At 36.4% G+C, this 72089-nt stretch overlaps 1 protein-coding gene, 2 long non-coding RNA genes and 1 pseudogene across 4 annotated transcripts; 2 read left to right on the plus strand and 2 right to left on the minus strand.

Moving 5' to 3' along the window:
* Positions 1-1433: 1433 nt before the first annotated feature.
* On the plus strand, positions 1434-2581 carry LOC126728995 (transcription factor MYB114-like). Its single transcript, XM_050434766.1, has 3 exons — positions 1434-1674; positions 1793-1922; positions 2051-2581. The coding sequence occupies exons 1-3, from the start codon at positions 1494-1496 to the stop codon at positions 2376-2378; spliced, it is 639 nt and encodes a 212-aa protein (XP_050290723.1). The 5' UTR covers positions 1434-1493; the 3' UTR covers positions 2379-2581.
* Positions 2582-40406: 37825 nt separating this feature from the next.
* Positions 40407-55239, minus strand: LOC126727721 (AP2-like ethylene-responsive transcription factor AIL1; annotated as a pseudogene).
* Positions 40829-43278, plus strand: LOC126724929 (uncharacterized). The gene is made up of 2 exons (XR_007655196.1): positions 40829-40950; positions 42623-43278. It is a non-coding gene; the product is annotated as an uncharacterized LOC126724929 (long non-coding RNA).
* LOC126724928 (uncharacterized) lies at positions 48475-52042 on the minus strand. 2 transcript variants are annotated; one of them, XR_007655194.1, is made up of 3 exons: positions 51831-52042; positions 49898-49960; positions 48475-48707 (listed from the first exon to the last, which is right to left on the minus strand). It is a non-coding gene; the product is annotated as an uncharacterized LOC126724928 (long non-coding RNA). The 2 variants fall into 2 exon arrangements; XR_007655195.1 differs by having other exon boundaries at positions 48475-48685; positions 51831-52039.
* Positions 55240-72089: the final 16850 nt, after the last annotated feature.

Consider the following 72089-nt stretch of genomic DNA (forward strand, 5'->3'; position numbering starts at 1 on the left):
CAATCAACAAAGTAGATTCTTTCTGTGCTACACAAGGATCATTCTGAACAGAATGTCTTTTGGCTTGCCAGCTCTGTACGTAACTTGTTCACATGCCCTTGGAAATACAAGAGTTCTTTTTTTTTTTGTTACTGTTACTCCATGAATTGCTCTCGAATACAAAAGTTAATAACCAAACATAAGTCTCATTTAAGATGTTAGTGTTATATTAATGTTTCATTTAACCATGTTGGAGCAATAAATTTAGGATTTTTTGTTAAGGGATTCCCTGTTCATTTAAGGAAATACTTGTAATGTATGTTTGTGATTATATCTCAATATTAATTCCTCACATATTGAGTTTGAGTTCTCAACAAACATAATTGAATTCAAACTCTTTTTTTACTTTTTATAATTTAATAAACGGTAGTCGAAGGATTTGAACGCTAAATATTTTCATTAAAACACCAAAATATACCAATTAGTTGAACTTTAAGGTTCTTTACAAGTCTAGGCCCTTTTAATTGAGATAAAATAATGAGTGACTCAGTAACGTTAGTTAGTACTCTTAAAATTAAAATTATAAAAGAAGTAAAATAACTTATATTTTCGTATATAACTAAGCTTTTAGCTAAAGAACAAATATAAAGAAAGTTAGTAAGGATATAAATTGTTAGGTCCAAACTCCAAACCCATTAGATTCCTTAAACATCTCTCATCCTCAACATAAAAAGTTATCTTATCTTATTGCTAAAATCATATTATTCCTTAAACATCTTATATAATTCCTTAAACATGTGCTTAATATTTGGATAAACTAGTACTTAAATTAAAATATTTAATAAGCCTTAGCCTCTAAAACAATATTCAATCATAATGTTATAACAGATAAAATTGACTGTAAGACTTACTTGAAAAAGATTTATTCAAAGTTATATTATCTACAATATATGAGTTAAGACGAAGAATAAACCAAAGTTTCATTGCTGCATACTGTTCTTGAGCTCTCTACAATATTATCTACAATATATGAGTTGAACTTTCATTGCTGCATACTACTTTAGCAGCTGTTTCAATATTACAAAAAGAAAGTGAAGCGTTTTGGGGTGAAATATTGGTCATAATCTCGAAAGAATCCTTGTCTGATTCTGTTTGTGTAAAGAAAAATATTGAACATCTGAATGGGTCCCTTCTTTGTAAACCGTGCATCATATATATTTATTTATTTTATACTATGGTTTTGCTGTTTGACATTATTCAGACTAATCTGTCAAAAATTTTGGCCTCTAACAATGTTGGTTTTGTTAATTAATTAATACACATTAATTTTGATTATTTTCTGTTTCCCTGTACACTGCATGTGATTTTCTCTCATTCAGTATCACTGAATTCAGTAACCAAACCCATTAAATAAAAACTCTAGGGCACGTTGAATGACACCTCATTATGGTCAATGATTGACTCAATAAAAACTCTAGGGCACGTTGAATTTAGACAAACATAAACAAAAGCTAATGGCTTCCATGGCAGATAGGTCTATTAAAAGAGAAGTGAAGGCAATGGAAGCCATTAATAATGTTTCAACTAAGAAGGAAGTCAACAAGGGAGCATGGACAGCTGAGGAAGATAGAAAACTGGCTGAGGTTATTGCAATCCATGGTGCTAAAAGGTGGAAGACAATTGCAACTAAAGCAGGTCATTTTCAATTTCACCAAGTTGAATTCTAAACTTGCTAACTTCAATACTATATTTGTTATGAAAATGATGTTCCTAAATTTTGATCAAAGGCTGAATAAGTCTTTGCTTATTGTAGGTCTTAACCGATGTGGCAAGAGTTGCAGGCTAAGATGGTTGAATTACTTGAGGCCTGACATCAAGAGAGGAAACATATCAGACCAAGAAGAGGATTTGATACTTAGGCTCCACAAACTACTTGGAAACAGGTTAATTAATTCACATGTCAAACATAGACCAATATATATTAACATGGTTGTTCTAACTTCTATGTTCATATAGTTGAACATGGTCAAGGATGGATTTTCCTATAATTGTTTGTTTTTAATTATCTTAGGTGGTCTTTGATAGCCGGAAGATTACCGGGGCGAACAGATAATGAGATAAAGAACTACTGGAATTCTCATTTGAGCAAGAAGTTAAGGCAGAAGGAGAAGCAAAGTGGAGCTGCAACAAGAGATGGCTATAATGTTCAGGAAAATAGGGAGGAAGAGAAAGTCAATGAAGAAATGAGTGGAGAGGAGAATACATCTAAAGGAGTTGATGACTCAAAAAGTGACTTTGATGTAGATGAGTTCTTTGATTTCTCTAATGAGACTACTTTCAATTTAGAGTGGGTTAGCCAATTCCTTGAACTTGATCAGGGCTTCAGTGATGTTTCATAAACTGCCTGACCTTTTTTTTCTCTCCATAAATTTGGTGCAGTTCATGCTAATCAGTAGGGTGTATGTGATAATTCATTTAATAACTCTATTTTTTTTTCTTCTAAGTTCTTCATGAATTTGGTGGAGGTATCAGCTCTTAGATGTGCTGAACTGTAAATTACTTCCATGAATTAGTCCTTATCATTTTATGAAGTTAAATTTCCCTTTCATTTTCTTCTACATCAATCATTGCATACCAACCTGGCCATGGAAAAAGAAAAAAAGAAAAAAAAAATCATGGCTAGCAACCTAAGGCAATAGAAATATGAAAAGCACTATGGTAATGAAAATTTTGGCATTTAGTTCTTAATCGATGACAGTACAGCTTTGGTGATGGAAACAATGGTGTAAAGATATATAGTAAACAGCTATGATAAAAGTGAGAAAGGAAATGTCCACATTATTGTGGACAAGGGTTAAAGCATATAAGCATGATGAGACAATTAATATTTGTGCTAAGATAATTTGTAACCTTTTAAAGGCCGACAAAGAACACAAAGCATTCTCATGTCCAGATGATTACTGCATAACACCTTGTGAAAGCCTGAAAGGCATGTAGGTTACTGTATTAGGAAAAGCTTTCGAATCTATAATCGGATTATTTTTTTCTTTCTTCTTTCTTCTTTTCATCACAAAAGAGTTGGGACTTTTCATTCTGAAACTTTTCCCGGCCTTATTATGGCTATAATAAGTCTTTATATTTAGAATTATTTTCACAAACTGTTGAGGTAGCAAGTTCTTAATGCTAATCAATAGTCCCATGTGAAAACTAACAACAGCTTGCCGCCTCAGTTGGTATGAAAATCCTTGACTTTTAATGGGACAACTTTTGCAAGGCACTACCATATATGTTTAGCAGAATCAATTAGCCTAACTTCAGTGACATTTAGTGGCTATATATCTAAGAGAGACTAATGGTAGACAATGCAGATGCAAATCGATATATCACCCTGCTTGACTTTTGTGATGCCCTAATTTGTTTGATTGTGTGATGTGTGTGGGTGTGTGATGAGTCCCACATCGGGTATTTACTGAGTTGAGCTGGGTTTTATTAACAATTACAAGGAGTTTCAATTGTGACTAGTCCTTTTGAGGTATAGCGCAGATGTGGCTAGCGCAGATATGGCTAGCGCTTTTCCTTGGATCGTTATATATGGTATCAGAGCCGGCCCGGTAATCCCGTGTGGGGTCAGAGACACTACCCCACAAAGTGGGCCCTAACGAGGACGTTAGGGATTTAAGTGGGGGAGATTGTGATGCCCCAATTTGTTTGATTATGTGATGTGTGTAGGTGTGTGATGAGTCCCACATCGGGTATTTACTGAGTTGAACTGGGTTTTATTAACAATTACAAGGAGCTTCAATTGTGACTAGTCATTTTGAGATATAGCGCAGATGTGGCTAGCGCTTTTCCTTGGGTCGTTATATATAAACACGCTTAACTGCGGAGTTCTGAATTGAGGCTCCTTGTAATTGTTAATAAAGCTCAGTTCAACCCAGTAAAAACCCGATGTGGGACTCATCACACACCCACACACATCATACAATCAATCAAATTGGGGCATTACAACCTTATTAGCGTATGCTAGTAGTGCTGTATCTGTATGGATTGAACTTGTTTTTTCATTTGTTGATCAATTGGTTGATTAGCCCTTGTTGTTTTCTTTCTCTTTCTTTTTTTTTTTTGGTTAAATTGCAGTAATGTACATATTTGGAAAGCAAGGAAAGAGATACATCATTCCTCTCATCTTTCAATCCAATTCTCCTACCACACACGTTATATTCAGAAATTACATCTCTATAAAAATCTGTTACCAAATGGTTAATTTTACTCGCAAAATAAGTTTGATGTTTGAACTCATTAGCTCAACCTACCAACCTTTGTCCTTGGTAGCGTACTTAAAGATGGGTGGTCATATTTGCTAAAAGTACTCCTGCTATCCACACTAGGTGTGGTTTTGTTGCCTTTCTCCCTTCAATTATTAGTACATCTGCAAATGCCTTTGTCCTTAAATGCAAGCTGGGTTCTGTTAAAGACTTTGACAGTTCTTAGTTTGAATTTACATGCTCAATCTAAAGCATCTTCTTCATCTCTGAAATAACTTGATGATGAAACACCATGCAAGGTTTGTAATTTTGTTCTAGAATCCCTTTCATTCTGTAACCTATTGTACAATTCCATGTAGAACAATGAAGTCCATGCTATGGATTGTAACTTGTTAGGTGACCCTTATTAAATCAGAGTCAACTTGATGAAGTAGATGATGGGGTCCTTCCTGACAGAGATTCTTATAAAGATTAATTGTCAAGCTTACATGAAATCAGGTCCAACTATCAGAAAGCCAGAGAAATAGAACGACCTTGCATTCTATTATAATCTATTCAGAATTGGAATTTACATTCCATAGAATACCATTCTGTCTGTTATGTCACATTCTTTCTGATAATGAAGGTACATATTGTGAAACCACATGCAAAATAAAATTGCAAGTCATTTTCAGTTGCACAACAAAGAAGCTGCCTTATCTACGATGTACAACTGGGTACACACATTGATTAGAGTTCAGAGTCACTTATTATTTTCCACCTACTGAAACTGAAAGAATTAAGTAGATACTTAGATAATGTAACATACCTAACAAATCAACTCGTTATTTATAAAAAAACAAAGGCCAAATGATTTTGCAGATCTTATTCAAGTTTTTGAATGTAATTTCATTTTATTGAATTTCATATTTAATGTAATTGGATGTGTCTTTTGATTTATTATTTACTTACTTGGTTAGTGAAGAGGATAAAATTGAGGAAGACGGACTCATTCAATAAAACCTACCATAAGCAACGGTACTGGGATAATGGATGATCCAAATATTAGGAGCAGGCGACAGGTTAATACGGAGGATATATGGGACGGATTGATTTTCCATAGTGGACGGATTCTAGCTAGACGAACACAAAGGGGATGAATATCAAAGCCACGTGGCATCTACGTAGCTTAAATGGTCTCCAAGGAACCCTAAATGGAAATATCTTGCACCCTACACAATGGTGACCCGATATGGGAAGAATCCTGCAAAATACGTACATTTATAATGATCTTCCCCACAAGGAAACATCTTAGGAGCCAAGAAATGAAGGTCGGTTCTGCGCTACTATAAAAACCCAAAACTCTCAGAAAATGAGGTGCACATAATTTACCCCATCTCTTGGAGGGTATTCGGCCGGTACTACACCGGTACTCTCTTTAAGGTTTTCTTTCTTCTTTATTGCGCAAGTTTTATCTGGAGCACGTGAGAATTGTGCAACTTACTTGTTTGTTTTTAGACCCCTATAAAACTAGATTGTTTAACCTAATTAATTAACCAAGTAATTACTTAGTTCAAATTTCAGATTTAGGTTAACACAATCATATAATCATATCAATGTAAAGTGCGGAATATAAAGAGCACAAAGAGATGATGACCCAGGAAACCAAACCGGTAAAAACCTAGGGAAGATTTAACTTAACTATCCTCAAGGTAAACTTGAATCCACAATGAAAGAATCAAAGTTTTACAATAGCGACTTAGACCACTAACATCCTATTGCTACCCACCAATAGAAAACTTACTGACACGACCACGTGACAGCTCCGAGACCACGAACTCCTTCTTTCTTGAATTCTCCAGCAAGTATAAGCACTCCTACTTGTGTATCTTTAAGCTTTTATTGCAACAACTGAATGATCATCAAGCTCTCAATGAAATCTCCATCTTGATAATCCTAAGCATGTGTGAAGGCAACCACCTCTCAGATCTCACAAGAGATTCACACACATAGCAAATAGAGTAACCTTAAAAACGTGGCTAAGGTTTCCCTTTTATACTTAGGGCAAAACATAAAACCCTACATGTCATATGGGCTTAGGGCTAAGTTGGAAATTCTGCAGAAAAAACATTATGCCCGACTTTCGATCGGTCGAGCCTAATTCTCTATCGATCGAGCCAGACCGAATTGCACAATGAATTCTGCAGTAGCTCAATTCCAACTTTACATAAAACACATACTTTGAGCAAGTCTAAAATAAGAATATAAACCTGTTTTGATCATGGTTTGCCAACAATACAAATTAGAGTTCTAATACATTAGTTCCTAAGTACTTAGAACCTAACAAACTCCCCATTTGGCAATCCGTGACAAAACACAAACACTATGCTCAAAGTTACAGGTAAAAGCCCTTTACAAAAATATGGCCATTACAAAATAATCCAACCTAACTACTATCTATCAGTTGCAAGTGTAGACAGCAGCACGACTGAATCAACTTGTATATTTCCTGAAATACTCAACAAATGCATAAACGCATGTGTGGAAAATACAAGTAAAACAAAATAAAAAAACTAAAGCAAATAACTAACTCTCCCCCTAAGTTAGATACATAAAAAATGTTAGGACATATGTGTTTCACATGTTAAGAATATATGTCTTGATTTTATGTAATTGGCTAATCCTTTGACAAAACGCACTTTACTTGTATTTGGGTAGATTTAGGATGTGTTTAAATACTTCAAGAAACCATGTTTCAAGATCAAGTGTTGAAGCTCTCAAGTTTGTCCAAGAAAACAAGCTGAAAGTGCAGAGTTACTAAAACTCGACAACTAGCATGTGTCGAGGTTTAGGAAGCTGTTTCAGCCTCGTGGCTCGACAGCTAGCTCAACAGATGCTCGACAGCTTCGATTTGTCGAGGTTTACAAAAACAGAATTTCTGATCTATTTTTCTTGGGATCCGTGGATGTGTCTTTGGGCCTTCTATTCTCCTAACCCTAGATATATAAAAGGATTGTTTTAAGGGTCGTCAAATGGTTCACAAGTTGCATAAGCATTGAGCAAACTCTGTTCAAGCAAATTGTGACCGGAAACGAAGTTCTGACCCTAGTTCATCTTTTTCTCTTGAAGAAGTTGCTGTGTATGTGCACCGTAAGATTTTGTGATCAAGCATCTTCTTGAACTTCATCGTGTGGATGAACTGAAGAAATTTGTAGCCAACAACCTTTTTAGTTGGTGATTGAAGTCGCGTACTGGGATCCGCGCAATTTGTTAGTCACATACTTGGGAGCCGTGTATCGAAAGAAGGGACTGTCACTATAGAACAAGTCCAATTGGGTATTGGGGTAAGAGTTCAACTATAGGTTGGTAAGGTACTTGGCATTTCTTTACTTGTAACCGCTTGTTGTGATAATAGTGGAGTTTCAGGAGTGGTGACCTGAAAATCACCCAGTGGGGTTTTTGTCGTGTTGGTTTCCCCATTTGTAAACAAATCACCATGTCAATTTATTTTTCGCTGCATATTTAGTTTATGGTGATTAGTTTGTGTTACCATGTGTTTTGCATGATAAATTGATTAACTAATAACTTGGCTAATTAATTAATTAATTTCAATCACAAGGGGTCAATTCGTTTGTGGCCTATCAAGTGATATCAGAGTGGGCACACTCTGATTAGGTTTTAATCTTTACCATGTGATCCATTGACCCCTGTTGTCATGGAAACTCTTGATTGTTTTGATTTGCATGATCTTATGTTGAATGATGATGATGATATTCAAGATGCCTATTGCAAGCTTTATAATTTTTGTATTAAATCTCTTGAACGTTCTACAAAATTAAAAGCTAAATATAAGAAGGTCAAGCTTGAAAAAGATGATTTGATTGCAAAATTGGATGAAGCCAATAATTTGAATGAGAATTTTAAAAATCAAATTTCATCTTAGGTGGACAAAATTAAAAGTTTGGAAGAGCAACTTGTTGAATCTAAAATTGAAGTTGAAAAATTAACTAGTGTCAAACTTCTTGTTGAGCCTAACTCAAAAGAAAAAGATTTGTATATTCCTCCATTTAAAAGGAATAATGAAGAGTTGAAGGCTAATATTGCTAGGATAGACAAAGGTAAAAATTCTGATGTTAACGCTGAAGTTTCTAAATTTGTGTCTAAAACTCCTCCTAGGATGAATAAAAATTCTGAATTTGTCCCCACTTGTCATTATTGTCATATTGTTGGTTATATTAGGCCACATTGTCCAAAGTTAAGGTCTCTGTCAACCTCTAAGGTTAGACCTCCTTCTAGGAAGCCAAGTAGCTTTAAAACTGCTCGTGTTTGTCACCATTGTGGTGCTTCAGGTCACACTCGTCCTAATTGTTTCAAGTTGTTTCCTCATAAGCTAGTGTCAAATAGGTCTCATCTTTTGTCTAAAGGTTCTGTACCTATTCTTGGTGAGTTATTAAAAGTTTTGAGCTTTTTGACTCAATTTCAGAGGAATTCTAATTCCTCTATGTCCTTTAGTAGTCATACTAAGACACGTGCCTTTTCATCTTCACGGCCAAAGACTCGTGCTATGTGGGTGATGAAGGATCCTAAGACTTAATTGTCTTTCTGTTTGTCATTTGCTTTAATTCTTTCTATCTAAAGTAGGACTCTTTTTGCTTGATTTCTTATCTGCTTGTAGAATTATGCTTTCATGCATCTGCATCTTTCTTTCATGCCTTCATGTTGTTTGTCTGTTTTTGTTTGGTTGTTTAGTTTTTTTGTTTGTTTTTCAAAATAAAAATAAAAATTAGAAAAATACAAAAACACTGTGTGTTTTGTGTACATTGGTACTTGTGTACCTTGGATGGCCATTGAAACAAAGTTTTCTAAACTTTGTATCTCTTGTAACTTAGATGAGCATCTCTATACACAACTAAGCAAGTGAGCTTTGTGGCTCGTGTTTGTGATGAGTAAGATTAAGTAATCTCTTGTACTTAACACTCGTATTACTTTTTTTGATGGGAAGGATTAGAAAATCCTAAGAGAAAGGCATAAATAACCATCTCACCACTATTACCTGCCAATCATAATATAACACTTGTATGCTTCGGCATAGCAAAAGTGCAGTGTCAATGACATTTGTGTGTTTCGGCATAGCAAAATTGGAATGTCAATAGCTTAACATAATTAGGTATTTCTTTTCTATCTTTTATATGCTCATGTATGATATGCTTAAAAAGAAAAATATGCGAAGAAAATTAAAAACCAAAAAAATCAAAATGCTTTTATATATGATTGCAAGCGTGTATTCTAGGAGATGTGGGAGTTATAGGATGTATCTCGAAGATGATAGTCCCCATCAAACAGTTATGATTGTGTGTGAGTTAAAGTGATTTTCTCATATCTCAAATTGTCATAACATGTTGACACATTTGCATTCTTGCGATGTTTTTCACACACGACATGCAATATTCTTTGCTACTCTTGATACATGTGCAGGTACAATGTGATTTGACCATCACAGGGTTTTACATGTGTTAATGTATGCTCACTAAATTGTCTTGACTTGTTTTTGAAAAATAAAATTGGTTAGACTTGTTTAGTGTGTGTGTGTGTGTGTGTATTGGGATCCATGTGCTTAAAATCTTTGTTGAGAGATGATTTTGAGAGTTTAATATGTTGATTGGATCATTGGTTGAGTTGCATGCTTGATTGCATTCATGTCTGTGTTTTTCTCTTCTCGAAAAACTGTTTTGAAAAGCTTGCTCGACACCTCCTCGACACCTGACTATCTGTCGAGCTTCTTGAGCTTTTTCTTATTGCAATCTCGATAGCTCCTCGACACCTGGTGGATCAATCGACAAACTTTCTGACCCCTCGATAGCACCTCGACAGCTAGTTCGATCAATCGAGATTCTGTTCTTGCTTTTGGTGTTTCATCCTTGACACCTGCTCGACACCTGTAGTTGTCGACGGCCTTTTACTCGACACCTACCTCGACAGATATCTCGACACCTCTCGACACCTTCATCTGTCGAGATTTACTGAGGCTCTATTTAACACCTCGTGCGATCTGCCTCTCATTTCTGTCGATCTCCCTCTTGATTGCTCTGACTCTTCCTCTCCCAAACTCTTTCATCTCACTCCAAAACCTCTTCCTCAAGGTTTCTTCAAGCTTTCTCAAGATTTTCCTCACTTGGTAAGCTTCTAATCTCTTCTATTTCATGCATTTCATGTTTTGAAACCTAGGTTTTGGGGTTTTTGAAAAATTTTGGGATTTTTTAAAGTTAATGAGTTTTTGTTGAATTTTAGGGTTGGGTTTTGAAGATTTGATCTCAAAAACTTCATGCATTGCATCACATTTGCATTATAATAGTATTATTATGCATAGATGTGTACAATTTGTTTGTGTGCTGGTAGGTTTGGATTGGGCTAAGCCCATGATGTCTTTACTTTGCATGTCACATGTTCATGCATTTCCCATGCATACATACTCCAATTTCATTATATTTATATATTGTGAAACTGTTTGGAGCTTTTTTTATTGTCTCTCTCTATCTCTCCCTTTACTTCTAGTTACGTTAGTAGTGTCTATGGCACCTAAGCGTAAATCCACTCTGGGCCAGAATCCTTTTCATTCCGAGGCCTCTTCGTCTTCTGATCCTACTCCTATCTCTGTTCGGTTCCGTGATGATAATGCCCACATGGCATTCTTAGAGAACTTTTCCTGACGAGGCATTCATTCGGAACGCCAAGTCATCCTGGCAGATTTTGCCGACATCGACCTTCCCGATGTCATTCACTCTTAGGAATGGGAGTCACTATATGTCGTCCTGGTCACCTGTCCACTCGTGCTTATTTAGGAGTTCTACTCCAACATGCATGGTTTTGATTGCTCCGTACCTCAATTTTTCACTTGAGTTTAAGGTCGGAGTATTCCTGTCACACCGCAGCTTATTGCGAATGTGCTTAGGGTTCCTAGGGTAGAGTATCCCGACTATCCTTCCTATGAGCGTCTGAGGACTGTGTCCAAGGATGAGCTCAAATCCACTTTCTGTGAGCGCCCTTCCGAGTGGGGTGAGCGTCAGTTCACTTACTGTTCGACCTTTGCCAAAGGTCCACGGTTTTTGAACATGGTTATGACTTTTTTTCTTTTTCCTCTCTCTCACTACAACTCTATTACTAAGCCTCGTGCTCGTTTCTTGTTATCCCTTTTGGAGCATCTCACCATAGACTTCCCTTCTCATTTCATTTTGTCTATCGTGGATGTCCACCAGGATTCGGCGTCCCGTGATAAGCTCATATTTCCTTCCACTATCACGAGGATCTTACGCCATTCCTCCATCCCCTTTCCTTCATCTGACCATTTTTCCTATATGTGTGTCATAGACTCTACTACCGTAAAAAGTAGTGAGGCGCAGTTTAGGTCGCAACAGGATTCAACAGCTCTTCCCTCTCGTTCGACTCCATCACAATCGGCCCCTTCACGATCTGCTCCATCCACATCTGCTCCCTCCTCTTCTATGGGCGATATGTCACTTGAAGACATCATAGCGCAGCTACAGCGCATGGATGCTTGCCTTGATACACTTTCCACTGTGTTGTATCAGGTGAATGTTCATGTAGGCCATATTGCTCGGCGGTAGGTGATCATGGGTGGTTTTACTCCAGAGGCTTCTCCTCCACCACCTCCAGTGGATTCTGATCCTGAGGATGATGATGATGATGATGATGATGATGATGGTGATGACAATGATACTTCTGATGATGATGATGGAGATGCTAGCTCTACCGATGAGATGTCTACTTGACACTCTTACCCTTTGTCACTCATGACAAAAAGGGGGAGTACTTTTGGTATTAGAATAGTCATACTTAGGGGGAGAGTTAGTATAGGACATTTTTGTTAGGGGGAGTGTTGTTGAGTGCTGAGGGATGTAGTAAGGATTTTATGTATCTTTTCTTTTCTTTTCTCTTCAGATACATTATTCTTATACATTAGGTCTTGTGACCATATTTATGTCATACATTGTACTTATTTCTCTCTATATGTTGATGTATGTTGTTTCTTTCACCTACCTCTTACATGTGTTGTTTCTTTTCTCTCTTTATACACATGCTTCTTATATCTTATATGCAATCTATTATTTCTGTTTCACATTAAGATGCCTTGATGAATTTTGTTTAAAGTGTTTTAGAAATACAGGTTGTCAAAGTCTACTTGCCATAAACTCTCTTCTTGCAAAATTTTTCAAAAGTTTGTGTTAGGATAGATTTTATTGTATTCAACAAGTGAATATGAGTTAAGTGATTTATGACTTCTCTCATATGTTCATTTGTTTGTTGTGGTTTTGTCACGGATTGCCAAAGGGGGAGATTGTTAGGACATATGTGTTTCACATGTTAAGAACATAAGTCATGATTTTATGTAATTGGCTAATCCATTGACAAAACACACTTTACTTGTATTTGGGTAGATTTAGGATGTGTTTAAATATTTCAAGAAATTATGTTTCAAGATCAAGTGTTGAAGCCCTCAAGTCTGTCCAAGAAAACAAGCTGAAAGTACAGAGTTACTAAAGCTCGATAGCTAGCATGTGTCGAGGTTTAAGAAGCTGTTTCAGCCCCGTGGCTCGACAGCTAACTCGACAGATGTTCGACAACTTCGATCTGTTGAGCTATACAAAAACAGAATTTCTGATATGTTTTTCTTGGGATCCTTGAATGTGTCTTTGGACCTTCTTTCCTCCTAACCCTAGACATATAAAAGGATTGTTTTAAGGGCCGTCAAACAGTTCACAAGTTGCACAAGTATTGAGCAAACTCTATTCAAGCAAATTGTGACCGGAGACGAAGTTCTTGCCCTAGATCATCTCTTTCTCTTGAAGAAGTTGTTGTGTATGTGCACCGTAGGGTTTTATGACCAAGCATCTTCTTGATCTTCATCGTGTGGATGAACTGAAGAACTTTGCAACCAACAACCTTCTTAGTTGGTGATTGAAGTCGTGTACTGGGATCCGCGCAATTGGTTAGTCACTTTCTTAGGAGGAACTGTTACTACAGAACAAGTCTAATTGGGTATTGGGGTAAGGGTTCAACTGTAGGTTGGTAAGGTACTTGGGATTCCTTTATTTGTAACCGCTTGTTGTGATAATAGTGGAGTTTCGAGAGTGGTAACTTGAAAATCACCCGGTGGGGTTTTTGCCGTGTTGGTTTTCCCCATTCGTAAACAAATCACTGTGTCAATTTATTTTCCGTTGCATATTTAGTTTATGGTGATTTGTTTGTACTACCACGTGTTTTGCATGATAAATTGATTAATTAATAACTTGGCTAATTAATTAATTAATTTCATTTACAAGGGGTCAATCCGTTTGTGGCCTATCAAAAAATTTGTTTTCTCCCCCTTTCAAAAACAATTTCAACTCCTCCTAAACAAAACAAACAAGATTTCCACATGTCATCTAAGTCTCCCCCTTTTTGTCACATATTGACAAAGACAACTCATTGTTGCCTACATTAAAAAACATATGCAACAAAAGTCAAGGGAAAGGAGAGAATTAAGGGAACACAAAACAATTCAACTCTATAGAAAATAGAGACAACTCCCCCTATGAACAACAAAGGTTAAAAACAAGCTTCTCCCCCTAAAAAATAAAAAAACAAACAAGTTTTGGGAAAAACAGTTTTGGGGAACATTTAGGAGGAGGGGATAAATAAAAAGACACAAACCAAACTCAAAAAAAATGAGGATTCACTTGAAGAAAAAAATTATGACCAAAAACAAAAAGCACACATTATGCTAAATGAACAATGCAAATGCAATGCATGATTAACTAAGCTATAGAGGGTACACAAATAAGAAATATCAATTTCTTAATTAACCCTTTGAGTACATGTACAAATTAGTACATACTCATACAAAATCAGAAATAACTTAGCACTTATATAACACAAACTATTCAAGTTTCTCCACAAAGTCAAGCATGTTCTAAATCAAGAGAGAGATATCATAATTCATGTAATCCTCAAAAACAAATAAAACAAAACACAAAATAAAACATTTTTGTCTTTTTTAAAATTTTCAATGTTTTTGGATTTTTTTTTAATCAAAAAACAACCTAAAAAACAAAACAACCAAAAACAAAAATAAAACATGTCCACAAACAATTGAAAAAATTAAATCAAGGAGAAGTAAAACAACACTCACCTTAGAGAATCTTTTCTCACCCATATAGCACAAGTCTTTGGCTTTGTAGGTGAAAATCCATGAGAAGCAAAGTGTATTTGAGGAATTACACTAATCTTCTGAGAGAGACTAAAATCCTGCAAATTCTTTTCACAAGCCAACAAGCTCAAATTTTTCAAAAGAATATGAAACAATTTATATGGACTTATGGTAGGAGAAATATCATCACAAATCCTAGACTGAAACACAGAATGCTTAAATTTCAATTTATGACAATTAGGACGAATGTGACCGGAGACACCACAAAAATGACAAACAAGAACAAATTTAGGAACATCAGTATTCCTAACAACAAATTTAGTCTCAGATTTTGGTTTTTGCCTTAACAAAGAACAATTTGGTCTAATATGACCAACAACACCACAAAGGTGATAGGTAGGCACAAAAACAGATTTATTATGCTTTCTAACAGTAGGTTTAGACTTAGGTTTAGAAATTTCAGCGTCTACATCAGAACTTTTACCTTTGTCTAACCTAGCAAAATAAGTCTTTTCTTTATTATTCTTCTTAAAAGGAGGGATATAAACTTTCTCAGTTTTAGGTTTAAGAGAAACAGAAACACTTCTGTTATCAACAGTAAGCTTGGTACTAGTCAAATTTTCAATTTTAGCTTTAGATTCAACTAACTCTTGTTCCAAGCTTTTCATCTTCTCATCTTGAGAGGAAATTTGAGTTTTCAAAAATTAATTCTTTTTATTAGATTCATCTAATTTAACAACCAATTCCTCTTTTTCAAGATTAGCCAATTAAAACTCTTCCTTCAATTTCTTAGCAATTTTCATAGATTTCAATAATTCCTTACAAAGAGTTTCACAGGCATCAATAAAATCAACAGAAGCATGAGCAGAAACATGATAAAAAAGACACTTCAAATTATCCATGACAACAGGGGTCAAGGATCAGCTCTTAGATCAAAAGATCTAAAACAAAAGAGATACTCGCTCTGATACCAATTTTTTTGTTTTTAGACCCTTGTAAAACTAGATTGTTTAACCTAATTAATTAACCAAGTGATTACTTAGTCCAAATTTCAGATCTAGATTAACATAATCATATAATCATACATATGTAAAGTGCGAAATATAAAGAATACAAACATATGATGACCCAGGAAATCAAACCAGTAAAAACCTGGGGAGAATTTAACCTAACTATCCTCAAGGTAAACTTGAATCCACTATGAAAGAATCGAAGTTTTACAATAGCGACTTAGACCACTAACATCCTATTGCTACCACCAGTAGAAAACTTACTGACATGACCATGTGACAGCTCCAAGACCACAGACTCCTTCTTTCTTGAATTCTCCAGCAAGTACAAGCACTCCTGCTTGTGTATCTTTAAGCTTTTATTGCAACAACTGAATGATCATCAAGCTCTCAATGAAATCTCCTTCTTGATAATCCTAAGCATGTGTGAAGGCAATCACCTCTCAGATCTCACAAGAGATTCACACACACAGCAAATAGAGCAACCTCAAAAATGTGGCTAGGGTTTCCCTTTTATACCTAGGGCAAAACATAAAACCCTACACGTCATATGGGCTTAGGGCTGAGTTGGAAATTCTATAGAAAAAACATTATGCCCGACTTTCGATCGGTCGAGCCTAATTCTCGATCGATCGAGCCAAACCGAATCGCACAATGAATTCTGCAGCAACTCGATTCCAACTTTACATAAAACACATACTTTGAGCAAGTCTAAAATAAGACTAAAATCCTATTTTGATCATGATTTGCCAACAATACAAATTAGAGTTCTAATACATTAGTTCCTAAGTACTTAGAACCTAACATTACTGACAATTTTTGGCATCATCAGTTGGCGTCGTCTGTGGGGAAGAGATCTTGTAAGCCATACTTCTGCTTCCCAAACAAAGAGTTGCATGGTACTTACTTGCTCGATGGCAACCACCAACAACAACAACAGAGATGAATCACGCACTACTGCCCTTGAAAGACAGGTGCAGACCTTAGCCCCTGCTGTGGAGCGCCTTACTAGGCAAAATCACAACTTGGAAGAACAGTTGTGCCAAAGGGATGCAGGGCCCAACAGTCACAGAGAGAAGCAAGAGGGCATCAGAATTGAAAGAAGGGACCGAGAAGGACTGGAAGGCAGCAATGCACCTAACAGACAAGAGTGACAAGATACTAGTTGTCCATCAGTCGCAGAAACAGCACCACCGCACATGGTCATAGAGATGCAGATGATGAAGAAGAGTATGGACTTTACGATGAACACCCTCCGAGGACGGGTGTTAAGCAACCTTGACGAGTTAGTCCACCAGAGGGATTCTCCTTTTACCGCACTCGTCACTTCATTCCCGCTTCCACCGAAGTTCCGCATGCCACAGGTAGAAGCCTACGATGGGTCAAAGGATCCCTTAGATCACTTGGAGTCATTCAAGACTCTCATGCACTTGCAAGGTGTGGCGAACGAAATCATGTGCTAAGCCTTTCCAACTACGCTGAAAGGTCCCGTAAAGGTATGGTTCAGTAGGCTGGTGCCAAACTTCATCAGCACCTTCAAAGAGTTGAGTGCATAATTCGCTTCACACTTTATCAGGGGGGCATAGGTATAAGAAGTCCACTGCATACCTGATGAGCATCAAACAAAGGGAGGATGAAATGCTGAGGTTTTACATAACTCATTTCAGTAAGGAGGCCCTCTCGATTGATGAAGTTGACGACAAGATTCTGGTGGCTGCATTCACCAATGGGTTATGAAAGGGTAAGAACCATGTTGAATGTACTTTACAGGGCTACCAAGTACATGAATGCGGAAGATGGACTGCTGGCCCGAGAAGAGAAGCCCAAGAAGAGAGAAAGGCAAGAAGATGCATGGCAAGATAGGGGACGAAAGATGGCTAGGACAGGGGACCAACGTGAAGATAGGCACTCCAAACTCCCCACTGGGAGGTTCACAAGCTTAACCTCACTAACTGCCCCAATCGACCAAGTCCTGATGCAAATCAAGGACGAAAGAACTTTGACATTTCCTGGCAAGCTAAAAGAGGATCCCAGTAAGAAGTCCAAGGACGAGTATTGCCATTTTCACCGTGATCACGATCATGATACGTTTGACTGCTACAACTTAAAGCAGCAAATAGAAGCTCTTATCAGACAAGGAAAGCTGTAAACGTTCGTCAGCAAGGAGAGAACGGATCCACCACAAGAATAGGCCGCCCGGAGAGAAAACAAGCGTCAGCAAGCCGTTCTCTCTCAATCCTCATTTGGGGACTACAACACTCACCGGGTCCTTGTAGACAATGGGAGCTCTACTAATATCCTCTACTACTCGGCGTTCTAGCAAATGAGGATTGAGAGAGAACAGTTGGTTCCAACTAACACACCACTCATTGGATTCAGAGGAACAAGAGTATATCCCCTCGGTGCGGTCACTTTGCCTGTAACGGTTGATGACTACCCCTCGCAGATTACCAAGGATGTCACCTTCCCGGTTGTTGACTGTTTGTCCGCTTACAATGCCATCATGGGCCATCCTACCCTTAACTCATGGAAGGTCGTAACTTCAACTTACCACCTGATGATTAAGTTCCCAACCGAGTACAGAGTGGGAGAGGTACGGGGGGATCAAGTGGTAGCGCACGAATGCTATAACAGCGGATGATGGCAGAACCCATTGAGGGATTGGAAGAGGTACTCCTTGACGATTCTAGACCTGAACAAACAACTAGGATTGGCACTTTGGCTAGCCCACCAGTCCGTTAGGCGCTCACAACGTTTCTAAGAGAGAACCATGATGTGTTTGCCTAAAGCCATGTGGACATGCCTAGAATTGATCCTTCGGTCATAGTCCACAAGAATGTATCGCCCTCCTTCTCTCCTATTTGTCAGAAAAAACAGATGTTCCCGCAAGAGCAAAACAAAGCCATAGCAGATGAAGTTCATAAATTACTGGAAGAAGAGTTCATACGAGAAGTATACTACCCCGACTAGCTTACCAACGCAGTAATGGTCAAGAAAGTAAACGGAAATTGGAGGATGTGCGTGGACTTCATGGACCTAAACAAGGCCTGCCCCAAGGACAACTATCCTCTCCCGCGAATCGATATCTTGGTGGACTCAACAGCAAGACACCAATTGCTAAGTTTCATGGACGCGTTCTCTGGTTACAACCAGATCAAGTTGGACAAGGCCGATTAAGAGAAGACTTCATTTGTCACCAGCCAAGGTCTCTTCTGCTACAAAGTGATGCCGTTCGGACTCAAGAACACAAGTGTCACGTACCAAAGGCTGATGAACAAAATGTTTATACATCAGATTGGGAGGAATGTACAAGTCTACGTGGACGACATGCTGGCGAAAAGCATACGGGAGGACGACCACTTGGGCGACCTCAAAGAGACCTTCGACACCCTTCGGTCTTATAACATGAAGCTAAATCCAAACAAGTGTGCGTTTGGGGTGACAGCAGGAAAATTCTTGGGGTTCATGGTGTCCCAAAGAAGCATTGAGATCAACCCAAATAAGATACATGCCATAATGAAGTTAACTTCGCCAAAAACCGTTAGGGAGGTACAGAGCCTGAACGATAAGGTAGCTGCACTGAACAGGTTTGTCTCAAGAACAACAGATGAGTGCCTACCTTTCTTCTGCACATTGAAAAAGTCCTTTGAATGGACAACCGTGTGTCAGCAAGCATTTGAAGACCTGAAGGCATATCTTTCTTCCCTGCCATTGTTGAGCCCATCCAAACTAGGAGAAGAATTGTTTCTATACCTAGCCGTCTCCCTAGCCACTGTCAGCACAGCTTTAATCAAAGAAGAGAACAGGGTACAAAAACCCATATAATTCATGAGCCGAGCACTCTGAGGTGCGGAAGAGAGATACCCCTCGATGAAGAAGCTCTCCTTTGCATTGGTAATTGCGGCGCGCAAGCTCAAGCCATACTTCTAGGCCCACACTGTGACCATCCTAACAGACAAGCCTCTACAGAGAGCAATGAGCAGCCCTGAAGTTGCTGGACGGATGGCGCTATAGGCAATTGAGTTGAGTGAATTCGACATATAGTATCGCCCACGTATGGCCACAAAGGGACAAGTTATTGCTGACTTCATTGCAGAATTCACTAACATGGAAGGCCAAGGGGCAGTAGAGTGTCCAAAATGGAGTATTCACACAGACGAATCGTCTAACAGACAGGCAGTATCAGTAGAACATATGCTAGTTAATAATCAGGTACTGTCCTTTGTTCAAATCTCACCATTGATAGACAGCATCAGTGTGTAGGAGATAAGTTTCGTGAACAATTGGATAACACCAATAACCTCCTACCTGAAGGACGACATACTACCTGACAGCAAGGAGGCTGCCAGGAAGTTGAAGGTTCAAGTAGCACAGTTCGTGCTTGTAAGCGACTAAATTTCTCGTTTCGAAATGAGTCAAACAAGTGAAAATAGTTTCACAAATGCGAATTTGTATTGATGATTGTGTGGTACAATTCTCTGAATTACAAAAGAGTTATCCTCTGATTCGATCTCCTTAAAAGATTTGTTGATTGGATTTGTGATGATGTGATTTTGTTTTGAACACAAGATATCCTTCAATTTGGTTGAGGAATGGATCGAAGATCTTTGGAACAGAATTACAATGAATCTCTGGCTATGAGCTTGGTAGAAATTCTTTGTTCTTCGTGTTCTTTGTGTTCTTCGTGTTCTTCCTGTGTTCTTCAGGCGTTCGTCGTCTTCGAAGGTTTGTTGTGGAAGTTCTCCGGGGCTTTAGAGGCTTGAATCCGTGGAACTTCACTGATTTGTGGTTGTTTGAGGTTTCTGGAGGCTTTTGAGCTTGATTCCAGTGAACTTTGAGATCTAGGCAGATAGTTTGGATGATTCTGCTTCGAATGTTCTTTGTATTTGAAGATTTGTGGTGGAAGTTCTTCGGGGCTTTAGAGGCTTGAATCCGTAGAGCTTCACTGATTTATGGTTTGTTGATGTTTTCGGACCTTTGAGCTTGATTCCCGCAAACTTTAGGATCTAGGCAGATTATCTGAATGATTCTGCTTCGAATGTTCTTCGATTTTGGGGCTGAAGTTCTTGAAGTTCTTGAAGGCTTTGAGGCTTGATCTTCGCAGAGCTTCTTCACTTCTGAATTCTGGTCCTCCTAAATGTCTCAGGAAGGCTTCTATTTATAGGAGTTTTGGGGTGGGTGAGCGACATGTGGCGGAGCTTGATTGGTGACACATGTCACAGCTTGATTGGTCTGCTTGAGTCATCGCTTACACGTGCGAGGTTGCTTGAGTCATCGCTTACACGTGCGAGGTCGCTTGAGTCATTGCTTACACGTGCGAGGCTGCTTGAGTCATCGCTTACACGTGCGCTGATGCGTGATTGGCTCTTGCATGACACTTGGCAAATTTCTGTTGGCTTCTGAATAGTGATAGCAAAACCTAGCAGCAATACATGGTATTCTGTAATTGACTATATTTTGTGGACTTGGTAATGTGATGTGTCAGCTTGTGATAGGTCGGGAATTTTCCCTCTCTACAAATGCCCCCTCGAGACTCGTTCACGCACACAGTCTCGGAGTGTGGTGTGGGAATGAGTTTCGAAAAAAAATGGATCTTTGGTACTTGACTCTTTTAGTGAAGTAGTTGAAGGTGGTGGAGCTGTTGAAGGCGGTTGAGCTTTCAGAAGGATGAGATAATTTCCGAAGAGTAGACCCACCCATATGAAAGGCTTTAATGAGACTGAAAAAGGGTCTGCAAGTATTTGAACGTACTTACGTGATGGAGCCTTCTTAGCAGAGATTAAGTTAAAGTACTTTCAGGAGAGTATTTTGGATCGTTGACGGCGATCACAAGATGTTGAAGATGGGGAAGATGAGAGAATGGTGGCTGGGTACAGCATGCAGGGTCATGGTGCTAGCCTCGTGTTCTTAAGAACTTCTGGTGAAGTTATTTCAGAAGATCAAGAAGAAGACGGAGATGAAGCAAAGCAAATGGGCAAAGCATACACCACCATGGTGCTGGCCCTGTATGCTGGGACCCTTCTGGTGTAGATGTTTATGGGAAGTACAACTTTGAATATGGGACTGACTGTGTGTTGCATGGGGTCCGGCAGCAAGTAATTGAATGCGCCTGTGTAATGGGACCATGCCGACGGATGTTATGTTGAAGTAATTTCAAAAGAGTACCTTCTGAAATTCTTCAAGCTGATTTTAAGTTGGAGTAATTTCAGAAAATGAATTTTGAGGTACCAGCAACGATGACCTTTAGGTCCCATAGTAGTGGGGACATGGAATAAAGCTTTGATGACCATTTACCGGCACCAAAGGCTGAATTCTGATGAGCTGGCACCTTGGAGGTTGTTTTAAGTGTTGGATGGAAAACAATTTGTAGGATACCCCAACACTTTTTACCATCCTCATCTACTGCCACTTGTTGGAAAAGCACAGAAAAAATGAAAGATGGAGCTAACTTGTGAACCTGGTTTGGAAACCAGACAAGTTGCTGTTTGTTCCGAACCACTGCTTCTGCTGGAAGACTAAGCAATTGGAAAGAGACTATAGGAGCCCTGAGGTTAGGAACAGGTGTATCTGCCGGACTTGGATTTCCTGGTCAACCAAGTCCAAGGAAACATGGAACCGCAATGCAGACCTTGTTACGAGTAATTTCATGGACAAAGGTGGTTGTTAAGTGGAGAAACAAAATTTGTTTGGATCTCAAAACTGCAATGATGTTGTAAATAGGGTTTCGACCGAACCATGGGAGGGTTGATCTCAAACCGATTATGAAGCAAGATCGGTTGCTAGGTGTTGAGAATGATGAGGTCATAGTGAGAAATGGTTGTGAAAATGAGGATTTGAAAATCTGAAAGAGGCAAATCTTCATTTCATGATTCAGTGTTTTTTTTTTTTTTTTTTTTTTTTTTTTCTTTTTTCTTTTTTTTTTTTGATGATTTTTTGATGAACCCGGCCCTCCTATTTATAGTAGAGAGATGAAGAATGGTAGGTAGGTAGTTAAGAATGGTAGTTGAGAATTTTTGGTGAGAATGGTAGTTGAGAATTTTTGGTGAGAATGGTAGGTGGGAACGGTAGGTGGGAATGGTAGGCACCGAACGGGAATGGTAAGTTGAATTAATGACCCAGTGTAACCTCAAGTTCCGACACACTTGTGAGAGTTCATTTATACTTGGAGAGAGAAGTCTTGATGAAGTCTGGAGAATAACCCTGAGGAGATCCCAATTAAATGGATGAATCTCAAATTTTGATCTCAGGAGTTTAAGTTTTGGACATCGTCAATACTTCAAAGATGTGGGTTTGATTGGTGATCACCAAATCCAAAATAAGTGGATTTCAAAATCAGAATCTTTGAGAAAGTTCGAACAGGACAAGTTTTGCTTGAATGTCTTGATTCTTGGCCAAAGTTCACTTCAAAGCCAATAGTTGTAGAATCACACTATTTGAGAAATTTTGGATTCTCAAATGAAGAAATAGACCCCAAATTTGGAATGTACACGAAAAATTGAGAAATGCAAGTGTGACTTGAAAATTTTGACTTTAGGTTGATTTCAACATCAAAGTCAACTGTCTTGGAATTTGAGCCATTTGTGCAATTTTTGAGTCTCAAATGATGAAACAGACTCCAAAATCGAAATGTACACGAAAAATTGCGCAAGACAGGTCCATCTTAAAAAATTTGACGTTTGGTCAATATTTGCACAAAAGTCAACTTTTTGGAAATTGGACGTTTGCACAATTTTCGAGCCTCGAATGAAGGAATGGGTCCCGAATTCGGAATGTACTCGAAAAATTGAGTGGGACAGGTCCGTTTTGAAATTTTTGATTTTTTGGTCATGGTCAAAGGTCTACTTGGTCAAGGTATTTTCTCTCACTTTTTTTTTTTTTTTTTTTTTTTTTTTTTTCAGGCGTGTAAGCGCGTGAGAGAGCTGGAGGCGCGTGTTTGTTGAGGCATCGTTTGCCGGACCTTCTGGAGGCGAGTGGCGGCGCGTGGAGGCTGATCTGGACCTGAAATTTTCAGGTTTTGTAGATCTTGGGCCGTAAAAGACTTCTGTGGGTTGAGTTTTGTGAAATCCTGTACTGATTTGCACAGATTTAGCAGAGAAGGCCGCGGGTCATTGAGAGATTGTGGCGGCGCGTGGTGGCGCGTGCGGCCGTTTTTGGGCTTGAAATTTCTGGGCTTTGTAAATCGTGGGCCGATGGATCTAGTGGTGGCACCAGTTTTGTGAAAATTTTCTCAGATTTGTGCAGATTTGGCAGAGAAGGCCGCGGGTCATTGTTGGACTTGTTGCCATTTGGTCTGCTTTGGCGGTGGCCGTTCTGACAGGGCAGCAGCTGAGCTTGGACTTACAGGTCATGAGGTGGGTGATGAGCCATCAGCTTCTATCTTCATGGATGAATATCCTCGTTCATTTCAAAATTAGGTGCAGCCTTCTTTGATTTTGAGTGAATTAGAGCTGCAATGTCTGACTTTGAACATTTTGGGGGCAACATTTTTCCACTGGCCGGTTGGTGGAACCATTTTGCTGACTTTCTTCATTTTTCTTGTCTGCTAGTTTAGCAGAAGCTCTCTATATAAGACGTGAGATTGGCTTTGTTTTCTTAGCCTTCAGTCTTCTTCTCCAGCTTTCAAGATTTTTCTTTTCTTTGTACTTGTTAGCTAGAGTTAAAAATTGAAGCTCTCCCTCCTCCATTTTTTTTTTTTTTTTAGCCGTTCAATGAGATTTTCTTCTTGACAAATTTTTTTGTTGCTTATTTTTGTTTTGCAGCACAGTTTCTTTGATCTTTGGATTTTAACATCAAACTTTACACTGGTGTTCATGACGCATTGATGCTATCCCTGACACCTGTCTTTGAAGCTATTCTGGCTTTTGTCTTGGCAATTAAGCTGCATCAACACTTGCCTTTGCAACATTGTCACATCAACAGTCTTTACCATGAAGTCGTGTTAGCTCTTGTGTTGGCAATGAAGCAATACTAGCACCGGTCCTTGCAATGAAACTATACTAGCACTAATTTTTGCATGAAGGTGTTCCATACTTGTCTTTTCAACGCAGCCATCTCAAGAGTCTTTGCAACGTAGCCACATCAAGAGTCTTTACCATGAAGCCGTGTCAACATTTGTCTTTGCCATGAAGCAATGTCAACACTTCATTTACACCGAAGCCGTGTCATCATTCATCTTTGCCATGAAGCCACGTCAATACTTCATCTTTGCCATGAAGCCATGTCAACACTTCATTTGCACCGAAGTCATGCCAACATCCATCTTTGCCATGAAGCAATATTTGCACTTACATTGACTATGAAGTCGCACCATTATTTGCACTGAAGCCGTGCTAACATTCATCTTTGCTATGAAGTCATGACCACACTCTACATTAGCACTAAAGTCATGCCAATACTCTTATTTGCCATGAAACCACGTCAACACTTCATTTGCGCTGAAGCCGTACCAATATTCGTCTTTGCCATGACATCGCGTCAACACTTCATCTGTACTGAAGTCGCACCAACATTGGCCTTTGAAGTTGCATTAGCGCCAATTTTTAGAGGCGAAAAAGTTCAAACATCGAGGGTACATAGTACTATCACCAGACATCAAGATTTTAGAGATGCCAACAAGACTTTGAAGATGCAAGGAACTCTCATAAAGACTTTGAAGATGCAAGAAGATGCCAACAAAACCTTGAAGTTTCAAGAAGCTCCTATTAAGACTTTGAGGATGCAAAGAGATGTCATCAAAACCTTGAAAATGCAAGGAGCCTGTATCAAGACTTTGAACATGCCACCAAGAATTTGACATTGCACGAATATGCTCTTAGAGGCGAGATGACACAACACCAACTTCAGATGCTGGAGGAAGGTGACGTTGTCCAGATTTCAGAGACATGATGTGAAACGGCATCACTCAGAAGGGAGATGATGTGGTTCAAATTTCGGAGTTGTGAAGTGGCACAACTTCAAAGATGTGGGAGGATGTCCACAGAAGATGAGCAATGCCATGCAGTCTTCATTCCTTGCAAAAGAGGTTGAAGAGTTTATTTTGCTCCACAACCAAGAACCAACTTATGTTTATCATTAGTTCAAGAAAAGCTGAGTAACACCAATTCTTTGCAACTGTCATTTTCTACCACAATGATCTCTGAGCATCATGTAGTGAGCAATTGACTGATCTTAAGCGATGCCTTGCCAATCAAAGGGTTCTTGAAAGCACGTTGATGGCCTATGGAGAAACTCTTCAAGCTAGACAAGCAATCCTTCTTCTTTTCATGTGACTGAACTTAGTGAAAAGTACTAAGCTGCCTACGTACCCCAGAAAGGGATCAAGTCATCACGTAGTTCAACAGGTTTTTTTTTTTTTTTGGGTTTTTTTTGTTTAATAATTTTTTTTAGTGCGTGACTGAACTCAGCAAAAGATACTAAGTTGCCTACGTACCCTTGAGAGGGATCAAGTCATCACGTAGTTCAAAAGATTTTTTTTTTTTTTATGATTTTTTTGTTGTTGTTGTTGTTGTGTTGTGTTTTTTTTTTTTTTTTTTTTTTTTTTTTTTTTTTTTTTTTTTTTTTGCAAAAAGGGGCGCAGTGTGTAATAGTGGGTATCACCACTGATCGAACCCGAGATGGCCTCAAGGGTGACACGGGCGTCCAACCGCTACGCCACACTCGCAATTGTTGACATGGAGTGAGATTAATCTCTCCTTATTGTTACGCTTTGAAGGGTAATGGGAAGACATCATGTACTCTTGCAGCGCTACAGTGGGTAGTTTAAGCTCTTATCGAGGAGCAATTCTTGATTTTCAAGTGTAGAAGTGTTTAAGGAACTTCCCATTGATGGGGCCGATCCTTATGTCATCATCATTGTCGATCAACTTGTGAGCTCCAATGGTGTTTGCCCCCTGCTTGAGAGTTGGAAGTACATCACAAGCAACGGTCACATGGTTTGACCCAACAACTTCATTGAAGTTTAGATCAATCTTGTTTTCTTTGGCAAGCTTCATGATTTGTTCTTTGAAGACGAAGCATTTTTGTATTGGGTGGCCAATGATGCGATGATATTTGCAGTAGTTAGGGTCATCAACTTTCCCCATGTCTTCTGGTCGCCTGCATTCTGGCAATTCAATTAGCTTCAATTGCAATAGTTGTTCTAAGATGTTTGGCACATCTTCATTGGGGAACGGATATACTTTTTGCTCACGTTCCTTAAAGGTCAGGCGACGCACTTCATTCTTTTGCCACCCTTCAAATTGTTCTTCATTTGCCTTTGCTCCTCTTCTTGGAACCTTGATTTCGGTAGTGCTAACAACCATTGGGTCTTTGAGGCTGACTTTTGCATTCCTATCATTCCTCCTTACTTCCCTTTTGTTTTCCTCAGGTATGGGAGGGTTTGTACTTCCGCGGCTAGCAATGCTCAACTCCATGTCATGGGCACGAGTTGCTAACTCTTCAAATGTTCGGGGCTTTATCCCTTGAAGGATGTAAAGAAGTCCCCAATGCATGCCTTGGATGCACATCTCTATAGCAGATATTTCAGTAAGTCTATCCTTGCAATCTAGACTCAAAGAACGCCACCGATTAATATAATCAACGACGGGCTCATCCTGCCACTGTTTAGTATTAGTAAGCTCCATCATGCTTACTGTACGCCGTGTGCTGTAGAATCGGTTGAGAAACTCTCTTTCAAGTTGTTCCCAGCTATCGATTGACTCGGGCTCTATGTCTGTATACCAATCAAAGGCATTCCCCTTTAGTGAACGGACAAACTGCTTTACAAAGAGGCCTCCTTGAGTCCCTGCGTTCTCGCAAGTTTCTACAAAGTGAGCAATGTGTTGCTTAGGATTTCCTTTGCCATCGAACTGCAAGAACTTGGGAGGTTGATACCCATTTGGCATTCTCATGTTGTCGATGCGCTTTGTGTAAGGTTTTGAATATGTGAGAGAACTTGTAGAAGAACCTCCATATTGTGCTCGGATGGTATTTGTTATCATGTCTTGTAATTGTTGGACTGACAACGAAGCAACCGAAGTAGATTGTTCTCGTCGGGGAGTGTTTTCAGTTTCTCTCCCTTCGTCATCTTTCGTAGATGTGAATTTATGACCATGGCTTGATTCACCAAGATCTTGCACTTCGAGCTTGTTCATCAAAGTTACAATTTGGAGGTCCTTATCTTCAAGCGCTTTTGTGAGAAGGACAACTTTTTGTTCCATTTCAGCCATCTTTTCTTCCATGGTAGAGGTGTTAGTCATCATGACTGACACAACTTCCCAAGATGATGGAGAAGAAAGTGAATTGATGTGAGTCGGTGAAATCTCATTTTTTGGGTTCCCTTTGGTGGGAGAGAAATCATGCGACCAACTTCTTGTGAAGGAAGAAGGGGATTTGCCCCCATACTTGAGGTGTTCCAAGGTGGAGATGTCCTTGTTGATGACCTTGTTTCTTGTAAGAGGGTCTAAGGAGATGATTGTCCTGACCTTGGCTTCCTTGGTTGATTGAAGTTGATTGTTTGTTTTAGGTTGGCTACAATTGATTGCACCAATGCAGTTGTTGGTGGTAGCCATACCAAGTTTAGTTGAAGTAGCTATTGTTGAAGCTTGAATGTTCTTGCTAGAAGCCATTGAAGTAGGCAGCAAGATGATGTTGATTTCTTTCTTTGAAGGAGAATGAGATGAGAGGCAGAGAGGTCCCACCGGGCGTGCCAGATTTTGTAAGCGACTAAATTTCTCGTTTCGAAATGAGTCAAACAAGTGAAAATAGTTTCACAAATGCGAATTTGTATTGATGATTGTGTGGTACAATTCTCTGAATTACAAAAGAGTTCTCCTCTGATTCGATCTCCTTAAAAGATTTGTTGATTGGATTTGTGATGATGTGATTTTGTTTTGAACACAAGATATCCTTCAATTTGGTTGAGGAATGGATCGAAGATCTTTGGAACAGAATTACAATGAATCTCTGGCTATGAGCTTGGTAGAAATTCTTTGTTCTTCGTGTTCTTTGTGTTCTTCGTGTTCTTCCTGTGTTCTTCAGGCGTTCGTCGTCTTCGAAGGTTTGTTGTGGAAGTTCTCCGGGGCTTTAGAGGCTTGAATCCGTGGAGCTTCACTGATTTGTGGTTGTTTGAGGTTTCTGGAGGCTTTTGAGCTTGATTCCAGTGAACTTTGAGATCTAGGCAGATAGTTTGGATGATTCTGCTTCGAATGTTCTTTGTATTTGAAGATTTGTGGTGGAAGTTCTTCGGGGCTTTAGAGGCTTGAATCCGTAGAGCTTCACTGATTTATGGTTTGTTGATGTTTTCGGACCTTTGAGCTTGATTCCCGCAAACTTTAGGATCTAGGCAGATTATCTGAATGATTCTGCTTCGAATGTTCTTCGATTTTGGGGCTGAAGTTCTTGAAGTTCTTGAAGGCTTTGAGGCTTGATCTTCGCAGAGCTTCTTCACTTCTGAATTCTGGTCCTCCTAAATGTCTCAGGAAGGCTTCTATTTATAGGAGTTTTGGGGTGGGTGAGCGACATGTGGCGGAGCTTGATTGGTGACACATGTCACAGCTTGATTGGTCTGCTTGAGTCATCGCTTACACGTGCGAGGTTGCTTGAGTCATCGCTTACACGTGCGAGGTCGCTTGAGTCATTGCTTACACGTGCGAGGCTGCTTGAGTCATCGCTTACACGTGCGCTGATGCGTGATTGGCTCTTGCATGACACTTGGCAAATTTCTGTTGGCTTCTGAATAGTGATAGCAAAACCTAGCAGCAATACATGGTATTCTGTAATTGACTATATTTTGTGGACTTGGTAATGTGATGTGTCAGCTTGTGATAGGTCGGGAATTTTCCCTCTCTACAGTGCTGATTAAAGACATCTTATACAAAAAGGGCTTCTCCCGCCCATACCTGGGATGTCTTATCCCCGAGGAGACAGACTATGTCATGCAAGAAGTCCACGAAGGAGTCTGCAGAAACCATTCTGGATCACGGTTCTTAGTGCACAAGCTAATTTGGGCGGGATACTATTACCTTACCATGCAGAGGGATGCCCTTGTGTATGTCAAAGCATGTGACAAGGGTCAAAGGTTTGGCAACCTCATCAGACAACCAACGGAGGAGCTCACTCCAATGACGGCCCCATGGCCTTTCGCTCAATGGGGGTTAGATATCATGGGCCCATTCCCAACAGCAATTAGACAATTGAAATTCCTTGTAGTCGGTATAGACTACTTTACCAATTGGATGGAAGCCGAAGCTTTGGCCATCATCACGGAGAAGAATGTGCAAAACTTCATATGGAGGAACATCATCTGCAGATACGGTATACCTAGGGTACTGATCTCAGACAACGGAAAGCAGTTCGACAACAATGCATTCAGAAATTTTTGCTCACAACTAGGGATCAAGAATTATTACTCCTCACCCGCCCACCCTCGGGCCAATGGACAGGTTGAGGTCACGAACAAATCCTTGCTCAAAATCATCAAGACTCAGCTCGAGGGGGCAAAAGGTATATGGCCGGAAGAATTGCCGAGCGTTTTATGGGCTTACAGGACGACGATAAGGACGCCTCTAAAAGAAACACCGTTTCGACTAGCATATGGAAGCAAGGCTATCATCATGGCTGAAGTGGGACTCATAAGCTATAGAGTGGGAAACCATGATGAGAGTAGGAATGATGAAGTTATGCACCTGCAGCTTGATCTGGTGGACGAGGTCAGAGCAACAGCTGAGTAAAGGTTATCACAGTACCAGGACCTCATGGCCAAGCACTACAACTCCAAAGTCAGACACAAGGACTTCAAGGTTAGAGATCTGGTCTTAAAAAAGGTGACGGGCACCACAAAAGATACCTCCCAGGGGAAGCTAGGGCCTAATTGGGAATGACCGTATAGGATCGCATCATGGTATAGGAAGGGAACCTACCACTCGAAGACACAGGATGGGCGGAAATTGCACCACCCCTGGAACACGGAGCACCTGAAAAAGTACTACCAGTAGACAGCATGGACAACAACTCCTCATTTTCAGTTTATTTCTTTTTAGTTAAATCTTTATTATCTAGAGTTTCTTTTAAGCCCGAAAGTAGATTTTGTTTTCCAAGAAAAATTTCTAAATGCGTATTTATCACAATAAGAGGAGTTATTCAAAAATACCATGTGTTTATCTACCTTTCTACATAATCATCATTAAGTCCATAAGTGGACAGGTTCACCCCAAGGGGTGAGGGTGAGATGAAAATCATCAAGTCCATAAGTGGACGGGTTCACCTCAAGGGGTGAGATGAAAGTCATTAAGTCCAAGAATGGACGGGTTCATCCCAAGAGGTGAGCTGAAAGTGCAAGTTCAGCCAAGGAAATGGTTCATCCCATAGGACAATATGACCTTATCAAATCCATGAGGAGATGAATCCAGTAAACAGGTCCATCAATGAAGGACGGAAACATCAAGATAAACAAATAAATATGCAATCCAAATAATAGACAAAATATGATAGATAAAAAGCCTATGAAAGGCAAATGTTTACATTGAGGGAAACCCAAAAACAATGGGCGACGGAAGGAATAAATAATATTGTTCTCTCAAGTGATAAAAAGTTTACAACTAAAATGAAGAAGTGAAAACTACTATGGGACGACAGGGGTCTCTTCTTTCCTCTCTTCAACCGTCTGATCCACTTCAAGTTGACGGATACCGTCCTCGATGGATTTTTCTTGATCAACTTGGGCGGCCTCCCTGCCACCTTGAGGGTTAGGGTTGATATCATCATTGAATAGCTTGTCGGTTCCTTCGAATTCAATAGGACGGGCTGGAGTCTGGCCTTCGGCATCGATGGTAATATGGGACAGGTCCAGACCCGGGAAGGAAGCCTTGACCTGATGGAGGCAGTTGTCGAAACCGTCAGCGAAAGAACCACCTAGCTCGACTAAGAGAGAGTCGGAGTCCGATATTCCTTTATGGCGTCCTCCTTAACCCAACAGAGCTGCTTCTTGGACTTGGAGATTTCATCTTCCTTATCCTTGAGCACTTTCTTCAGTGCCTCCGTCTACTCCTCTGCCTCTTCCAGGAGCCTTTTTGTTAGATCTAAATTTTTCCCCTGGATGACTTTCCAGGCCTTCAGCTCCCCTAGCTTAGCCTCCGATGCCTCCGCCTTTGCCCTCACACAATCTACCACCGTCGCCTGGGACACGCAACGATCCATCAGGTCCTCCATCATAAGCACCCCCTACGAATATAAAAAACCAAGGTTAGACAAAATGAACAAACAACATGCTGGAAAGGAAAGAATATCAAAAACCAGGGTTAGACAAAATGAACAAAAAACATGCTAGAAAGACGGACACATACCTAAGCCAAACTAAAGAGACCCATCTCCCTCATGGCCTCAATAGAGTGGTTGCCCAGGCCCTCGTAATACTTACCCGTGAGGATAGACAAAAGCTGCTTAAGGGCATATTGAGGGTCTTCACAAAGGAGGACGGGGCGTTTTTCATCGACGGGGCCCTAACCTGTCATCAAGCCCTTGCCCTTCCCATGAACGGGCGAAGGCAGCTTCGCCTCTGTAGGAGTAACCCTACCGAACCCTACCATCACCTTAGGTTTCTTAGGTGGATGGTCTGTTTTGTCCAACGGTTTCCTCTTTATTGATGGGTTGGACAGACCCATTCCCTCTTTCTTCCTTGCAGCCGCCTACTGCTTGATGTAAGCCCTCCTCTTGCTTTCTTCCATTTTTGCATGGACGAAAAGAAAGAGTTAGGTAAATCAATGTAAACAAAGGAAAAAATAAAAGTAATGGACTTACGTCAGTGTGCTTGACTATTGTAGCGACGGGTAACTTCTGTGCGTTCAGGACTGTCACAGTACTAGTGGATTGTATCCAAGGTAAAAAGCTTTGCCCACGTCCTCTCAGCCAATTTGATTTTAAATATTTGTTCCAAAAAACTCCACTGCTCCAAGGTCACCTCTGGACGGTCTCGAGCTGTAAAAAATGGACGGTTAGGCCAACACAACAAACAATAAGAAGCAAAATTTAGACCAGACGAAGGCATTATGCCCCATGTTTTGTCCACGAGCATGTACTCTTGGTCGTCAGGGTGACACATCCAACTGTCCCCCTGAATGAACAAATACTGGCTTTTCCAGTTTCTATTTGAATCTGGAGTGTTGCACACTAGCCTGAGCATCGATTTCCTTGGCAGGAAACTGTACATGCCCTTAGACTGGGTGATTTTTGATGGACGGTAGCAGTGGAAGAGCTCCTCCACCATCATCCTCCGCTCCCCATTAGACAAGACTCCATATAAAACTTCTGCGCCAAGGAAGACTCTCCAAGCATTCGGAAAGATCTGGGTGACAGCCAACCCGAAATATTGAAGTAGACGACGGTGAAGGGCACTCAAAGGGAATCTAAGTCCCGCCTTAAACATCTACTCGTACACCCCGACATCCTCGGCACCCCGGTAGTAGCATTTTTCATATTTGAAAGGCAGACAGATAGGGATGCCGACAGGAATCTGGTATCTTTCCCTAAGGGTCTCAAAGTGTTTTGCCTTGACACTAGATTTGAATTCATTTACCATCCACAATAAGAGAAGAAGAAACTCCCTAAGTCCATAAGGACCTATGATGGATTGGATGGGAGGTTTAGCGTAGTAAATGTGTCCACTGCTTGAATCCCCACCTGAATCACCCTCCAATCTGATTATGTCCAAGTCCTCATCCTCCTCCGCATAAGGAGAGTTGGCAGATGAATCCCTCTTATCGTAAGAGGTGCTGGGGTCATGCTGACCTGACAGATACACCTCATTGTAGCCCGCTCCGTTGCAGACAAACAATTGTTCACTCGACTCCTCACTGGACATCTATCACCTACATGCGATGGATAAACCCTAAGACTTTACAGGTCTACGGACATGCAATATTTAAAGTAAAATAAGCAAAAAAAGAGTTCAGCATAAGGTGAAGGATACTCATAGATGAACAATGCGAAGAAAGTGACGGAAAAGGTGTGGTAGATGGTCGCACCAAGCAAATAGTATGTCGGTTTGATAAAGAGGACGGTAGTGCTCTGACTACAAATTTTTGTGGAAAGTGAAAATGAAATGGGGAAGTGACATATATATATATATATATATATATATATAAAGGGAATGACACGGAAGACGATGGGATGCTTCGGTCCGAGTGATAGGCCACTAAAAACATGACACATGCCCCTATTGCATTAACGGCTCTAGGCTAGCATGTCAATCAGAATGCTTCTTCCAAAGGTAGGGTTAGACCCTTACTCCACGGGTCCGTCCAAAAAAATAAGGTGACGAACCCATAGAGTGAGGGGGCAACTGAAGAGAATAAAATTGAGGAAGACGGACTCGTTCAATAAAACCTGCCATAGGCGATGGTACTAGGATAATGGATGATCCAAATATTAGAAGAAGGCGATGGGTTAATACGGAGGATATATGGGACGGATTGATTTTCCATAGTGGACGGATTCTAGCTAGATGGACACAAAAGGGACGAATATCAAAGCCACGTGGCATCTACATTGCTTAAGTGGTCTCTAAGGAACCCTAAATGAAAATATCTTGCACCCTACACAATGGTGACCCGATATGGGAAGAATCCCACAAAATACGTACATTTATAAGGATCTTTCCCACAAGGAAACACCTTGGGAACCAAGAAACGAAAGTCAGTTCTGCTCTACTATAAAAGCCCAAAACCCTCAGAAAATAAGGTATGAATAATTTACCCAAGCTCTAACACTCTAGAGTTGTGAACATTCTCTGACTTAACCTTCAGAGGGTATTCGGCCGATACCACACCGGTACTCTCTTTAAGGTTTTCTTTCTTCTTTATTGCGCAGGTTTTGTCTAGAGCACGTGAGAACTGTACAGTTTACTGACGATTTTCAGCATCATCAGTTAAAAAGCTATTTTCTTTTTTATACTTGATTTTGAAGTTATTTGGTTTCTTTTTTGCTAGATAAAAAGTGAAGAAGGGGAGGAGAAATTATTCACTCCTATGGAAAGAGTCCTCATTCCTTTCTGTAAAAGTGAATAATTTATCGTAAAAATGCCAAAACCACCATATTATCAATTGAATTCCAATTATTTGATTTCGATGCAATTTGAAAATCCCCAAGTTCAGTATTTGTACATTTTGAATGAGTAATAAAATTATTGTAATGGTTTCGTGCTAATTTCAGGTACTCTTGGGCGCTAACTCTTAGGTTTTATCTTCTTCTTCTTTTTTTTTTTCTTTTTTTCATAATTCTAGTGGGTTGCAATCTACACCATATATATATATATATATATATATATCATCTACTTCACAAATGTAGTTTACATCCATAGTCTCACTCTCAACCATTTCAAAATCAAAGCAACGTATTTTCAACAAGTTACTTTCACCCTCAATATTTGTGATGTAACAATGCTATCTCATTTTACTTTCAACCTCTCTTTCAATCATTTTGCTTGCAAATTCCATAAAAGCACTCCGGTAATGCTAAAAAAAATCAACAACAAAAAATGCAACCATATGAGGGGAGGGGGAAAAAATATAACAACCACAACAATAAAAAATAAATAAATAATCCGAGCAAAAAAAGACATGTCTAATTCATAAATACCAAATTCATATTCCAATACTGTCACCACCAGTTCTGTAGAACATCTACATATCTTTTTGTAATGTTGAATTTAATCAACCATCTTTTTGGATTTATTCCATGCCAAATTTGTTTGTAATTCAGTATTTAGAAACCCTGTATTTAGGTGGGAATCATGTAAGGGTAGTGTGTAAGAGAGTGTGAAGAAAAGCTCAAGTTTATGCACTCAACAAGTGGCTCGCGACTGGATCTCGCGGCTTGCAAGTCGCCAAAAGTGGCACACGTGTGGAGCATGCAGAGGAGTTGAACAATCACGCTAGCTGGAGCACTACAGGACAAAAAGTCCAGACTGGCCATTCAGTTAGTTCGCAGTTTGAACTCGCGACTCAATCAAGTCGAGAGGCCAAGTCGCCAGTCCACTATGTTTTGGAAAAACTGACTCTTCGCATTCCATTCTCACTCGAGTATAAATACCTCCTATACCCACAAAATGTAGAGAGCTTCCAGAGAGAATTTTGAGAGAGAAACCCTAGAGAAAAACAAGATTAACTCATCCACAATCTTCATCCTTTGATTCTCCAAATTCCTCTACTCTCAACCTCTCCATTGATACATCCTTGAGAGGTACATTTAGCCAAAACCTTTTCTCACCATACCCATATATGTGAGGAGGCTATTTGGTACTTGAGAAGCAGATAGGAAGGGACTAATTGATATTGGTTAATGCTATGGGCCATAGCGGAATCTGGTAAGCTAGAGAAGACAAAGGTTCGGCGTAACCTCGTTGGAGCAAGAAACTTGGAGGGCTTAGGTACATTGGGTAGATTAGGCTTAAAGGGTCTTCTGCTGTTCATATATCCCAACTTGATTCTGTAGTGGATTATTGACCGCTTGGAGGGTGGCAGAGAGGTTTTACGCCGAGGACTTCGATTTCCTCTTCGATAACACATCGTTGTGTTGTCTTTGTGTTTGCATCTCTCTTCCCTTAATCTTTGCCATTTAATTTCTGCTGTAGTTGTGATTTTATTTGGTTTAGATTGTTTTATCAATTTTGTGTTAAGCTTATGTTCATATTCCGCACATACATTGTTTAATAATAAGCTTGAATTGGTAATTTGTAATTTGGGGGTCTAAACGTTCAAGGTGTTTTACACACTAGTTGAACATTCACTTTTTTTTTTTCCTTTCTTTTTGGGTTTTTCGCGAAGTCATTTTTATTGAAATGCAAAAAATTTTATTTTTATTAAACGTAATTCCCCCCCCCCCCTCCCCCAGCTACAATGTTATTTATTTTAAGTTTTTATGGGTTTTACATAACAAGATGAAAAATTGAAATTTCTCTAAGTATCTGTTTATTTAGAGCTTCATTATTCGCCGAAATCTCATTGGTAATTTGAAAATGTGACCATAGTATGTTTGGTCAAATTTCAAAATCATACTTTTTAGCCTTGTTAACGTGATAGAGTGTGTTTTCGAGTTGTATCCTCTAAGCAGCAATTGCAAATCACCATTTTTTTCAAAACATCCAAAAGCAAAAAGTTGAATCAAACTCACCCTAAATGGGGGGTATACCGGTAGTTATCTCATTCACGCAAAGTATTTTGTAATTTTCATCCTTTAGGTATCATTTACATATTTTTTCCCATGTGCTCTTGAAGTGATTTTTTTTTTCTAATACAAGTAAAATTATTAAAAGAAAGAAAAATTAATTGGTTAAAAGGGAAGGAAAATATTGCTTAATTTAGAAATAAAAATTTTATGTGCTATTTTTAGAGCACCTCTAAAAATTTTATAGGCTGACATTTAAGTTTTATTTATTTTCAATCTTTTCTGTTTTGTGTTTGGTTTTTTTTTTTTTTCATTTATTTTTCATTTTTCCTTTGCAAATATGTTTGCTTTGAGAATTTTGCGTTGCATTAGACTGTAATAACCAGAAATCGAGCCTTGGTACGATAGTAAGTGCCTTCCACAAAAAGTAATAGATCGTAGGTTTGAGTTTGAGAATAAGCCTGAAAATAAATTGGAGGTAAGACTACCTATCATGACCTCTTTTAACCTCCATAAGGGTCCGTTTGGTTGGAGAAGTGGAAAAGTGTGAGGATATAAAATGGTGAGAGGATGAAAAAGTGAGATAATAGAAAAGATTTTAATTTCTCTCATTTTTGTTTGGTTGGGAGTGGAAAATGAAGGGATGGAAAAAGTGAGTTTGTATAAATTTACACATATACCCTTGTTAAAAAATGATGTCCAATTAAAACCAAAAAAGTGATAAACAACCAAAAAAAAAACCAATCACCTAAATTTATTAAAAAATAAAAATCATGTCCATAAAATAAAATAAAAAAAGAAAAATAAATAAATAAACATCTAAACAAAAAATATATATAAAAGAAAGCAAAATATATATATATATATTGGACAAGCCTGCCCAGTAAATCAAAAGAAAAGAAAAGAAAAATAGAGGAGGCAGGCAACACTGCCCAGTAAATCAAAAGTAAAAAAATTAAAAATTAAAAAATAGCAACATGGGTGAAGGTGCAATTGTACATGGGCATTTTCGTCCAAAAATGTTGCCCAATTTTCCTCTTTAGTTTTCTCTCCATTTTGGAGAAAAAACTTTTTGATGGGCTCGGAGAGAAAACATCAGGGTCTTACTACTTATTTTTCTTCCTTCCCACCCAACCAAACACACTCCAAAAAAGTTTTCCTTCCTATTTTCTCTCCAAAGTTTTCCATCAACTCTATTTCACCTCCAAACAAACACACCCTAAAAGTGGAAGTTTTGTGCATTGTATACAACTCTTTTATCTGATTGCAAAGACCAAATCTGCCACTCAACCAATTGACAAGGCATACACTTAAGATTATTTCATACATCAATAATGCATTCCACTTCATTGATTACAATCCCCATTGAAGCAAAGGACAACTTATTAATGGTGTATTTAATTTTCAAAATTTATGGCACATGGTAATGACAGCTTTGAAATACAATGCAGTAAATTTTTTTCAATTTGACTTCTACCAACAAAGGATGGTAAGTCAATTTCTGCTATCACTAGACAAAATTTATGGGACATTGTAACTGTCAGCTTCGAAATGCAATGCGATAATATTTTTGTTTAATGAGACAATAATACTGAACTACCAACAAAGAATTATAAGTCAATTTCTGGTATCATTAGAAAAAATTTTCCCACATGGGGCACTTTTCACCAACTAAAAAGTCTAGGAAAGATAAATGCATGGTTAAGGGCCGACAGCCTTAAGAATACAAAAGAAAAATAAATGTCAACAGTTAGCATCAACACCTTTTAGCTATGCATCATAATGTATTGAATGTCAATCAGTAGGTAATTACAGCTTGTATACGAAACACACCTTAGGCAGTAAAAGTGTTGCTTCAACTTGAATGATTATATGAATCTAAACTTTCAGTTCCAATCTTCATCTCCTAAATTCTAATCATAATCTTCAATTTACAGGCAAATCGTGTTTCCTTGCCTCTATGGAAGTAATAATCCCAGTTTCTGCAAAATTAGCTGCCTCTTAAAATCAATGACAGGAGAGATCTTGATTTTTTTTTTATTTAAATTTTGTTCCTAATTTTGTATTACTCTTTCTTTTTTGGGGGTGGGGTGGTCTGAATGATAATAGCTACTAGCAGAGCAAAGAGAAATAAAAAATAGTAAAAACGAATGTAATTCATAAATAGAGAAAAAAGTTAACGGATGTCCTAAAGGTATTAGTTTTCGAAATATTTTTAAAAATGTTTTATGAGGAAAAAAAAGTAACTGATTAACCCATGTCATGGAACAAGCATAATTATCTACCAGTTTCCCATCAAAACCAAAATTCTGCAATGTCCAAGTACCAATAGTTGAGGTTATGGTCGTATAGATAGAACAGCTATGCAATTTAATATATATGCAGAGGATTAAATTAGTCAAAGGTAGCCCCATGGTTCCCCTCTCCCTCTACGTGTGTCCTAAGGAAATGTGTATGAAAGTTCAAAAACGTGTACAAAACACTTTTGAACGTTTAGACCCCCAAAAACCAACTTAACCAACACAAGCAATATGTCAAACAACTAGTGTGCGGAAACTTAACATATGCTATAATATGAAATTGGTTAAACAACTATCTAAGCCATAACAAAATAAAACCACAGCAGATAATGTAAAGGCAGAGATAGAGAGGAAGGAAGATGCAAACACAAAGATAACACCCGATGTGTTATCGAAGAGGAAACCGAAGACCTCGGCGAAAAACCTCTCCGCCGCCCTCCAAGCGGTAATCAATCCACTAGAAAATACAGTTGGGATACAAGGACAGCAATAGACCCTCCAAGCCTAATCTACCCAGTGCACCTAAGCCCTCCAAGCTTCTTGCTCCAACGAGGTTGCGCCGAACCTTTTTCTTTTCTAGCTTCCCGGATTCCGCTACTAGACCGTAGCATCAACCAATGAAGATTGGCTCCTTCCTAACTGCTTCCCAGAACTCCAAACGACTGTCTCACAGAGATGATAATGGTGAGAACCAGGTTTGGTATAATGCCTCTCAAGGTTTTGACAATGGAGAGGAAGAGAGTGAGGAAATTTGATGAGACTCTAAGGTAGGGATTGTGTGTGAAACAATCTTGTTTTTCTTTAGGGTTTCTCTCTCAAAATTCTCTCTGGAAGCTCTCTTTCAATCGTGGGTTAAAGGGGTATTTATACTAGAGTGGAGAGGAATGTGAAACGTCAGGTTTTTCCAAAACAGGGGTGGCTCGCGGCTTGACCTCGCGGCTTGACCAAGTCGCGAGATCCAGTCGCGAGTTAACCGTATGGCCAGTTGTCCTGTTTTGTCCTGTAGTGCTCCAGCTAGCATGACTGTTCATCTTCCAGCATGCTTGGCACGTGTGCAGCTTCTAGCGGCTTGCAGCCGCGAGTCCACCCGCGAGTCCCAGCCGCGACACTCTGTTTTCTTGCACACTCTTGAGCAATCTTCACTCTATCTCACTCACTACCCTTACAACAAACCCACCTAAATACAGGGTTACTAAATGCTGAATTATAAGCAAATTTGGCACGGAATAAAGCCAATTAGATGGTTGAATAAATTCAACCTTACAGTGTAAAAGCTCTTTGAGCACCAAACTATAACACTTGAAGATGTGGAAACTAAATTGAGTTTGATTAAATTTGGATATGAGACTACAAAGTTTGTCCTCGAATATGTCGACATGAGTCATGGACAATAAATGTGAGACATAAACTGGTCTGAAGATGTAGCACACCTAAATTGAAGAAGTTCATGTAACAGTTGGAAATAACTGGAGCAAGATTTATTTATTATTGAGTGAGTGTTTCAATTATTACAAGAAACAACTAATTTGGACTTTCAAATCTTAGAGGACTCTGATTAGATTAGTACAATCCCCATCAATGAAAACTATAACATCACTGACCTTACTAAAGTGAGGCTTTTAAGTGTGTAAATGGTTTATGCTAAGTGAAAGTTGGTGGGTGTTTAAATAAATGAGTTGAAACTTACTAAATGTGCCAAGGTACAAGTCCTTTCCAGCAACCCTTCCAATTCTAGCTTGCCACCTTCCATGCTGATAGTGTCTGCCAAGACACCCAAAAACAAAAGAGAAAACGTTTTGTCTGGAGCTGGCAAAAAAGGGGCTATTTACGCCACTAATCAGGAGCTGCCACGTCAGATACACATTGAGGCCTCAGTACACTCTATCACACAGGATTGTAGCTCAAACAAAACCAAAATCCTCAAACACGTTCTTTTCAAAAGAATCCCTTACGTGGAGAAAACAAAGTCCGGTGCCAACACTTCCTCTCCTCTGCTCCTTTGACCAACGAAGCTTCTCCCCGCAGCTGGAGCCGCCGCGGCATCGATCTGAGCCGGCGCCCACGCACCAAATACTACAGTTTGTTCTGATTTCCACTTTATTGTTTGATTTGTTATCTCCCCAATATTAAGGTTTCGAAATTTTGAAGGGTTTGGGTTATTTTTTGGATATCAATCTGTTCATATTGGTATAGGTTTTGTTGATTTATATGGATTTTGCTTTTTTTTCTTTTTTTTTAAATTAATTTCCCCTTTATTGTTTGATTAGTTATTTCCCCAAAATTTAGGTTTTGAAATTTTGATGGGTTTGGGTTATTTTTTGGATATCAATCTGTTCATATTGGTATAGGTTTTGTGGATTTATATGGATTTTGCCTTTTTTTGGGGGGGTATTTTCATGGGTTTTGATTAGATTCTTAAGTGATAGGCCACCCACCTGTACAGACTTAAATTTCTTAGAAGTTCATGGATTTCGGTTTTAATGGATACGGACTTAAATTTCTTGTACCACTCTTGAATTTCGCATCGATTCACTTCTTCTTCCTTCATTTTGTAAATTAAGTTTATAATAAAAAAGTTGAGCTTCCTTTCTTCCTGCTGTCAATTAGAACTGCAATCTATTACAAGAAAGCCATACACAAATGATAAGTAACTAGCTACCATTGATCTGACAAACTATCAGTTTTATCTAATCAACTAAAAGGAAAACAATTTCATGTCACTCCCAATGGTGCAAGATTTAAGTTTTAGAAGTACAAATATTGCAGAACAGGATAATACTACAGCACAGCAAAAGTATAATGTAACCCATGTGAAATTTGCCCACTAAAATATCCTTTAGCAAATGTATAAATGTGAAACTTATAGAGATTTTGATTTTGGTTTTAGTTCTTGACAATGGATACCTATGATTCCTAACATTACAACTACCGTATCCAAACATAAAAGGGGAATCTAAATATGAAATCAAGAATTTTCCCTTTATAAGTTGGATACAAATAAAAATATACAATCTGATAAACTTTGACTGAAATTAGTAACACTTATTTTATTTTTAAATGTTACCAGTTCCTTATTAAGATGTATCAAAGCTACTATTCAACTATTGAGGCTCTTTTTCTTTGTCTTTTTGGTTGATGAGCTTGATTGTTCTCCTTGTTCGTAGCTAGGATTTTGTGTTTCTCAATTTTCTAAACTATATATAGTAATACTATAGGATTATAAACCTCATTGGATATCTTTTTTTTTTTCTTTTCTCTTTCTTGTTTTAGAAAGGTGGTAGTCCTTTCTATTATGTTATCAAAAGGCTTATAGTTCAGATGATATTGAATCTCCTGGTACAAATTTTTTCAACTTGGATCAGTGCCTACCATTTATTTTTTAAGTACTTGTATGATGGTTGAATTTGTGTTTTTTCTTAATTCAAGATATTTTCTTAACTCTATTTATTTATGGCTGAGACTAGCATGAACTATTTCACATCTTCCATTCCTGAATAACTATTAAGTGCAGGTAAAAATAAGTAAAACAGGTAAAATAGGTATTAAGTGCAGGCAAAAATAACTATTTCTAGGTTGTCTCGTCATCATTATACTGTCATATTTATTTAATTTTTAGTTTGTGTTTCTTTTTCTTTTTTTTAAAAAACTTGACTTAAATTTTTTGGATTTGCTTTTCTTGGGAGCTTGTTCAATTAGGAATCCAACACTAAAATGAATTTAATTGAATGGGAATCTTGTTTTTTGTTACAGGTGCCTTTTCGACAAGTTTTTTTATTGTGGTTGTTGAATTCTCCACCGTGAACCTAGGCCTCTGGGACATAACCGGTATCATTTATTCGATAGATATTATCATATGCTTAACTTCAAATATAATTTTATACTACTTGTAATTTCAATTTTCTCCTACTTGTAATGTCAATTTGCTCTCTATATGTACCAAAGTGCAATTAAAGATGTAGTTGGAGCTGTTTTATGTAGTGTTTATTGAGTTGTTGAGCAGGGTGTTCAAATGTACCTTGCCTCTATTGTGCTTATGTGGAATTAATTTGAATTTCTTTTTTAACTGTGCTCATTCTTTTTTTCTTTTTCTTTTTTTTTTTGGTATTTGGTTGTACATTCTTTTATGTAGGATCTATTACAACAATTCCAAGAAAGCTGATGTTCAAACAAGTTTTGTGACCAAGAGAATGCATTATGAAGCAAATATTTTTTGCTATACAATATTTTAATTGTGGTGGATAGAATTATCTTCTTGTAGTTTGAATTGAGACAAGTTTTATTTTAAGATGTATCTTCAGTCATATGATTCTCTTTTTGTATTCTAAATCATGACATATTTTATTTCAGGTAAATGTATTGTCAATTAGAAACTTTTATAAAAAATTTGTGACAGGTTTTATTTCAAATGAATTTGTAATCTTATGATTCTCTTTTTGTATTCTAAATCATGAGAGGTTTTATTTCAGGTGAATGTATTATCAATTAGAAACTTAAAAAAAAAAAAAAAAAAATTGCGACAGGTTTTATTTCAGATGCATTTGTAATCTTATGGTTCTTTTTTTATATTCTAAATTATGACATGCTTTATTTCAGGTGAATGCATTGTCAATTAGGAACTTCTATTGCAAATTGTGATAGGTTTTATTGTCAATTAGAAACTCTGCTTTAGCAATAAAAGATAGAGCAAGCAATCGACTGGGTTGCATACAACAATGAGAGTGGTTGATACATATGGAACTTTCACTTTATACTGTAAGTGTTAATGTTAATTGTTAAACTATTAAATAGGTACATTTTAGTTAAAAATCTAGTGGCATAAACTAATCATGCCCAAGCAATCAAGTGAACATGATTCATTTAACCCCTATATCACATGGGTCTACTTGCAATTCCATAAAGTATTCCATGTATTTTAGCTGTAGCCATTAACCAAGTCATTCTTACTGTTCTTCACTGATATTCTTATAAATTAAACCTAACCATTCTAACTGTTCTTCACTGATATTCTTCTAAAAAAGGAGCAGCATCATAGATAATTAGATTCTTGTAAGGCACGAACAATCCAGGAAGCTGCAGGATTTTGTGCTTCCTTTACTCTTGACTTTTCATCTCCCTCTATATATAAAATACCATCTACTGTTGGTATTTGAACTGATGAAACATATTTCTTGTCGTGTGGTGGACCCTCATGCTTCTCAAGGCTGCAAGTTATAGCAAAAGTACATTTGGATTCAATATCTTACAATATAGATATGAAAGTGAGAATTTGAAAAAACAGTGAATACTCGAGAAGAAGAAAAGCATGAAAATTTTATATCCAACATAGGTGGTGGTTTAACTGTACACAGATGGAGGAGATTAAAAAAAGCATTTCATTGCAAGATTGAAAACTGCAATGAACGTGTGAGTGCCCACAAGCCAATAGAACAAACTACAAAGCCTACTAGTTTATGTTCATTTGACATGCCATAGAGATCAATATTCTTGGTTCCAGTCATTGTGAACCCAATCATTGTCGAAAAGGCACCTATAACAAAAAACAAGATTCTCATTCAATTAAATTCATTTTAGTGTTGGATTCCTAATTAAACAAGCTCCCAAGAAAAGCAAATCCAAAAAATTTAAGTCAAGGTTTAAAAAAAAAAAGAAAAAGAAACACAAACTGAAAATAAAATAAATATGACAGTATAATGAAGACGGGACAACCTAGAAATAGTTATTTTTGCCTGTACTTAATACCTGCTTTACCTGTTTTACTTATTTTTGCCTGCACTTAATAGTTATTCAAGAATGGAAGATGTGAAATAGTTCATGCTAGTCTCAGCCATAAATAAATAGAGTTAAGAAAATATCTTGAATTAAGAAAAAGCACAAATTCAACCATCATACAAGTACTTAAAAAATAAATGGTAGGCACTGATCCAAGTTGAAAAAATTTGTACAAGGAAATTCAATATCATCCGAACAATAAGCCTTTTGATAACATAATAGAAAGTGTTAGGTTCTAAATGTTTAGAACAATTGGCAAATCGTGAACACAAACTTGTCTAGATATAGATCTTAGAGTCTATAGGTTTTATTAGACAATGCTCAAGGTGATTCAAGTCAAGATTCAAGAACATACAAGCTACAGGAAGAAGATTTCATAATCTGTCTGGTTCGATCAATCGAAAGACAGGCTCGACCGATCGAAAGTCGTATCTGCAGAATTTTAATTAAGCCCAAACAGCTGTTCAAGCCCATTTAGGATTAGAGTTTCTAATCTACTTCTCCCAGTATATAAAGGAAACCCTAAGCACGTTTTTATGTGGCTTTTCAGAGAAAAAAGAGTGTGCCTCTTTTGTATTTAGGGTTTTGTTCCTAAAAAGCTCTCTTATGTCTTCTACCAGTATTATTCCTTGAAGTATCTCAAGATCCAGTGTTGTAGAAGTTGCTACCTTCTCTTGTCATCAAAGATGTTGATAATCTAAACCTTCAAGGGCGGTCTTGGAGTCACAAACAGGAGACTTTGTGTTGCTAAACCTTTGAGTGGGATCTCAAAATCACAAACGGAGGTGTTTGTGTTTTGCAAATGCCAAAGAAAGAAGGAGTCCGTAGATTCGGAGCTTGCACGTGGTCATGTCAGTAAGTTCTACTGGTTGGTAGCAATAAGAAGTCGAGCGTGAGGGCTTGTAAGTCTTATTGTATGAACTTCGATTCTTTCAAGATAGTGGATTCAAGTTTACCTTGAGGATAGCTAAGTCAAATCCTCCCTAGGTTTTTACCGGTTTGGTTTCCTGGGTGATCATATCTTGTGTTATTTATTTTCCGCTGCTTTGCATGATTTGATCTTTATTATTGTGATAACCTAGACTTGTTTAATTGGACTAAGTAAGAACTTGGTTAATTACCTAGGTTTAATCAATTGTTTAAGGGGTCTAAAAACTGTCAGAAAGGACTACCACCTTTCAAAAACAAGAAGAAAAAAAAAAAGAAAAAAAAGAAGAAGATATCCAATGAGGTTTATAATCCAATAGTATTACTATATATAGTTCAGAAAATTGAGAAACACAAAATCCTAACTACGAATAAGGAGAACAATTAAGCTCATCAACCAAAAAGACAAAGAAAAAGTGCCTCAACAGTTGAATAGTAGCTTTGATATATCTCAATAAGGATCTGGTAACATTTAAAAATAAAATAAGTGTTACTAATTTCAGTCAAAGTTTATTAGATTGTATATTTGTATTTGTATCCAGCTTATAAAGGAAACATTCTTGATTTCATATTCAGATTCCCCTTTTATGTTTGGATACGGTAGTTGTAATGTTAGGAATCAAAGGTATCCATTGTCAAGAACTAAAACCAAAATCAAAATCTCTATAAGTTTCACATTTATACATTTGCTAAAGGATATTTTAGTGGGCAAATTTCGCATGGGTTACATTATACTTTTGCTGTGCTGTAGTATTATCTTGTTCTACAATATTTGTACTTCTAAAACTTAAATCTTGCACCATTGGGAGTGACATGAAATTGTTTTCCTTTTAGTTGATTTAAAAAAACTGACAGTTTGTCAGATCAATGGCAGCTAGTTACTTATCATTTGTGTATGGCTTTCTTGTAACAGATTGCAGTTCTAATTGACAACAGGAAGAAAGGAAGCTCAACTTTTTTATTATATACTTAATTTACAAAATGAAGGAGGAAGAAGTGAATTGATGCCAAATTCAAGAGTGGTACAAGAAATTTAAGTCTGTATCCATTAAAACTGAAATCCATGAACTTCCAAGAAATTTAAGTCTGTACAGGTGGGTGGCCTATCACTTAAGAATCTAATCAAAACCCATGAAAATACACCCCCCCCCCCCCCAAAAAAAGGCAAAATCCATATAAATCAACAAAACCTATACCAATATGAACAGATTGATATCCAAAAAATAACCCAAACCCATCAAAATTTCAAAAACTATATTTTGGGGAAATAACTAATCAAACAATAAAGGGGAAATTAATATTAAAAAAAAAAAAAAGCAAAATCCATATAAATCAACAAAACCTATACCAATATAAACAAATTGATATTCAAAAAATAACTCAAACCCATCAAAATTTTGAAAGGTATATATTGGGGAGATAACTAATCAAACAAACAAGGGGAAATCGGAACAAATCGCAGTATTTGGTGCGTGGGCGCCGGCTCAGATTGACACCGCAGCGGCTCCAGCGACGGGGAGTAGCTCCGTTGGTCAGAGGAGCAGAGGAGAAGAGGCGTTGGCACTGGACTCTGTTTTCTCCAATTAAGAGCATTCACAGCAGTGGTACTAAAAAGCAATATTGGTATTTTTAGCTCCTCAAACCCCTAAAAACCATGCTGCAGTAGTGGAGGCATAAGTAAAATTTTTACCTGTTCAGCTACAGTGCACATCTATCTATAGATGTGCACTATAGCGCAAAGCTAAAAAAAATAATATTTTATTTAACTTTTCTCTCTTTTCCATTAAAATATTCTTTTTTTTCTCTCTCTCTCTCTTCCTTCTCTTTCTTTTCGTTAGACTCAAAAAGTCTCAACCCTTTCTCTTCCTTCTCTATCTCTTCACTATCTTTTCTCTCTTCTTTTCGCATGATCGGCGATAGCGTGGGTCGATGGGTCGACGATGGCGTGGGTTAGTGGGTCGATGATGGCGTGATCGGCGATGGCTGGTCTGGTTCGACGGTGGTCTGGGTTTGATGGTGGGTCTGTGGGTTTCGTGGATGGCGTAGGTCGATGGGTCTCGTGGATGGCGTGGGTTAGTGGGTCGGCGATGGCGGGGGTTAGTGGGTCGGTGATGGCATGATCGGCGACTGCTGGTCTAGTTCAACAGTGGTCTGGGTTTGATGGTGGGTTTTATGCCTCTTGGTCTTGTTTCTTCTCTCTCTCAATCAAGCTTAGATGGTGGGTTTGATGGTGGTTTGGGGTCCTAGCTCAACACTCTTGGTCTGAAAATCAAGCTCAAATCTATTGGATTTTTGGCAGTGGTTGTGGGTGGTCTTGGCTTGCTAGTTGTTGTTGGGTGGTTGTTCTTTGGCAGTGGTTGTGGATTGTGCCGTTTGTAGTGTTTTTTTTTTTGTAGTAGTATGTATTATTTTATTGGAGTGAATATATTATTTTATTGTAGTAGATATATTATTTTATTATGATGTTTATATTATTTTATTGTGTTAAAAGCTAAAATAGATCCACTGCTACAGCATGTGTGTAGGTAAAATAAATAAAGTAACTTTTGGTGGAGCTAAATAGCTATATTTTTAGCTCCACTACTGTGGATGCTTTAAGGGCTTCTTCTGAACAGAACATGTTTGGGGACTTTGATTTTCTTTGAGCTACAATCCTATGTGATAAAGTGTACTGAGGCCTCAATGTGTATCTGACGTGGCAGCTGTCACGCCCCAAACTCGATACCCGGATTTGTGACCATAACCGGCATGCTAATATCAAGCCTAAACCTGATATTAACAAGAACCACTTAACTTTTAAAACTTTTACCAAAAGCTTTCTTCTTTCTTTTCAATCCTTGTTTCTTTACTTAAATTATATAACCTTTCACTTGACATTCAAAGCATCTAAATTGTACTCCAAAGAATAACATAATCCACCAATCATTTAATTTTCACACTTTTACATAATACATCGCTTAATACCTTAAGGTACACAACTTTCATTTGATCCTAAAATACACAATACTATAAAGCTAAACATCAAATTGCTAATTTAGGATCTATACATATCAAACTAAAACCAGCTCCTTCCAAACTCGACTAAGGCTCCCTCTGCTCCAAAATAAAACCTGTTAACTGAAAGAGTGGAAGGGGTGAGCTACACAGCTCAGTAAAGGTAAGATATGTGAGAATTAAGTAAGGATGCATGTAAATCAAAATCATTTCATTCTATGAATATTCGAACAGGAAAACATCTTTTTATGCATAGTATTTTATACTATTCATAATAATAACTTATACGCTCTTTATAGAAAATAATTGTTCTCCTTTTTCTTATCGGTTTAATATTACCAAAACCTTTTAGATTAAACTTCTTTCATTTCCTACAAAGTCACCATATGTATATTCTTATTACAAAATAATCATTTTAACTTAAATCAATTAATCGGCAACTTTGTATCAAACTAGAAACATCTTGACCCAATAAGAAAACCTTTCTTTATAAACCTCTTTCCGAAAAATATTATAACTTTCATAGTCATAAAACTTAACATTTCATAATGAACAGGTATCTGGTAACTTTTAAACATAACTTGTATTTTCATCAGAAGCTTTACCTTTATGGCATAACAGAACTTCAGAAACTTTTATCTTTACTGAACAACTTTTCTTTTCATTAGAAACTTCTTCTTGCCATGAGAGTTTTCACTTTTCACAATGCATTTAAACAAAATAATTCTCTCATGATTAATAACATAACATAGCTGTTAATAAATAACTCATTGGTTAGCCCCTATCTGATAAGTCTGTACTTATTTGGGAGGCTTCTAGCACCACGGTGCTAGGCATCTAGCATTCCCCACAATGCTAGGTATTCCCGAGATTACATCATAATACATATCTTCCAACCATGGGGATATGTTGGCTTCCCCCACAAGTTGGTTGTAACCAACAAGGGGTGGGTACAGTAGAGCCAGTCCCACTTAATGGCCAATCATATAATGTTTTTCATGGAAAGCTAGTAATTAACCCCTACTAGTAGAGTTCAGATCACCAAAGGACATAACCCGAAAACATTTCATACTTTACATCATACTGAAATTTCTTATTTTGCATAACATTTCATAATAATAGCATTTCCATTCTTTTCTTTAAACATCATGTTTGTGGAATCAGTAATAGCATCAATATGCTTAATCATATACATAAGTTTTTGGAAAGCTCACGAACATATCTTTGTCAGAATAATGATTACATGCCATATCTCTAATCAAATACATTTTAATGCATAACATACTTTAAAATAACCTCATGACTTACCAAATGCCTATATAACTTATCCCTTACCTGAAAGCAGAGGAACTGAGAGCCTAAAGTCGAAGGAGCTTAAACCTGGGGAACTGGTAACGCCTAAACCAAGTATCAAAACTTATTACTATCCATAATTCCTTATCATAAACTTCACATTCATCTCAAAGCCTATCTCTTAGAATCAAGGAAGTCCTAATCTCACCTCAAAGAGGTTCCCACAAACACAAAATGCATTCATCAGACCACATGATGTACTAAATCATAGAGAAACCAATTCATAAAATTTATGTATGATTCTAACATACCAAAGGATGAGCATATTAAATTATAACTCAAAACATTCACCCTAACTTTAGAATTAAATCCTCAAAGTTAGGCATGTCCTTTACTGTTCACTGTTCTGTTCCAGCAGCATATGCCCCATTTGTAAAATACAAACGGGCTGTCCAAACACATCCAATTGTCATGAAAATTTACATAACTACTCCCCTTTATGTTCAGTATGTACCATAAAAATTTTGGAGTCAAAGCATAAACCAATAATTTACTAAAAATCACACAAGACAGTATACTCAAATCTGTCCTGACAGAATTTCTTGTAACTTACAAATTAGACCATTATTTTTATGTTCATCCAAATGCTGTGAGAACACTTCTATAAAAACCATGTGTGCCTTAAAATTCATAAAAACTACCCCTTGCATCCTAATTCACAAAATACGATTTAATACAGAATTTTCTTGTAGTAAACATCAAATCTATCACAGAGACAGCTTCAGTACATAATCTTACAAAATCATCAACAAATAGCAATAGGTCTTAATTTAATTTGGGTATTGTTAGGTTCTAAATGTTTAGAACAATTGGCAAATCTTGAACACAAACTTGTCTAGATATAGATCTTAGAGTCTATAGGTTTTATTAGACAATGCTCAATGTGATTTAAGTCAAGATTCAAGAACATACAAGCTGCAGGAAGAAGATTTTATAATCTGTCTGGTTCGATCGATCGAAAGACAGGCTCGACCGATCGAAAGTCGTATCTGCAGAATTTTAATTAAGCTCAAACAGCAGTTCAAGCCCATTTAGGATTAGGGTTTCTAATCTACTTCTCCCAGTATATAAAGGAAACCCTAAGCACGTTTTTGTGAGTTTTTTCAGAGAGAAAAGAGTGTGCCTCTTTTGTATTTAGGGTTTTGTTCCTAAAAAGCTCTCTTATGTCTTCTATCGGTGCTATTCCTTGAAGAATCTCAAGATCCGATATTGTAGAAGTTGCTGCCTTCTCTTGTCATCAAAGGTGTTGATGATCTAAACCTTCAAGGGTGGTCTTGGAGTCACAAATAGGAGAGTTTGTGTTGCTAAACCTTTGAGTGGGATCTCAAAGTCACAAACGGGGATGTTTGTGTTTTGCAAAGGCCAAAGAAAGAAGGAGTCCGTGGATTTGGAGCTTGCACGTGGTCGTGTCAGTAAGTTCTATTGGTTGGTAGCAATAAGAAGTCGAGCGTGGGGGCTTGTAAGTCTTATTGTATGAACTTCGATTCTTTCTAGTAGATTTGCTTTTTACCTTGAGGATAGCTAGGTTAAATCCTCCTCAGGTTTTTTACCGGTTTGGTTTTCCTGGGTGATCATATCATTGTCTTATTTATTTTCCGCTGCTATGCATGATATGATTGTTTGATTGTGATAACCTAGACTTGTAATTTGGACTAAGTAATCACTTGGCTAATTACCTAGGTTTAATAAATTGTTTTAAGGGGTCTAAAAACTAACAGGTATTTTTATACCTATAGTATACATATTAAAATACCCTAATAAGCATTCAATAGACCACAATATCATCAATATTTCAAGTAACTAAAACAGAATCACCAATTCAGCTTCCAAAATCAGAGTAGAGAACAAAGAGGGAAAGTAAGCAAACAATTATACTATCCAAATACACAAAATCAGATGAGGTTTAATTACTTACCCACACACTTTGAAGATGAAACCTTAAGGCTAATTGTTTAATTTCTTCTTTAAGGAAACTAGAATTTTTGGTGAGAAAGGAAGAGAGAGATGTTGCCGTGTAAGAAGGGAAGAGGAAAGAAGAACAAAGAAAGAGGAAAAAGGAGTAGAGAAAGTGGAAAGTGAGTTGCTGGACTTCAGATGCAGCAAAATAAAGATAAACCAAATTGACTTTAGGGGTGGGGTACGTGGGATGCTAGGGAAGAAAATATCCCACCCCTTTTCAACTTCCTTTTTTTTTTCTTTGCATTCACACTTTTATATATATATATATATATATATTCTTTGCATTCACACTTTTATATATATATATATATATATATATACTTTGCATTCACACTTATCTACAAGAATTATATTATTTTACACACACACACACACACACACACATATATATATATATATATATATCCTTACCTTTGTACACTTAATTAAACACCAACAATTATATATCTAATAACTTAAACCACTTAATATAATTTTGTACATACTTAGTATATATTTAAAATACCGATAGAAATTCAGTTATGTATAATCTTTACAATTCTCATTCAATGGCATTATAAAATAATATGCTTATTAAATACTCTTATATTAATTTTACAAAGTAAGTGGCTTAAAATATTAATAATACTTAACCACTTAAACACATAATTTAATTATAAAAATTGGGTCGGGGTGTTACAGCAGCTCCTGATTGGTGGCATAAATAGCCCCTTTTCTGCCAGCTCCGGATAGAGCATTGCACTCTGTTTGTTTTAGCAATGGTGTTTTCTAGAAAATGAGTCATTTTTCAAAAAGCATTTTCTATGAAACTATCTTATTTTCCAATGTTTGGTAGCAACTTTAAATAAGTTGAAAAGCAACCTCCTAACTTCCCTTATTTAGCTTACTGAGAGATAAAGTTGTTTTCCAAAAAAATTTAATGAAAAACAATCTCTAAAAATAAGACATACTTTTTATATTGACCAAAGAAAGTTTTCTTTTTACTCATCTTTTTTTATGCTAACAAACAATAAAAAACACGAAAAACTATCTTTATAAAAGATTTCCCATTGAAACAAACGGAGCGCAACATAAGAGAAAAGAAAGATATAGATTTCAATAATGTACTACTAAATATACATGTTCAATATATCATATACAAATACATAATAGTGTTGCCTATTATTGCCGCCAATATGATAATTGAAAAGGCTGCAAATGCAGTAAATGATAGTAACTCTATTATTAAAGTCCACCGCTGTCTGCCATACCCTGTCACTCCTCTATACATGGATGCCCCTCTTGAAAACCCACTGCTCTTCCTATATACGCATTAAAAGAAAATTAAAAAATAATAATAATTAATAAAAAATCTAAAATAAAAATAGAAAATAAAAACAAATAGAAGTAATAGTCTATGGAATTATCAAATGGGTGCCTTCTCAAATTGGCAACAAATTCTTGCCTAGTCATGTTCTTCATCTCTTCAAGTTCTTTCTCATAAGTGCTTATCTGAGCATTTACAGTAAAAATAGTAACAGTTAAATTTAGTTACATGAAATGAATACTTGAATAGTGTCCATAGAGGAAAGCCCTAACAAACTTATTGGGAAATTTATGTGAGTTGTTGGACCCCAATACTTGAGTGCAGCTAAGTCATAAGCCCTTGCTGCTTTTTCTTCCTTCTCATAACCACCTGGTAATCATTTACCAATGAAGATTTTAGTTTTAATTTTTTTAGCATGCACGTATTCCCATGGTTCAGATTTCCAGAATGTAATCAAAAACACATTATTAAATCTTTAATGAGTTTTTCATTTTGTTCTGAAAAAGAAAAAAAATAGGTGCAACAAAGAAAATAAAGCAAAGTAACATGCAGAATGATGTGGGAGTTTTAACTTTCACTATAAACTGCACAGAGTAGAAGCCGTGACAGGGTGAAGAATCAAACAGTCCATGAAACAAATACCGTTAGTATATTCTTCCCAAAAATCAAAAACATTAGGAAAAAGAAATAAATGTTAAAATATATTTGTGGGGGGTGGGGGGTGGTTAGGGCATGTTTGGATCTATCATTTTTTTTTGGGTTACAAATAAAAACTGAATATATAACTGAAAACAAGCTGGGATTTGGTTGAAAATGAATACATGAGGGGACCATGAACATAAAAGAAACACATTTTGTTGTTCCTTTTTATCTAAACATAATGCAAAAGGAGAGCACATCTTGGACAACCAAACAAGTCCTATAAAATGTTCTTCACAATCTCACCTTGCCTTCCTTTCCTTGTTTGTCCCTCCTTTCTGCAGCTATTGTCCCACAAATGGGCCTCATATCTCCCAGTCCATCTATGTCTAACAATCACAAAATCCCATATGACACCCCCCAAAAAAAATGAAAATTATTACTTAAAAATATGAACTTTGTCAAGATTCAAACTAAGACTTTCATCAAATAAAGCAGCATAGAAAAGTGTTCTTTTAGTACCTAGTAACACCACGATACTGAGAGGTTCTCTGACCAAAAGTATCAATGGATTTACGAGGAACAGGTTCTCTAGCAAGAGACTTTGACACAGCTCTTTTTGCGGGTATGATCAGCTACCACTTGCAAAGGTGAAATTGCACCAATATCATTTTCTGCACTTGGGCTCATAGTGAGAGCTAGAGACTGAAAACTACTCCCATTTGGCTGAGTTGAAGATTTTGCATCAGAAAATGGTGTTTGGCCTAACCAAGACTTGTACATGCCACTGCTAGTCATTAGAGCTTGTGTGGTTTCATTGAACTGGTTATAAGGTTGGAATAAGGGAGATGGGGTTGTGAGATTATTGTCTCCGGAATTAATTTCACCATTGGTGTTGAAGTTGTTGGGGGCTATGTTAACATTGATTTTGGAGATATTGTTATTGCTATGGTTTGGTTTTCTTGGGTTTGGCAATAGACATTGGTTTCATCAGGCGGTGAGTTTGAGTAACAGCAGCCTAAGAAATCTTCAAGCTTTGGTCCATCTTCATTTGGATTTGTTGCACCCATTGCATGCTCATATCTCCAATCTATAAAATAATCGCCAATAAGAGATTTGAAAACTCATAGACTCAGTTTCATATTTAGTAACATGCAAAAACAGAAAAAGGGAAACAAAAACATTAGCTTCAACAACATGCAAAACAAAAAAGGAAAGGTTATATTTAGCTTGCAAGATTACCATCAGCAACATTGGAGCGCCTAAAAGGGTCAGCAGCAACACAGAGAGAGCCATCAGAGAGCAAGGGCATGACAGACAAGTGAGGACGAAAAGCTCCATGGTCTTGGTGGGTGTCTCTCCCAAAACCATCATCAATCCTCAAGTGTGGAGTCAGAGAGAACCCCAACCAATTACTCATATTATCCACTTTCTAAATGTTAAATATTAGCATTGATGCACCATATTGAATATGCTAGTATGGATGCGGAAGCGAAAGTATAAAGTGTAGAATACAGTAACACACGAGAGTTACGTGATTCAGCCTAACGGCCTACATCCACGGAGGAAACCTTAAAGGGTTACATCAATAATATATTAGAGTGTAGTACAAATCCCTGTGTTACAATGAATCATAACATATGTATATATAATAAACTAAACCCTAGACTAATAGACTTCTAGTACAAGTATGAGACTTAGCTTGCACACAAAGTAGAATTAGGCTTGGGTTTATGCTAATGGGTTAATATATCTCTAACACCCCCTCTCAAACTCAAAATGGAAGCTTGATGAAATCTTGAGATTTGATAAGGTTGAGAAGATCCCTTTAATGAAGTTTGACTCTGTGACGGTCGTTTGAGGAAGGCAATGGTCTTGTAGTGTTGATGCGACTTCTAATGGTGGCTTGACTATATCGAAGAGTTTTGATAGCAGCAGTAGGAAGCCAAAAAAGATGAACGCAACGAAAAAAAATACCGAGGAAAACAAAGATTGCTCTTAAATATACCGTAAGGACAAAAAACCATAGCCATAAGAAGGTGGCTCTGATACCATGTTAAATATTAGCATTGATATATCATGTTGAATATGTTAGTATGGATGCAGAAGCGAAAGTATAAAGTGTAGAATACAGTAACACACGAAAGTTGCGTGGTTCAACCTAACGGCCTACATCCACGGAGGAAACTCTAAAGAGTTAGATCAATAATATATTAGAATGTAGTACAAATCCCTATGTTATAATGAATCATAACATGTGTATATATAATAGACTAAACCCTAGACTAATAGACTTCTAGTACAAGTAGGAGATTTAGCTTGCACACAAAGTAGAATTAGAGTTGAGCATATGCTAATGGGCTAACATATCTCTAACACTAAAGAAACAATCACACAAACCCACACAACAAAAAATCTCTCTCTCTCTCTCTCTCTCTCTCTCTCTCTCTCTCTCTCTCTCTCTCTCTCTCTCTCTCTCTCTCTCTCTCTCTCTCTCTCTCTCTCTCTCTCTCTCTCTCTCTCTCTCTCTCTCTCTCTCTCTCTCTCTCTCTCTCTCTGGGTTTTGAGCTCAAACTTCAAAGCTGCTAGTGGTAATGGGTATGGGGTGTGGAGTAAACTCTTTTTACTTCACAGTCATCATGGAAGCTTGATTTGTTGTGGTGAATCTAATATATATATATATATATATATATATATATATATAAAAAGCACAAAAATGATTGTAAAAAAAAAACTATATAACTTTTCCTCTTGGCCTTAATATTCTCGGCACTATTTCTATTTTGTTTTCAAAGTCTTGGGCTTTGTGCCAGCCTTTCATTTCTTTTCTCAGATTTTGGCAGAGGTGGCCATGACATGTAGACGAGAGAAAAGGAAATTAAAGACAGAGAGGTCAAATTGAATTGGGCTCTGATATGGTACGTACGAGTTGAAAGTATGAACTTTGCATTTACAACAACACTCGATGTGGGTCCTCCAAACTAATAGAATTTTTAGGTTTTAACACATGGCAGGGATTTAATGAGAGTGAAAGCTAGCATGTCAAAAAAATAAAAGGGACATCAAAACAAAGTTGTCGATACTTTACTGTATCGCCGGTTTGTTCGGTATTTTTCGTATTGACATGTGATCAAGCATAAATAACTCTTTTGAAATGTTTATCCTAAATATTGAATACTACTAGGTTGAATGTATTGGGTGTTTCAGCTTGTAATTAGAAATTTACTTAGTACCCAAAATTAAATAAACTCTTTATTAGATTTGATACAAAATTTCCTATTGTGCTCCTCTTTCTTTTGTACCCTCCCACCTCTTTCTCCCTTGCTTTGATTTGGTTTTTAGTGTTCTTGTTTTTTGTTTAAATTTGACATAATGGAAGAAGATGATGTCAGGTGTGTTTGGCCTTTAAGGAGGCGGTTGTGGAGAAGAAAATACAGAGAGAGAGAGAGGTTTTTGGGATTTAGAGATGGATGACTAAGATTATTTGTCAAGTATGGTAAGATGATGGCTAGTTGGGTTTGCACAAATTTCTCTCTCTCTCTCATGGAAAGATGTTAAAAATCTAAAAACATTTAATATGCATATTTCAATTTTTTTTTTTTCCAAGTTCAACCGGAAAATATTATATTCACTATAAAACATAAACTTATTCACAAATTAACCTCTCTTTCTAACCAAACTGAAACAATCCAAAACTTTACATCAAACTCCAAATCCTTTTTAGTGGAAAATGACAATTTTTGTTAAATCACTTTTTGTTTTTGAAAAAATGGTGATAATGTTAGAAATTCTGAAAAATTATTCATTTGACTTTATTTTTTTTTTTTAGTGGAATAAAAATTTATTCTTTATTAAATCAATGAATGGATATTCCTTATCCACTAAAAAAAAAGTATTCATTGCCATTAGTAAAAAGGAATTGAATCTTAAAAATAAACAATACTACAAATGGGTTGGTAGCTTTTGGCCCAAGGGTGGTACTCTTGCATGGGTAGAGAGAGTTTAAGTTAGCTCTAAAGAGATTTTGTTAGTTTGTGAGAGAGTGCAACACTTTGTAATCTCTCTTGAGAGAAGTCCCGCCAAGTTAGAGATGTATGAAGAAATTGTATATGGTGGCTTGATTCATGCCAAGGTGGAGAGAGAATTTGATGAACTTTGGTGGTTTGCAAATATTGTTGAGGTGGATTCATTATTAGTTTTTGGTTCAATTTGTGACATTGTTTTTTGGATTAAGGTGTAACTCTTGCCAAAAGAAGAAGATTTCTTGGTGGAATTTTAATGAAGGTGGAGATTTATTAGAAATTGTCTCAAATTCCTAAATTTAAGATTTGATTTTATTTTAAGTGGAAAAAACTATATTCTTTGTTAAAAAAAATAAATTGATTCCTTTTCCATTAAGGAAAATAGTCATTGTTACCAAGAAATAGTACTGAAGTTTTTAGAAATGGATAAGACTAGAAAATGTTTGGTGGCTTTGGGTACATAAATCCTCCCATAAGGAGGGAGATTTTGTTGTCTATGGGTGTTCTTTAAGTGTGTAAAGACTTTATAATCTCTCTCTCTGATATAGTAAACTCATCCTCCTGTGTCTATGGAAGTATGCCTAAAGTCAAGTTACATAAAATCCATAGTGTTCTCTTGTGTATGGTTAGCCTTTTTTTTTTTTTTTTTTTTTTTTTCTATTGTTTTTTTGTGAGATCTTTAACAAGTCCATAATAATGATTACAATTTATCTTCATGTAGGAATGTTTCCAAAAATCATTTTACACAACATACTGAAAGCTCAATAGTCTAAAACACTAAAACTTATTTAGACTTCCAATTTTAAACTTACAACTAAATTGCTTTAACCTACTCAACTAAGTGCGGAATGAGAGTAATTAATGCGCAATTAACTTGGACTACTACCTAGTGCATATGCAAACATAATCAATAAGTAATTATAAAGCACAAGTAGTAAGGGGAGAGAGATGCAAACACAAGATAACACCAAGACGTGCTATCAAAGAGAAAACAAAAATACTTGGCGAAAAACCTTCGCCACCCTCCAAGCTGAAATGATCCATTATTGAATAAAGTTGGAGTACAAAGAAATCAAGAAGACCCTCCAAGCCTAATCTACCCACTATACTTGAACCCTCCAAGTTCCAAGTTCCAACAGACTTTATCAAGTCATATCTTCACTAGTTATCCGAATCCTGCAATTAGCTCCGAATTCCAACCACCATAGAATGACTTCTTCCAATGTTTCCCACATGTACCAAAACAATTTTCAACACTCAAATTGGTTGAGGTATGTGTTTGGGACAAAAGCCTCTCAATAATTTGTAATTAGAGATGTAGGAGTAGAGAAAAACTAGGAGAAATTTGTAGATGATTGTGGGTTTACAATCTCTAACTCTCAAGTGTATTTCTAGGGTTTTCTCTCTAAAAGTCTCCTTATAATTTCATGGGTAATGTGAGCTTTTATAGTGTGGGTAAAGAAATTAGGAAAGCAAACTAAAATAGGCTGGCAATGCATTTCATGGGTCATCTCATGATTTGGCCTAGTCACGAGATGCCTCCTAACACTTGACTTTTCAGCTTCTAGCATATGCTTCTCACGTGACCTTTTGCGGGTTGTCCACTCGTGAGCTAGTCATGAGCAAGTCACGAGTTGTCTTTTCTTCACAGTTCTTCACCAAATTTCACACACTCAACCCTTACATTAACTCCCACAAACATACAAGGAAATGATTGAATAAATACAATCAAATTTAACACGGAATCAAAACTAACAAAACATAATTGAAAATTACAACTTTATATATACCAATATTAATGTTTTCGCTATTGCAACAAGTTGTTCATTTCATGATTACAAATTTATTTTTTAGTAGTTTAGGAATTAGGATTATATACAATGTCATGTTATTTAAAATCAATCATCAATCATTAATTGATACAATTGAATTTAAATGACATGACACAATATACTGATAGATTACCGATTCTCCCAAAAACTTAAATTGTCAGAAAATTGTAAATTTAATCATTTAATTATAGTTCTAACCCTCCCATCATGTGTGGGCCTAAACTTTCCCTTAATAAGTAGGTCCTAGCGCATGAGATTTTAACATTTTAAATGGAATGTAGACTTATGTTAGGGATCAAATTTAGGCTGTGTTTGGCTTCATGTAAAATATTTTCTAAGTGTAAAATAATTTCAGTTGAAAATGTTTTTGGAAATGAAAATATTTTCAGGTGTTTGGTTGTATTCCAAAAAATGTTTTGGAAAATATTTTCATGTGTTTGTTTGTGTTTTTGAAAATGCTCTAAAAAACACATTTTCTACCCATTTCTCATATTTTCATAGCTTCCAAACAAATATTACAATAAAAATCTCAATATATAAACCCAAAGGAAAAAAAAATACAAAATGAAAATCTCAATTCCACAAACCCAACACTAGATCGTGAGAGAGAGAGAGAGATTTGATAGAATGAGAGGATTAAGGTGGCGGCAGCGAGAAAGAGAAAGGTAGAGGCGGTGGCGAGATCTGAGAAAGAGAGAAGTAGTGACAGTGAGAGAGAGAGAGAGAGAGAGAGAGAGAGAGGCAATGGCAACAAGATCATAGGTGAGATCTAAAGGTCCCGTTAGGTAGAGATGGTCTGATCTAGTCACGATGGTTATTGTTAGTGGGTGTGTGGACACAATGGTTCGATTGGTTTGTGGGTGGGTCAAGGCAGTCCGATCAGTTCATGGGTGGGTCACGGTGGAGCAATGGTGAGCAACGACAACAACGGTCCGATGAGAGGAGGCATGAACTTGCAGTGGAGCCATGGGTAAGCTCTCTCTCTTTCCTTCGACTAGCAGATGTGTGATGTGAAGAGAGTGGAAAATGATTTGAAGGTAATTTGGAAGTATAAAACATATTACACTCCACATCACCATATTTTCTGATCAACTGAATTTATTTTCAATTTGACCAAATTTTCATATTTACCCAAACACCATCAAAAGTGTAAAATATTTTCCCAAATTTCTTTACAGTCGAAACAAACACAACCTTAATATCTCCTACTTTAATACCATATTAAATTACGAATTGTCTTGAAAGTTTATCTTTATATAAATCTCTGAAACTACATCTTTGATCACGAGAAATGGAGAAGATCTAGATCTAATGCCTTTGTAGCATGGTCTTTTTGTCATATCAGTAATTCAGTATCACTACAGTTTTTAATATATTAGCTCATAGTCTTGCAACTTGGACTGCCTCTAGTGAGTTCTGCCGCCACTGGGGGGAGGGGGGAGGGGTTGGCTGTCATCTCTCTTTCATAAATCCGCTGATGCTGTTGGGGATGTGAGCTAAACTCAATTTTTTCCCCTTAATTTAAATTTATTAAAAAACCAAGAGAAACAAGCCCAATGCTACAAAGGATTTGTACAATCACTGCCATTGCAAGACAGCACCATCACTGCCATAGCAAGACATTCCCAAAACCCCATAAGAAGTTGCTCACAGTGTCACATTATAGGCCAACACATTGCTTGCCTTCTTAATAAAACGAAAATCCCAAACAAGTGCTATTGTCTATTGGTCCGGAAGCACAGTTGTTGATGCACTAAGTAACCTGCTTTTACAAGGAATTTTCTTCTACTATTATCTATCCATAAAAGAGACTATCTTTTGTATCTCAAAATCAATTATTCTAGTTTATTTGCTTAGCAACAAACACCCGATTTTAATTTTTACTAGTTAATTATTTCGAGTCCCTGACCACAGTGAATCAGTGATGAAAGTAAAATGCTGCATGCACCATTCTGTTCGAGTTTTGCAGCAGTTATGAAAAAGTAATGAGTGAACTATGACCACATGCTAAGATTTTTTTTAATTTAAGGAGCGTCTTTGGGATGGAAGAAGGCTGTACAACACCTCCCCCTAAGCTAGAAACTAGAGAAATCTTATCAAAATCCGCTTTCTGAAAGTTTCTTTTCTAAATATTTCTTTCAAAGTGTAGATTCCTAGTTTTTTCTTCTTCTAAAAGTGATATTAACCTTATTTTCAAGATGTGATCTGTTTAGGATTTCCAAGAAAACCTTCCGACTACTCTAATCGTTCTCGTAATCTAGTTGTACATGTTGAAGGGTAACTAAAAAATAGTTTGTTGAATAGTTTGTAGCTTGTTGTGTCGTAAAGCTTCATATCTATAAAAATTAGGCTAAACTATTGTTTTCATTCTTAAACCTTAACAAAAATTTGGTTTTTATCCCTAAACTTCAAAAGGTTCGTGTTTTGCACCTAAACCTATAAAAATGTCTTACTTTACATCCTTTTATCTATGTCAGTTAATGTAAAATATAAATTCTACCAACCTATTTTCTTTTAAAAAGCATGGACACATGCATTAAATTATTGGCACACACGTGGGACTAACATTTCACCGAGACAAAATTACTCCTTAGCAAAGGTTTCAATAGGAGTGTTGGTTGTGGTGGATGTGAAAATTGCTTTGTGGATGAATGAGGAGGAAGAGAGCAGGTTAGTGAGTGCAATAAAGGTGCAGAAGCGAGTTCTAGAGTTAATGGACTCAAAAATTGATAACTCGACCACAGAATGGACCCTTGCTATGAAAGATGTGTCCAAGGCTGCACTGAGTGAGGATGGATCATCTTGTGTTCCATTAACAAAACTCGTTGAGTTGTGGAAGCGACAATGAGTTGAATCTAAGCTTGTTCATGGCACGGCATGTACTCTCGCGCTTTTACTATGAGTAATTAAAAAGCCAAAAACAAAAAATCAAACACATGCACACATACACACATCATTATATCATTTATTTTCTTGCTTTTGTAGTACTCTAAATATGTTGAATATTGTCAACTACAACAACAGATGTAGACAGAAGGACATAGAATAGTATGTTTTGAAAATTTTAGAGACAAAGAATGAACATTTAAAATTTTAGGGATCAACACCAAATTTTTGGTAGAGCTAAGGAACGAAAGCAATATTTTAACTAAAAAATTATTGATAATATGTCAAAAGTCTATCCACATATTTTAAAATATATAGATATCATTTTTGGAATTTTACAATGAATTTACACTAAACATTCTAAAGGGCCCTAATTCCACCCTTACGGCCTGTTTGGTTAGAGAGATGAAAAAGTAAAAAGATACAAAATTGAGAGGAGATAGAAAAGTGAAAAGATATAAGAGATTTTAGTTTTTTTATTTAATTTATTTATGTTTAATTGCAAGCATGAAAAAGTAGAGGGATAAAAACTATTTTGTTTGGTTGAAAAGAAAAATTGGTGGATAAAAAATGTAATTTGTATAAATTTACAATCATATCCACATTTGATAAAATAAAATTAAAAAAAAAAAAAAACACTTTCTTATATTTTTTATTTTTAAAAAATATAAATGAATGGGCACTTAATTTAAATTTTTTTATTTAAAAAAGCCCAAGAAATTCAAGAACCTAAAATTATTTTCTAAAAAAAAAAAAAAAAAAAACAATTTGCTTCCTTTGCTCAATTGCCTTATCCATCATCCTTGGGGCTCATGGGCTATCCATCAACTCTTTACTTTCTTACTTCATTACTTCAGGCCTGTTGTGGCCCATTCTTACTTTTCTACATTACATTATGCCCATGGGTTTACTACTTCTTTCTCTGGGCTCCTCTAGGCCTATTTGCTTTCCTTAAGGCCCATTTATTTACTTTATGGGCTTATGATCCATTGTTCCTATCATTCGGGCTTAATGATTTTTCTATCAATCTATAACTCTTTTCTACCCATATTGTTGAGCTTCTTCCTGCTATTGGGCTTCCAAAATGAGCATCAACAAAGTTTACTCTAAACTAACTCAAAAATAAAAGAACAGTAAGTAATATTCCTCAAATATAAAAGATTTATTAGATATATGTTAGGCTTGTTCCTGGATTCCCTCACAAAAGGAGAGTACCATTTTGGTAAATTAAAACCATGGTTTAGTCTTTTTTTTTTTTTATTACCTTTTTCATTTATTTATTGAATCGATAGTTTATTAGAGGAAAAAAAAAAGATTTAGAATTTACAATGGATTGCATAATAGGTAGACGCTCTTCTATCCACATTTGAGTGCCCCCTATTTCAACAGAAATAGCCGCTAACACCCTTGCAGCCATATTAAAAGATTTACTAATCAATATATATATATATATATATATATATAAAGACCTCATGTGGGAGTGCATGAGATCCTACTAAGTAAAGCTCTAATTTTGCATTTTGCATTTTTTACCTCTTTCATTAAGTTTTGTTTACTGTTACCCAAAAGTTCATATTAACTTATTTTACTGTTATCTCATTAATATCTCATTAATTGCCTAAACTTACACCACACCTTTCTCTATTCTTCATATCTTTTAGCATACCTACTATTTTAGTATTTAAAAAAAAGAAATAATAATAATAATAAGTAAGGATTAATAGTAATAACTAACCAGAGAAGGCCCTAGAGAGAGATAGAGAAACACAAAAATGTTGTGGATTGTTAAATAAAACACACTATTTCACTATATATTACCAAAATAAAAGACCTGACACTAACAAAATATTTTACAGAGAGAGAAAGAAGAATCTAAGGGGTCACCACCTTTGTTATACTAGTCTCCCATCACCATCAAAACGATGAAACCCTAATTTTTTTTTTTTTTAATTAAGGGCTTAAATATGATTTAGGTTTAGGTAATTTGGTTGGATAGTTTTTGTTTTGGGTATATAAGTAAAGAGGAATATTTGGTGCGCAATGTAAAGTCATATTTTACCATGGTTTAATTTTAAATCATCTATAAGACACATGCATACACACTTGCCCACACCATGTCTTAGTGTCGCACTATCGATGAGTGAAATATGGTCAGAGAGTTGGACATATTTTCATTTCATGTAATGAAATATGTGAACACAATACAAATTAGTTGATTTTCATGGTCTCGTTACTCTTTTACATTTATTTTTGGTTTCATGATTTAAAAAAAAAATATATATATATATATATATATATATTACCTTAAGAAGGCCACAAATATACAGTGAAGCTGCTAAACTAATTTTTAATATTTCAAAATGTATATGTTTCTTTACTCCAATTTAATTTACTTTTTCTTTATAATATATGTATAACATTATCCAAAACTGTCTTACATAAAATATTACAAAATTATCCATGCATCGCATGGGCAACTTACTAGTTACATTAAAACATTAAGAGTCACCATCGTGCACCCTTGGTGCTGTGGTCACTCCACAAGTATAAATGTTTGTGGGGTGTGGGGGGCAAGGGTCAGAGTTCAAGTTCCAGGAGAGAGTTTCACACACATATACATTTAAATTAGGCTAAAGTAGAAATTATATCTTGTAATAAATAAATAAAAAATAAAACACATTAAGGGTCTATTTGGATATCACTTATTTTGCTGAAAACTAAAAATTCATTACTGAAAACACAATAACAAAATATTTTTTAAAAGGAAAAACACTACTCATGTGTTGGCTGGTCCATGAACAATGCCACGGGACCAGCAAAAAAAAAACGCAAACACAGAAACATCTCTACGCAAACGCATGCTAAAAGAAGGATCATGTTAATGGATGCTCTTAGGACAATTATTAATAAATCATAATAGAAAAATTTTGACATCACTTTTATGAGAAATATAAAAAGTTGTTAACAATATTTATTGTTTTATCATTCTCTCAATAAAATGTTTCTAAAAATAGTTCTTAAACTAATGCCCTTAGGGCATTGATTAACATTTTCCTTAAAAGAAATATGGTAAAAATAATTAAAAAAATCACAGATATCCTCCACAATAATGCCAAAATCTAACCATTGTTTAGTCTTTGACTAATGACTAATGAGTTTCCAAGTTTTGAACGACTATCAAACATTCAAAGGCTAAAATGTTCAATTCCAAAAGCTAGTAAAAGCTGCTTCTTGAATGCATGGACTAGAATTTCATAAAAGCCTAGTCCAAGCTTCAGAATTTAGCTTAACAAAATTGACCCATAGCACACTCCAGCCCAATAATACATCTGACTAGAGTTGCTGACAGGCTCAGTCCCACATCCAATCTGACCTTGGTTCTATTTGAAAAGTTTTCACTTTTCACCCTGAGCCCAAGGTTATGGGTCTGATCTCCCCCAATACTTGGGGATGGATAATATAAAGTAAAAATTTGTTTTATTCTAATGGGTTTTTTATTAGACCGAATATTATTCCAATTCAGTCAAAACTTAATAAATAATTTATGTACATTTCGATGAACTAATCGGTCTATTTTTTAATTATATAAAATCATAGTTATATCTTGAAATATATTATGTTTTAAGGACTTGTATATTCTCTTTTGAGATGAAAATGAAAAAGGTTTCTCACCCTAATTTGGGAGAGAAACCCTTTAAACTACTTATATACCATTATATACCTTTTTATTAGATATGAATTTTAAATATCTTACTGTTAGATTATAGCATATTCTTATTATATCTTCCATGCTTGTAAAATTTTAAGAAAATCAAAAATCAATAGAATGATAGATATATCATCAATCAAATGTTTAAATTTAAAGTTTTTTTTTTTTTTTGTATCTAAAATTGTGCATAAAAAACAAGTTTATTGATTAAATATGTACGTTTTTAGACCCCTTAAAATCACAATCAGATTAACCTAGGTAATTAGCCAAGTGATTACTTAGTCAAATTAACAAATCTAGGTTAACACAAATATATCATATCAATATATAGCAGCGGAAAATAAAAAACACAATGATATGATAACCCAAGAAAACCAAACCAATAAAAAACCTGGGAAGGATTTAACCTAACTATCCTCAAGGTAAAAAGCAAATCCACTAAAAAGAATTGAAGTTTTACAATAGCGACTTAGACCACTAACATCCTATTGCTACCCACCAGTAGAAACTTACTGACACGACCACGTGTAAACTCCAAGATCATGGACTCCTTCTTTCTTGGATTTTGCAAAACACAAACACCCACATTTGTGACTTTGAAATCTCACTCAAAGGTTTAGCAACACAAACTCTCTTGTTTGTGACTTCAAGACCACCCTTGAAGGTTTAGATCATCAGCAACTTTGATGACTAGAGAAGGCAGCAACTTCTACAATACCGAATCTTGATATTCTTCAAGTAATAATATCAGTAGAGGATATGAGAGAGCTTTTTAGGAACAAAACCTTAAATACAAAAGAGACACACTTTTCTCTCTAAAAAGCCTTATAAAAACGTGCTTAGGGTTTCCTTTATATACTAGGAGAAGTAGATCTAAAACCCTAATCCTTAATAGGCTTGAACTGCTGTTTAGGCTTAATTAAAATTCTGCAGATACGACTTTCAATCAATCGAGCCTGTCTTTCAATCGATCAAATCAGACAGATTATGAAATCTTCTTCTTGCAGCTTGTATGTTCTTGAATCTTGACTTGAATCACCTTGAGTATTGTCTAATAATACCTATAGACTATAAGATCTATATCTAGACAAGTTTGTATTCACGATTTGCCAATTGTTCTAAACATTTAGAACCTAACAAAATAGTAAATATCATCTAATTTGAATGAAATTTTATATGTGTGTTAAGAACGTAAATAACATATAATCCTATAGTTAGATGTTTAAGTTTCATATCCAATAAAAATAGATAGGAGAAGTTTAAAGAGTTTCTTTCCAAACTAATTTTGAAAGAAACTTGTTTGATGAAAATAAACTTATCTAAATGAGAAATAAAGGAAAGAAAATTTTAGGTTGACCAAAAGTTACATGCTTTGCTAAAACAAGGCAGTCGTAGCCTTTAACAATGTCTCTATTCACCATTAAATTCACTTAGAAAAAGGATTTGGACCATTTGGTTATTAATTTAGTCCTTGAGCAAGGGTCCGGTCAATCACTCAATCCCACAAATTTTAGATTGTTGCAGTTATGATTAATTAAACATTTAATAAACAAATATATAAACTTAAATAAAAGAAAACTGTTAGGTTCTAAGGAATTATGAACTAATATATTAGAACTTCATTTTATAATGTTGGCAAACCATGATTAAAATGTTTTAGTCTTATTTAGACTTGCTCAAAGTATGTGTTTGTATGTAAAGTTGGAATCAAGTAGTTGTAGGATTTATTGTGTAAATCTGCCTGGCTCGATCGATCAAGAATTAGACTCGATCGATCGAAAGTTGTGTAGATTGTTTTTTCTGCAAAATTTTCAACTCAGCTCAAGCCCGTTTGACGTGTAGGGTTTTATGTTTTGCCTTAGGTATAAAAGGGAAAACCCTAACCACGTTTTTATGTTGCTCTTTATGCTGTGTGTGTGAATCTCTTGTGAAATCTAGAGGTGGTTGCCTTCACATACACTTAGGATTTCCAAGATTCAAGATTACGTCAAGAACTTGGTGATCAATTTATTTGCAGATTCAAAAGCTTAAAGATACACAAGCGAGAGTGCTTTGTACTTGCTGGAAATCCAAGAAAGAAGTAGTTCGTGGATTCGGAACTGTCATGTGGTCGTGGTAATAAGTTTCCTACTCGAGGTAGTAATAAGATGTTAGTAGTCTAAGTCGCTATTGTGTATACTTCAATTCTTTCATAGTGGATTAAGTTTTACCTTGATGATAGTTAGGTTAAATCATTCTCAGGTTTTTTACTAGTTTAGTTTTCCTAGGTTATCATGTCGTTGTATTCTTTATTTTCCACACTTGTCAATGATATGATTTATATTTGTTAACCTAGATTTGCATAATTTACCGAAATTAATCATTTGGCTAAATAACTAAGTTAATCTGGTTATATTTTAAGGGGTCTAAAAACAAACAAAAACTTTAAGTTGACCACAAGTTACATGCCTGGCTTAACTAGGCAGCAACAGCCACCAATGAAGACCTCCTCTCCTTAAGCAAGTTTCAATTCAAAAATTCATGAACGGTGCGAAGTTTCATTAATTGAGATGGTTGAGTATATTAAACCTTATGACTGTATTACTATTTCAACACAATAGTTTTTTTTTTAATTTTAATTTTATTCTATATATATATAACATGTGTGATTCATTAATCAATATAATATAAATTTTAAGGAATTGTAGTTAAGTTTTTGTTCTGTGTAGAATATGTATGTGTGTCTACGAGAGAGAGAGAGAGAGAGAGAGAGAGAGAGAGAGAGAGAGAGAGAGAGAGAGAGAGAGAGAGAGAGAGAGAGAGAGAGAGAGAGAGAATTTCTTGATATTAATCTTGTTTAATTATAATCTAGACTTAGTACCAGTATTTATTTAGTGATATCTAACAATAACAGAATAATTGCAATTCCAAAAAATACAGAATTGATCCGTGAAAAGTGGAGCCTGTTGAGCATAACAATTGGAGCCATTTGAATAATTTTCTTGCCTTATTGTAATTGAATTTTAACTTAACAATATGACATCGTTTAAGTGATCATTATACACGTGGCTTGTCACTAACTGAAATAGCATCACTTGGACATAACCGTTGTAGCTGTTGATGCTTTGTTTTAGTTTCTGGTTTTAACATCCCCCTTAAACAAGAGGAGGAATCCACCAAGAGTTTGCCGAGAAGAAATAGAAAATGGGGACCTGGTAAAGGCTTAGTAAAGATATCAACATAGTTATCCTTGCCAGAGATGAATTTAACACACAAATCGTGCCGAAGCACTTTCTTTCAAACATAATGAAAATTTACTTCAATGTGTTTTTGTTCTCTAGAGTGAAAAACAGGATTTAAAGCCAAGGCAATAGCTAAAACATTATCATACCAAAGAACTGGGATATAGTGAAGAAATAAACGAAGCTCTTTGAACAAGATACGAAGCCAAGCTAACTTTGTTGCAATAGTGGCCAAGGCACGATACTCAACCTCAGTGGAGGAGTGAGAGACTATAGATAGCTTCTTGGAGGACCAAGAAATGGGGCTATAGCCAAGAAAAACCAACAAACTAGCAGTGGACTTCTTGTCAATAGGGTCACTAGCTCAATCAGCGTCTGAGAAAGCCGACAAAGTGAGAGGGCCTAGGGAGAAGTGAATCCCATGATGCAAAGTCCCTCTAACATATCTAAGAACACGTTTGGTAGCTTCTAAATAAGTGGTGGTAAATTTTATCTGTTTATTTAGAGGTCACTCTGAACTAACTCAAAAATAAAAGAACCTTAAGTGATGCTCAAATTAATATGAAAGATTTATTAGATATATGTTAGACTTGTTTATTCCCTCATAAACAAAATGACCATTTTTTGGTTAAAACCGATGGTCTTCCATCTAGTGGGTGGAAAAAAAAAAAAAAAAAAAAAAAAGATGTGGATTTCTTTTTCTGATGGGATTTTATTTTATTTCTTTTTTGGACGGGATTTTATTTATTTTTCTAGTTAGGATGGTTTTGTCTTTAGGTAATGTTTGTTTCTCAAAAAAAAGAGAAAAAAGAAAAAAGGAAGAAGTTATGAACGACCGTCAAAGGCTTAAACCTTAAAGCTTCAATTCCAAAAGCTAGCTTTTGATTAAGGCCGAGTCCAAGTTTGAGTTTTTTAAAGCATTACAAAATTGAACCATGGCAACCTAGCCCAATGACACATCTGACCAGGGTTGCTAATGGGTTAGTCTCGCGTCCAACTTGACCTTGGGTCTATTTAAAAAGTTTCACCCCAAGCCCAAGGTTGTGGGTGTGATATGCCAAATTGCCAATTCAGTACTTAGGATGGATAAGAAGTAAAAACCTTTTTTTTTTCTTTTTTTCTTTTTCTTTTTTCTTTTTTAATTCAATAGTAGTTATAGTGAGGGAGATAAGCTTTAAACCATAGACATTTCTATTTGAAGCATTAAAAAGTGCTAGTTGAATTGCAAGGTTTTTAGCAAAATATTAATTTTAAGATGAGTTTGTCGAATATTATTTCAATTAAGTCAAAACTTAATAAATAAGGTATGAGTTTAGATGAGCTTAATTTTATTAGTTTAATTTGTTTGTTATATAAAATATAGTTGTATCTTTAAAATATTATGTTTAAAAATTTTGCATATTCTCTTATCTTTTATGCGTAATTTACTATATGATCCATAAACTTATCTTTTATATATAATCTTAGATTATGATTTATAATTTAAACAATTGATTGATGACATAGTTACTGATCTTTGATTTTTTGGAAATTTTGTATGCATTGAGAATATAAAAAGAAATGTAATCCAACTATGCATTTGTCAAAATTTACAGACACTAAAATGATATTAAGTAAAGTTGTAGCCTTCAACTATAATTAAGTTTGTAGTGAAACTTTGTCCATAATCTTATCCAAATGAGTAATAAAGGAAAGAAAATTTTAAGATGACCAAAAGTTACATGCTTTACTAAAAGGGTTTTGGCTTACCTCGAGTACTTTTAAACTGGAATCTTCTTTTATTTTAATAAGAAATTGTCACATCACTAAATAACTAAATTAAATGTGAAAATTAAAATCCACTACCTCTTGTCATTGTGTATTTAAAACAAAAAGAGATTATTAATTTAAAAAGTACTGAAGGTAAGCCAAACCTTTACTAAAACAAGGCAGCCATCACATTTAATGATGTCTCTTTTCACTATTAAATTTACTTAGAAAATGGAGTTGGACCATTTGGTTATTAATTCAGTCCTTGAGCAAGGGTCAATCACTCAATCCCACAAATTTAAAATTGTTGCAAAGATTAATTAAACATTTAATAAACAAATATATAAACTTTAATAAAAGAAAATTTTAAGTTCACCACAGGTTACATGCCTGGCTTAACTAGGCAGCGGCAGCTACCAATGAAGACCTCCTCTCCATGAGCAAGTGTCAAGTCAAAAATTCATTAATGGTGCTAAGTTTCTTTAATTGAGATGGTTGAGTATATTAAACCATATGACCTGTATTACTATTTCAACACAATAGATTTTTGTTTTTTCAAACAAGTATGTAATTCATTGATCAATATAGTACAAAATTTAAGGATAATATATATATTATCCTTAAATTATCAAAATATATATATTATCCTTAAATTATCAAAAATATATATATTATCCTTAAATTATCAATTTATATATATATATATATATATATATATGGATAAGAAGTAAAAACATTAATTTGTTTTTTTTTTTTTATAATTAATAGTAGTTATAGTGAGGGAGATGAAATTTAAACCATAGACATTCCCATTTGAAGCATTAAAAAGTACTAGTTGAATTGCAAGGTTT

Source organism: Quercus robur, chromosome 5 (assembly GCF_932294415.1).
Source record: "Quercus robur chromosome 5, dhQueRobu3.1, whole genome shotgun sequence".
Taxonomy (NCBI): Eukaryota; Viridiplantae; Streptophyta; class Magnoliopsida; order Fagales; family Fagaceae; genus Quercus; species Quercus robur.

What these genes read in the sequence shown, in the direction of transcription:
- LOC126728995 (XM_050434766.1), top strand. Translation starts at nt 1,494, where the DNA reads ATGGCTTCCATGGCAGATAGGTCTATTAAAAGAGAAGTGAAGGCAATG. An exon ending in GACAATTGCAACTAAAGCAG is followed by an intron (nt 1,675 to 1,792) that starts GTCATTTTCAAT and finishes TGCTTATTGTAG; the next exon opens with GTCTTAACCGATGTGGCAAG. An exon ending in CACAAACTACTTGGAAACAG is followed by an intron (nt 1,923 to 2,050) that starts GTTAATTAATTC and finishes TAATTATCTTAG; the next exon opens with GTGGTCTTTGATAGCCGGAA.